Here is a 72,089-nt window from a genome sequence, read left to right as displayed (position 1 = left end):
TTATTTTGATATTCAAAGTTTATTAAACTCCAAAACCCTAAAAGCCCTAAAACCTAAATTTTATAAAGTTTAACATCAAGAATTTTATAAAAATAGTTATGAAACTTATAATATTATCTTAAAATAATTAAATTCAAGGAAATATAATCAAGGAAAATAATAATTTAAGTCATTAACATTTACCCTTAATTTATAAGTCAAAAATCAAGGTTTCATGAGCAAAAACTTGGTTAGGGTGTATATTTTATAAAAAGTTTGATATATTTATAAAAGAATTGAAAATTTTTATAAATTTAAAAGGGAAGGAGGGAATAATACTCTCAAAACCGTCCACCCTCTTCCCAAGACACCTCCCCTCTTCCCAAAACACATAATCACTCCTTTCTCTCTCACACTCCACTTTCTCTCTCATTTTCTCTCACTTCTCTCTACCTTCACCACTCCATTTCTCTCTTCATTTCTCTATACCCACGAAATTTTCCAAAGAATAAGTCCAAGAACACACCTCAAACTCAAAATCTTCATCATCTAGTGGTGTTCATTAAGGTAGAACAAGATTTCCTTTCATTTTCCTCCATGTTTTCAAGGTTTTTCTTGCATTTCCTTCTTCTTCTACACCTTTCTCTTAGAAAATATGTGTGCATGTTTATTCACTTCAGTTTTGATGATGATGGTGGTAGGATTTCACCCAAAAACAACATGCATGTTGTAAATGGTGAAATCCAAGGACCTAAACCTAAGTCAAGATCATGAAAATGCACTTTTCTACAAGTTTTGGTGGAAAATCACCACATGCACTCTAAGTTTTCTTTCAAAAACGATTTTTGAACATTTCAAACTCATGAATGGTCTTCAAACAAACATGCATGTGATGATCTTCAAGCTTAGATGCTAGACCATTAAAGTATGTTGTTAAAAGCTTTCAAATACGTTCATGAAGGATTTATTTCCAAATAAATATCTAAAACTCCTTTTCTGACCAAATCCGATTTTTCTCAGATTCCCATCAACAAAATGAGATGTTCAACAAATTTTCAGAAAATAATTCATTTTTCTCGAATTATTATAATTATTGAAATAAAATAGGGCAATAAATCACATAAAATACTTTCTGAGGCCTATAAATCCTAGGTAAATTCGTGCATGACCCCTATGCTAAATAATGACCCCACATTCAATTCCATCGGTTTTTGTTACTGTTTAATATGGTTTTGAATTTTCTTTTTGTTTAGCCCCAATAAATCATAAAACCGCTTTAGATAACTTGAAAAGGGTATATAATAATTTTCACAGCTTATACTCTCTGTGGAAGACTTAGACAAATATTTTCAGAATTTTTCATGATGTATTCCTATTTTTCCCTGATTTTTGTGTATATTATGGACTAAAAACAGGAAAAATAGTTCTACTTATCCAAAATTAATAAAAATTTACCAGAACACCTTGTAGTACATTAGGATGCTAAATAAAAATTTTCATGATTTTTCGCTTCTTTATACTATTTTTCTCCTATTTTCTAAGATTAAATACACTTAAATACACAAAATCGGATTTCAGTATATAAAAATCACATTTGGTATTTTTCCCAGATTATTTACTCTGTAAATGAAGTGTACAAAATTTTTGGTAATTTACTTTAACTGTTTAATAATTATTATTCAATTAATGATTATTTATAAGGATTAAATAAGGAAAAATAGCAACACTAACTGAAAAATATCTTTTATATTTTTCACAGCTTCTACATGTATAATAAAAGTGTTACAAAAATTTTGGGTAATTTTGGAAACTGTTTCCTATTTATTTCAATTTTTATTATTATAAATGCTCAAAAATCATAAAATTTGGTTAAACAGTTTAGAAATCAATTTTTATATTTTTCCCAGCTTAATAATGTTTAATAACAGTAATACAAAAAGTTTGGGTAATTTTGGAAACTGATTTCTATTTTTCATGAATTTGTATCTATTTAGAGAATTAAATATATGAAAAATGTTTATACATATTCATAATCCATGAAAATTTATCTAGAAGTCTTTTAGTACATTTAGAACCAAAATCTGACGTTTGGTAATTTTTATTAACTGTTTAGTCATTTTTCATGATTTTATGTTTATTCAAGAAACTAAAATCGTGAAAAATAGTCAGACAAATCAAAAATTCAAGAACATTTATCTTGAGGTCTTTGACTTCAACTAAAACTAAAATGCAAACTTTGGGAAATTTTAAAACTAAATTAATTTAGTTTTTGAATATTTAATCATTGGAACACCTCTAAAATGTTAAATATTAACATTTCAATAATGGAAATTTTCCACTTAAATTGTTATATAACAATTGATTCTTTGAAACTTAATTTCCACAGAAAAATGTTTGTAACTTATCAATATTAAATTTTGACACATTATTGGCATAATTCTATTGTAGTAGTAAGTATACTAGTGTTAGATTTCGATTAGAGACTCACTAGCGAATACCATTATTGTAGGAATCGGTAGTGGTACACGTGGAACGTAGTTCAAGGCATCATTTGCATCATCTCAATGCATAGTGAGTATTCACGCACTCCCCTATTTTCAGTTTTTATGTTTTGGGGTGGAAAAGCATGTCCCGAAAAACTATTATTTGAATGTTGTATTTAAATTGATTTGTATCAAACATGATTGCTATTTTATTGCTATATCTCTCTATGTATGTCTATGCAACACGGAACATGAGAACTTATCGTATTAAGGCCCTTCCCTTATCTCTAACCATTAACTCTTTGAGCCAATGGTCATTGTGGATAGCGCTATTAGGAATTGACAACTCCTCACTCGCCCTATTGCTGGAGTGCATGATACCATATTCATCTATGGAACGATAAGCATAGATCTTGATAGGGCTTCAGTCATAGGTTTGGTTGAGACTCATTGTTTGCTCATACACATACAAACTCGTTTCTCGTTATAGCAATAAACTTGTTATTAATTATAGCAATGAACTTTGTTTCTCATTACAACAACGAACTTTTATTACTGAAAACTTATATACATGTTTTAGCAATGAAATTGTTTGCTCATTGTAGCAACGAAATTGATTGCTCATTTTAAGCAATGAAACTTGTTTACTCGTTTGAGTAACGAACTTTATCTTCCATGAGAATATGAATGTTGCATCTTATTTGGGCAATATACTTTATCTCTCATGATGACAAAGAACTCTGTTTTTTTTTTTACAAACTTGTTTACTCATTTTAACAATATACTTTTATTATTGGAAACTTTTATCAAAACTTTGATTTCAATTCATGAACCAATATTATTTTGTTAAACTTGTGAGTACTCACCAACTATTTTTATAGTTGACGCTCGTTTTACATGATTTTTCAGGAATCATCGAGTAAGTGGCACTTAGGGGCACTTCACTTTTAGGAGCATTCGCATGTGTTGTATTTCAATTTACATTGTAATTTCTTTTAAAAGTTGTTCAAACCCATTGTAAATTTGTAATGATTTTTAATACTATGGTTGGTGTTGTCTTTTAACTTTTGCTATGAAACCCTTTGTACTGCCACGCCCTGTGTTTCCGCTTTAGCGGGGTGTGACATTATCCATTCTCGAGAATGAGCCATGTCGAATTCCAATACATTTTGGATCACCAAGTGTTTAGTCTATCAAATATTACTTCCAAATTAAATAGTCCATATTATCTGATCATTATAAAATGTAGTTACGCAGCTACACCTAGTTGTGATAGGATCTACGCACATATAACTTTAGTTGGAATATTTGATCTAAATTCTTGAGATCAAAAACATTCCGGGTGTTTAGGTGTATTCTCATCGTGGGTCTGAGTCTTCATATATGACTCTATATTTCTTATTTTTTGAATTCATGCTTTATTATTTATTGTTTGTTACTTCACGTCTAGCTGATAAGGCATCGGCCAGTCAAGACAGTCGAAAGGGCGGGATCATTTTAGCATATAGCCGTTCTGAAATCTAACAACCCAAAGCGACGTGTCTATCCTGTCACTGCTCCCGTAAGTAGTCCTTCAGTAAATAATTAATAATACTTTTTATTGTAGGTTAAGGGATATACCTAAACCTAATAGAGTAAGCCCTAGACTATAGTCGTGCTTCCCTAAGAAAGTACTAGTTCTCTATAGTCAATAGTTCTGATACCAATCTGTCACACCCCCGGTCGGCGGCGGAAACACTGGGTTGTGTAACTTCATTTTTATATCACAGTTATCAAACATAAATTGAACATTACAAAGGAATTTTTTTTAAAACATACCTTTATTGATGATAGAAAGTTACATTTTTCTTGTTTTCTAGTGATTATTACATCGCATCTGAATTATCGCACACATCTTAACATATAAATGTTCCATATGAAGAGAAAGGAAAACAGTAAAACCTCCCCTGTTCAAGTAACATTCCATCTTATCAAGTTCCTGAAAACACATGCGTTTAGAAAATACATCAACATAAAGTTGGCGAGTCCAAAGGTTTTTACTCTAAGTAAAATTAGTACTTTTTCCAAGTTCAAAAAGTATAAAACATAGTTTGAAAGTATCAGTCTAACTCATACTTATCTTCAACATATTGTATATATCCTAGGTATACTGGTTGACTTACTGAATAAGTGATACACCTATAAATTCGTATATACTATGACTATAAGTGTTTGTAATCCTGTACTAAGGAAGATTGCTACGTATAAATCTTATTTCAATTCTATACGAGTATATGTGCTAGGTATAATTGTTTACTTAATGAATAAGTAGAATACCTATAAATTCATTGTACTTAGAGTATAAGTATTTGGGAAAACTTATACTTAACATTAATACTTGTATATCGACAAAGTATAATGTTTCTAAAATTGTGCTACTATGAGTCCATAACCGCTGCTATATGAAAAACAAGACCTCTGATTAAAAGATCCCACCAATGATTCCATGAAGGATTATACCATTGATCCCATAAAAGAGTTTTTCTAGGGTACCTGGAAGGATTCCACCAATATAAATACTCTGCGCGCTTCATCAACGTCAGACCACAATAAAACAAATAAAAGGATAGTTTGTCACTCGCCAAATCTTGGGTTGTACCTAGCAACCACGAGTGCGGTTGTAAACCTGTATAGTTTCATACATAAATTCCTTGCTCACACGGGATTAGCGGTTATAGGTCAGAGGATTTACCCTAAGATTTCCAGTATTAGTTGATGAATAAAATAGCTCATGTAGACTTTTTCGAGTTCCTATAGTTCTAAAAGTGAAAGCATATTCGTGTCTAAAACCCTAAGTTACTAGAGTATGCTTTAAACATTACCCCTAATTTTTATAATATTTAGGCAGTACAACAGCTATAACTTGATATAAAACCTGGTTTTAACTAACAGAAAACCAATATTAACAACATACTTAACAAATAATATATAGAACTCCCGAGTATAACTCTGGGGCTATAACGCAACATAGTATATAGAACTCCTGAGTATAACTCCGAGGCTATAACACACATATTATATAGAACTCCTGAGTATAACTCTGAGGCTATAACACACATAGTATATAGAATTCCCGAGTATAACTCCGGGTCTATATTAGTAAAATATATGATAACAACATGCTAACAAGTTTAAGATAGTTGTATGATTTCAAAATATCAAATATATTCTAGGTATATATGATACAAAATAACTATATCCCGGTTAATATAACTATTTATGTTGATACGAATATATTATCATATAAACATAATATTAACTTTTATATAATATTTAGCATGTACTTTTCCCCGAAAACATTAAAAAGTGGGGCCGTGAAATTCACTTTAGTAGTGTGATTTGAAAGAATCTAACTAGAAATGGTCAACTGTTCGTGATCGTAGCGCTCGGGACAAGGAACACCTTCAGCAAACGAGAGAGAGGAAATAGATTTTGGTGTAAGGAGGGTTACGGTCGGACTTTCTATTTATAGGTTGTGCAAGGCCCTCTCACGTCGTGAGAAATTAATGCTCACATCGTGAGGCCTGGCTGCATCACCTCGTAGACTTGCCATTTGCTTTTCTATCTTCGAAAGGTGTCTGGTTGACATCTCACGTCGTGAGAATACATGCTCACGTCGTGATCCCTAAACTTATCACTCCGTAGACTTGCCATCTGCATTCTAGCCTTGAGAAGTGTCCTGGAGCACTCTCATGTCGTGAGAATACAAGCTCACGTCGTGTGTTATGACAGATTAAGGTTTCTGCCACGTGTCATGCTCTCAGTAGCTACATCTTCGGAAGGTCATAACTATTTCATATGAGCTCCATTTTTGACATTCTTTATATCCTGGCATAGATATTTCCGAGTACTACAACTTTCTTTTAGATTTCAATAGCTAATTATCAATATATTTTAATTTCTTCTTCTTATAGAGATTTATAGTGTTAGAGTTTATCATAACTTCTGCATGAGTAGTTAGATTGAAATTTGTTAAAATATTTTGGAATTGTATGGACGTGTACTTTGATTTATACCAAAAGGTATGTACGAAAGTTCATATTTGTATTAGAATTTGTCATGAACTACAAAGTAAGTTTGTTATATTACTTGTTTGACATAATCACATGTGATTATTGTTGACCTATTTTGACTGGTGTTACATGAGCTCAGGTTGTCGACAGTTTTGAGTAGTCAGGTTACGAGATAGATTGGAAATCTATCAAATTTATGGTTAGAAGAGCTCAGTTGAATCCAAGTGCAGGAGAACCGCTTGGACTAACGGATTGCACAAGGAATGAGATTTCAGGTTACGTTGCACATCGGTGGTGGCGCATGGCGGGTATGTGATTAGGTTCAGGTTGAGGGTTGTGATAGAGATTCTCTGCCTATTCTATTCTGATAAAGGCTTTGAGACTCAAAGCATGACCCGAATACCTGATTGGGGTATAGTCGAATGAGGCTTCGAGCCATGATTTATTTTGTTAGTAGGTAGCGATAAAAGTGTTGTAAGACTGCAGGGTGGCCCGTAGAATTCACCTGGTCCATGAGCAGTTGCAAGGATGTTCAGGAGCTATGCTTAGGCTCGTAGTTTCCTCTAGGTGGAATTAGACCATGGTAGGACGTTTCACGAGACTTTGGGAAGGCCACAACATTCATCGAATTGAGGAAGGTTGTGGTTCGTTTGGGGATGATCATCATGTAAGATTACAGTTGGGCGTGTAGAATTCATTTAGCAAAGTAGGTTATGTTGGATCGGTGTAATGGTTGGTTATGTTATTTCTGGTTGGAACAGGAGGGCTGTTGAAACTTTATATATTAGTAGGTTAGAGTAGTTTTGCTAAGCAACTCTTGGATAGATTCTCATGGTACATCGTTTGAAAGGATGTCGGTTTCAGTTACCGGTCGAGAATCCGGTGCTTCAGATAATTGGTAGATCATCTTATAGCTCAAAAGATCTTGGATTGATAAAAAATGCAAATGTATAGTCAGCAGGATAATTTAGGGTTGTGAGGATTTCGTTCAGATTAGATTGCGAAGTGGTGCCATATTGGCTGTGATTAAGAATGATTTTGTATGATGGGAAGTCAGATAAGGTATTGGATTCCTAGATTTAAGCTGAGTAGTGATGGTTGTCATTTATTGGCTAAGTTCACTGGGAGCAAGGATTTGTTCATCGTCAATATGTGAGTTCTGCTAAGGATGGGTTCGATTATTGGAAGGCCATCGTATGTTAGGATCGACTTTTATCAGGGATCTAGAAGATATGGTCGAATCGTCTGATTGTTTGGAAAGTAGCAAGGAGGGATTTCGAGGATAAAATCTAATTTAGGTGGGGGAGAGTTGTAACACCCTGTTTCGAATTGTTTCATAATTCGATGCCTTGACCCGAAGATCAAGTATTATAAGGATTCGAGCTTTGGGAAAAGAGAGGTTTAGACCCATTTGGATGTGCGTAATGTAGATTATGTGATCCAAGAGTTCGGTTTCTGCTTTGCAGTCAAAGGGTAAAATGGGAAAAGTGGTGTTTTAGGCTTCTTTTATGAATTAAGTATTTTAGTTCGATGTGTTATAAGTCAAAAGTAATTATATAGGGTTGTAGAGCTTCTCAATACCTTTCCACGGATATAAAGATCATCGAAAACAGAGTTGGAAAGAATAAGTTATGACTGTTAGAAGTTACGAAGGTTTTGGTCTTAGTCTAGTATGTTGGGCGTACAGGAAGTACGTTGGGCGTAGTAGGAATCCTTGGTACGCTGGGCGTACCAGGAGTATGTTGGGCGTACGCAATTAGAACCCAAACCCTATTTTCATGGTTTGAGCCCTATTTAAGCTCCTTAACTTCCCCAAACTCATTCGATTCTCAGCCTCCACCTCTCCAACACCCTCGCTTGAAACCCTAATCCTAGTTTGAGCCTTGTGAGCAAAAGAAGGTGTTCTTGAGTGCTTTGGAGTGTTCTTGGTTCTTCTTAGACAAGAAGGAGATCATTGGATAAGTGTTGGTTGTATTGGAGCTTGTAGATCCAGACGTTGTTCACCTTGATCTTTCTTTCAGAGGTATAAAGCTTCAATCTCGATGATGAATTTGTTACATATAGCTAGTTTTTGGGTGTTATGAGCTTTTGGTCACTTTACTGCATAAAGTTTAGATCTTGAAAGTTTGTGACCTTGTTATTGATAAAGTTGGAAACTTTATCCATCTAAACATCATATTAATTCAGATCTAACGGTTGGAGACTTCAACTTATTGGATTAAGTTGAAAATGATGCACTTTTAGTTCCTTTCAAAACTAAAGAATAGATCTTTGTTGTATGGACCATTCTAATGGATAAAGTTGAAAACTTTATCCATTATGGAGTTATTAGGAACCATAAAAATGTAATCTTGGACCTTAGTTTCCTTCCATGCATGAATGTCTTAAAGAGTTAAGAAGTTAGGATTGTAACGCCCGTGTTTCTGGCCTAAGCATTAATGATGATATAATAGTCTAGGTCAACAATTGGAACTCGTTTTGAAGTAATAAGAATGAATTATGTGCTTTAAACTTAATTATTATGATTAAAAATAAAAATAAGCGTCGAAAATTAATATTAGATAAAGCCGATATCTATGAAGGAATTTGTAGTGGTCGTGACAAGGATTCCGGATATATAAAGAATGCCGAAATCCGAGTTATAACGAAGAAATTATGACCTGTCGAAGTTTCGCGACAGAATTGGTACGACATTGCGTGATGTAAATAGTGAATTTACGATAGAATGATTTTTAGCCTTAGTGATCTAAACGAAAGTCGTAGAGTTCGTTAAACCGAGAGTGTGCATAAAAAGAACACCTAAATCTGACTTCGTATGATGATGTTGTGATTTTTCTAAGTTTCGACTTAGCAGTATGCAGCCCAAAACTCGAAATTTAGATCGAGTGATTTTTAGCTGAAACAATCTAAACGAGAATCGAATATTTCGTCGATATTAGTGCAACGGTAAAAAGACAGACGAAAACGGACGTCGGATGAAGAAGTTATGAATTTTTAACGGACTTTTCGTGTCCCGGACCGTTAAAATTATAATATTAAAAATGAAATCAAAGTTAGCTGACAGAATCTAAACGAAAGTTGTAGAGCATAATTTCACCTACGCGTGGATATAAAGAACGTCAAAAACGGAGTTCGTATGCGAAAGATATGAATTTCTGAAGTTCGGAACACAAACTTCGAGGTCTGACGGAACTCACGACGTGAACTCAGTGAACGACACGTTTCGAGCCTAGAAGACACACGGCAAGCCTAGGAGGTGACCATGATCAAAGTCACGACGTGAACACTTACGGTTCACGACGTGAATGTCGAATTTTCACCCTATAAATAGAAATCGAGGGTATCCGGGAATGGTTGCTAATTCACACTCTCTTTCACTCTTTATACCCTCTCTAGCCATCTTAAAACACCCCGAAGCCTCGGGAACGCCCCTGGCACCAGAAGAAAGCCCGAAGTTCCCGATAAAAAGAGTTTTTCGAACCGAAACTCTGCCCGCGTGAAGCCCGGTTTTTCAGAAAACATCCCGGTTTCATCGAAGAATATTGTTTTAAAGGACGAAGTGTTGTCCAATCGTCGTCTTATCAAGTGAGTGTATAGTCACTTTCATCTTACACACACACACACATATATATATATATATATATATATATATATATATATATATATATATATATATATATATATATATATATATATATATATATATATATATATATATATATATATATATATATATATATATATATATGAAGTATTTTATATAAAATATGTGTATATATGTTGTTTGTTTATTTGAGATGAATGATTATATCTACAAATATGTTGGGTAAAACATGGGTAGATAAAGAATGAGGGATGAAAGATGATATAGATGTTATTGGCAGCTGCGCCTAATAAACAACATTGGCAGCTGTGCCAACTAGAGAATAAATGATGTTGTTGGCAGTTGTGCCTAATAAATAACCAACTAGAGAATAAATGATGTTGTTGGCAGCTGCGCCTAATAAACAACATTGGCAGCTGTGCCAATTAGAGAATAAATGATGTTGTTGGTAGGTGCGCCTAATAAATAACCAATTAGAGAATAAATGATGTTGTTGGAAGTTGCGCCTAATAAATAACATTGGCAGCTGCGCCATAGGTAAAGGTGGACTTCGTTCTTATTTCTTAGATTAATCATTAGGAATGAATGAACGAGGAATAGATGATTTCTTAGGGTGGGTCCTTAAGAGTAAAGAAGATAATGGGGGTGGGAAATTGGGCTGATTGTTGATGTTTAAACATAATAAATAAATTTATTGTGGTTGATGAAATTAATAAATTTATTATTTGTGGGTTGAAAACCCTATATGCTCACCAGGCTCCCAAGCCTGACCCACTCAGCTTTTTATATTACAGGTAGTGGACCTAGAGCATAGTTTGGATAATGAAGAGGAATTTTTGGATCATAGGCCAGTAGTTGTGAACAACTGTTGTAAGGCTTATGACGTACTGTTTATGCTTTTCGTCTGTATCGGAACATGACATCCCGAGGTTTTGATATATAATGAAAATACATATTTCTTTAAGAAATGTTTTGATAAATTTTTTTATCATGTTTTGTTTTGGGGACAAATTCTGCAACATGTTTTAAAAGATTACTTTGATTTTATTTCAAAAGAATAAACTAAATCGGTCTTTTCTGGCCGAGAAATTTGGGGATGTCACAGTTGGTATCAGAGCATTAGTTTAAGCGAACTAGGAAATTATAGGATTTCTAGACTTAAACTTAGAATGCTAAGAGATGATTGTGAGATGAGTGTCTACCATATTTTATACACGAGCACTAGTATATTTTAGGAAAGATGCCTAAAATGCTTTTATGTGCTAAATGCTATATGTTTGCCATATATGATATTATTTATTCGGATCTATGGTCTGTTGCCGACCGGATCTGGAAATTTTATGTGCTCAGGATTCTAAACGTTTAATTACGATATTAGAACTGGCATGTAACTTTTCGGAGTAATAAGGAGGAATACGCGTCAAAACCTTCATCTATCTATATTTTCGTTATGATATGTTGAACACCTGCTTTTGTGGACATAACGTCATGGTAAAGACTCATAGTGAACTGAGTAAATTAAGGAAATGAGAAAGTTTACGATAGTAAATGATACCTATCGGAAGATATCGTAAGAATGGTATCTTGCCTCTAGAATACGTCTTATAAAATAACAATACGTATAGAGGAGTAAAGTACATCCGAATGTACACACTTGATTGGCGGGATGATAGAACGGTTGGTATAATTTCTGAAGTTGTCTTATCGTCTGGCGTTTCCATCACCAACCGAGATGAAGCAGAATTGATGATTGAAGATATGCATGGAAGAAGTCCGAGTAGAGTCTAGGGAAATTTTTATGATTATTTGGACACATTCATATGTGTTAAATTGTTTTGTGATTTTAGGAAATAAGAACTTGGGGACTGCGAGACAATACTTGGGACGAGTATGAGTAGGTGTGGATAGTAGTAGAGGCCTATACTACTGGAAGCACAGGACTCACACTTGGATCAGGGAAAGTCACAAGGTTACCAAGAAGCTAGTAATTGATTCCGTTTTTTTCATGCTCGTCGTTACCATCGTTTCGGTAATGACTAAAAAGATGATTGATATTCCGACCCTAGAGGTCATATCGAATCGAGTCCGACTAAGATGAGTATGTTACATTGTTTGGGGAAAGTTGAGTCCAAGGTTTATTGGACCATTTAAAGTTCTTCAGAAGATTGGGAATCAAGCTTACAACCTAGAACTACCAGAAGAACTAGAAGGTATTCATAACACCTTCCACGTGTGTTATTTGAGGAAGTTCACGGGAGAAGTTCCCGACATAATTCCAATTAAGGTTGGATGAAAGCAAGAGGTTAATTGAAGAACCGGAGGCAATTGCTGACCGTAAGACTACGAAGTTGCAATGCAAGATGGTCGATTTAGTGCTTGTGCGATAGAAACATTTGAATGGGCCAAATCTCACCTGGAAAAAAAACGGAGAGTGACAGGATAAGTCGTTATCCGCAGTTGTTTGCTGATGTGTGATTCCGAGGACGGAATCATTCTAAGGAGGAGAGAATTGTACCCGTGTTTCTGGGCTAAGCATTAATGATGCTATAATAGTCTAGGTCAACCATTGGAACTCGTTTTGAAGTAATAAGAATGAATTATGTGCTTTAAACTTAATTATTATGATTAAGAATAAAAATAAGCGTCGAAAATTAATATTAGATAAAGCCGATATCTATGAAGGAAGTTGTAGTGGTCGTGACAAGGATTACGGATATATAAAGAATGCCGAAATCCGAGTTATAACGAAAAAGTTATGACCTGTCGAAGTTTCACGACAGAACCGGTACGACACTGTGTGACGTAAATAGTGAATTTACGATAAAACGATTTTTTACCTTAGTGATCTAAACGAAAGTCGTAGAGTTCATTAAACCGAGAGCGTGCATAAAAAGAACGCCTAAATCTGACTTCGTATGAGGAAGTTATGATTTTTCTAAGTTTCGACTTAGCAGTATCCAGCCCAAAACTCGAAATTTAGATCGAGTGATTTTTAGCTGAAACAATCTAAACGAGAATCGAAGATCTCGTCGATATTAGTGCAACGGTAAAAAGACAGACGAAAACGGACGTCGGATGAAGAAGTTATGAATTTTTAACGGACTTTTCGTGTCCCGGCCCGTTAAAAATATAATATTAAAAATGAAGTCAAAATTAGCCGACGGAGTCTAAACGAAAGTTGTAGAGCATAATTTCACCTACGCGTGGATATAAATAACGTCAAAAACAAAGTTCGTATGCGATAGGTATGAATTTCTGAAGTTCGGAACACAAACTTCGAGGTCTGACGGAACTCACGACGTGAACTCAGTGAACGACACGTTTCGAGCCTAGAAGACACACAGCAAGCCTAGGAGGCGACCATGATCAAAGTCACGACGTGAACACTTACGGTTCACGACGTGAATGTCGAATTTTCACCCTATAAATAGAAATCGAGGGTATCCGGGAATGGTTGCTAATTCACACTCTCTTTCACTCTCTATACCCTCTCTAGCCATCTTAAAACACCCCGAAGCCTCGGGAACGCCCCTGGCACCCGAAGAAAGCCCAAAGTTCCCGAGAAAAAGAGTTTTTCGAGCCGAAACTATGCCCGCGTGAAGCCCGGTTTTTCAGAAAACATCCCGGTTTCATCGAAGAATATTGTTTTAAAGGACGAAGTGTTGTCCAATCGTCGTCTTATCAAGTGAGTGTATGGTCACTTTCATCTTACACATATATATATATGAAGTATTTTATATAAAATATGTGCTATGTGTATATATGTTGTTTGTTTATTTGAGATGAATGATGAATGAATATTTTATACAGGTTTTAAATTGTATATGTATTTTTATATCTACAAATATGTTGGGTAAAACATGGGTAGATGAAAGATTGTTTTATACAGATTCTAAACTGTATATGTATTTTATATCTACAAATATGTTGGATAAAACATGGGTAGATAAAGAATGAGGGATGAAGGATGATATAGATGTTATTGGCAGTTGCGCCTACTAAACAACATTGGCAGCTGTGCCAATTAGAGAATAAATGATGTTGTTGGCAGCAACGCCTAATAAACAACATTGGCAGCTGTGCGAACTAGAGAATAAATGATGTTGTTAGAAGCTGCGCCTAATAAAAACCAACTAGAGAATAAATGATGTTGTTGGCAGCTGCGCCTAATAAACAACATTGGCAGCTGTGCCAATTAGAGAATAAATGATGTTGTTGGCAGTTGCGCCTAATAAATAACCAATTACAGAATAAATGATGTTGTTGGCAGCTGCACCTAGTAAATAACATTGGCAGCTCCGCCATAGGTAAATGTGGACTTCGTGCTTATCTCTTAGGTTAATCCTTAGGAATGAGTGAACGAGGAATAGATGATTTCTTAGGGTGGGTCCTTAAGAGTAAAGAAGATAATGGGGGTGGGAAATTGGGCTGATTGTTGATGTTTAAACATAATAAATAAATTTATTGTGGTTGATGAAATTAATAAATTTATTATCTGTGGGTTGAAAACCCTATATGCTCACCAGGCTTCAAAGCCTGACCCACTCAGCTTTTTATATTACATGTAGTGGACCTAGAGCATAGTTTAGATGATGAAGAGGGATTTTTGAATCATAGGCCATTAGTTGTAAACAATTGTTGTAAGGCTTATGACGTACTGTTTATGCTTTTGGTCTGTATCGGAACATGACATCCCGAGGTTTTGATATATAATGAAAATACATATTTCTTTAAGAAATGTTTTGATAAATATTTTTATCATGTTTTGTTATGGGGACAAATTCCGCAACATGTTTTAAAAGATTACTTTGATTTTATTTCAAAAGCATAAACTAAATCGGTCTTTTCTGGCCGAGAAATTTGGGGATGTCACAAGGATTTTTGGTATTGAGCACTTAATATCCATGCAAGATCATAAAGTTGGAAATTTTATGATTAAGATCATCTTTTGAGGGATATATATGGATTTTGGAAGAAAAAACTTAAGGATTAAGCTCTTAATGGGAAGAAAGGGTGGCAGCCGCGTACGCTGGGCGTACCAAAGGGTACGCTGCACGTACTTGGTCAACCCCTCGACTCTTGTCAAACGCATAGTACGCCATGCGTACCTGTTGAGTACGCCCAATGTACTCACCAAGTTGACCTGGTTGACTCGGTCGACTTTTGACTTCGACTTTGACTTTGACCAGGAGTTTGACCAAGTTTGTTCATGTTCAAATGAATAGGTGAGTGGTAGAGCTGATTTTTGGAGCAGTGTCATGTTAAGCGATCTTTCTGATTGAGAGGTGAGTCTCCTCACTATACTAAGGGTTCTAAGGCACCAATGTTGGCCAATAGGATTATTTTATTTAGAAAGACCAGGTGGTGGCACCTGGCAATTACATGAAAGACCTGGATACGGCTCCCGGTAAATTATATGCAAGACTAGGGTTTGGACCTTGGCAGTGATATGTAGTATGCTATTTGTCTTTGCGATACTTGCATGGAGGACAAGGAGGCAGGTCATGTCACTTGTCTCTGAGACCTAGGATTTGGCCCCCGCCCTGGTAAGTAAAGACCATGATACAGCTCATGGCATAATTGCAATTATAAGACTATAGATCGCACATAGAAATCTCTATTCTATGTATGGTATGTGGTATTTGGGTAACCCAATAAGCTTTGTGCTTACGGTTTTATGTTTATGTTTTCAGGTACTTCCGGTATGAAAGTGATGGGCCTGGTGTGACTGCACCGCATCCACCAGAGTTTTCCGCATTGACAATTTTCAATAATTTCTCTGATGTTTTTATAATATATTGAATTTGATCGGTTTTGAAAACAACTCGTTTGTATGGTTTATTGTTTTAAAAATGAAAATTTTACTATGAAGTTTTGGGAGGTTACATAACTATTAACAACCTCTCGTTTTTTCATGTACATCATCTCAAAGTCCTTTCTTAGGGTATATAGTTGATTGCTCTTAACTTTGGTAGACCCATGAAATGTCTATTGTGTACTATCCCAATTTTTTTTCTTGTATTAATATTGAGAATAGTCTCAAGAACATCAATATCAATGGACTGATACAAGAAGTTCTTAAAGTTTTAGATCCTTCAAAGTTTACTCATTTATCACCTTTTATTTAGATTCAACTTGCAAAACTCCTATCGTTGGTTTATTGATATCATTCTCAATGAGATATCAATGATGTAAAGACAGGATGACTTTTCCATCAGTAGTACCTGATGATTATTTTAGTTCCCTTTAATCCCTAGAAGGGTTGGTACAATAAACCATTTAGCATTGTCGTTATCGACCATCTATGTTTCTTATCCCTACACTCTTTTCCTAATGACAAGAACATATTACGAGGCTCTGATAGAAATTATTAAAATTCGTTATTCACACACTTCAATTATCAATCTCAAAACCGATAATTTTTATTGAATAAATGAAAAGTAATCCCAACCGAATCCAAACAATAAGACAAAGATTTGGTCAATCAGGAACCAATTTATTCTAGCTATTAAACTACTCAAGACTAGCCAATTCCTATCAGTTTAGGTCTCTTCGGTTTATAATTTGCTTTAATTACAGTTATGTTCCCTATATTACAAAAAGAGTCCATGTGTAATAGTGATATTGCATAATTGGTCTGTACCTAAAAGTGACATTAAAGAAATGGTTCGTATATAAAACGAAATTATTGTAATGGTCCTGGTTTAGTAGAAAATTTTCTAAAATAATCTATGTGTAAGAAAGCATTACATAAATGGTATTGAAAATATAGAGTTTGTAAATTCGCCATAACATGCTACATCCTTACTAATTATATTGAAAACCCATATATCTAATATTCAACAAAGGGTGATGATGAAAAGATTAATTTTCACTTGTTAGTATGTAACGAATTAATATGATTTTACTTTTGGAAAATATAAAAATATGCAAGGCATGTTTTTCAACCAATCCAACCCGACTAACTTATCTTGACCCAATAACAATATATTTTGACCATCGTTCTTTTTCACTTGTTTCCTTATTCGTCTATTTATCCACCTCTAGTATTTAATAAAAGAATATGATTTATAAATGATATTTTTTTCATCTAACGTAAAAGTAAGTAAACTTTATATCTTGCTTATCCATCTAATCAACATGTCACAACATACAATATTATTTGAATTAGTAATGTAAATATATTATATTTAGCTATTTTATTTGGAACTTGGAAGATAAAATGAGACATATTATAATGTTAGGGTGCAAAGTCGCTCTTGGATGTCATGTGTGCTTACTCCTTTGTATGTGTGTAATGAATTGTCTTTCCTTTATTAGGATGTGAGTGACACACATTTTATGTAAGGAACACTTATGAGAATTATTGCAAACCCATTTGTACTCTTTCTATGAACTAATGAGAGCTAAACCCATATTTATTTACTCTCGTGTTCTTCATGTTCTTGATTGTTGTATGATTCACCAAATCATTTCATAGTCCGCATTCGTCATCATAATCAACACCACTAAAATTGGTATCAGAGCGGGTGTTCTTGAATCTGTCAAGAATTGATCCATGATGACATTTTTGATTTGGTGATTCTTTGTTGATTTTTGATCGTCGTGTTATTAAGAGTTTTTGGATTCTGGAAATTGAATTGTTCCTTGATTCTATTCATAATTCTATTTTCTTCACTAGATTTCAAGTGATTTTTTCTTTCTCTCTCTAGAAAACCCATTCCAAATCACTTTCTCTCTCTAGAAAAACCCAAGTTCATATCGTTTGATTTGAAAAGGAAAAATCAATTTGTGAATTGTGGTATGTATTGGAAGAAAGAAAATATACATATTCATACAATTTTGAAGAACTTCTCTATTCTTTGGTTGTTGGATCATTCAAAAGTTATTAAATCATTTCTTGTGGTGAAAAAGATGAATTTGGAAAGATGATTGGATATGAAATCGGTCATGAAAAGAATAAAAGTTTGCTTAATCATTTGGTTGCAACTTATCATGAGAGAAGAAGGAATAAGAAAGAAGATGAAATCATTCAAGGAATTGATGCTCCAAAAAGAGGTTTCAATGTTCGTCAATTTTACCCGGATGTTCATGAAGAACATAAGGAGGTTCTTGAAGAAGTTCATCATGTTCTTGATGTTCTTGAAGTTCAAGATAAGAAGATTCAAGTTGATTTTCAAGAAGATGAAAAAGTTTTTTGCTCGATTAGAGTTCAAACCGATGACATTTTGTGTTCTTGTGATTCGTTTGAAGGAATGATTCCTTATCGAAAACGGTCAATCCAAGAAATTCACAAATATCAAAGTCCAAAAGATATGATCCAAACTTGTCAAGTTGAATTTGTGGAAGTCGAAATCCATGAAGCAAATTTGGGTTCCAAAGTAACAATCTCCAAGTGTTGCATTGAATTTGAAGTCAAAACCCATAAGTGTTGATGGTTCTTGTGAAGATGTTCTGAGATTGTTGAAGAAAATGAAGAACGAGTTGTACAAAACGCATCGTGGGTGCTACAATGTTCAAATTGGATATTTTATCATTCCAACAAAAGAACCAAGATCTTCAAAATTTGATTCGTTCGTTGCAAATGGAACTCGGATCATCAAAAAGTTATCTTAAATTCTCAAATGGATTCCAAAACGGCCATGATTTCGATTCGTATTTTACGTTTTTCATTTTTGATCGCTTTGTCTCATTGGATCAAATCCGTTTCTACCCCATTGATTGATCCAATTATTTTTGTTTAGATCTAGCTCAAAACAAAATCAATTTTATTGTTCATCCATTTAATCTTCGAAGCCAAAAAAATTCTGAGTTCATTACTGTTCATGGAATTAATTCATGATTGAGCCCATAAAGTTTTCGAGTATTGCTTATCAACAACCCAAGTCAGTTTCAATAAAATGTTCTAATTCACGGTTTCTGCTTATCAGATCTCGTCTCGATACATTCTATCTCACATCGTCAAGTGTATTATAGTCGAGTATATTGCAATGTCTTAATGTAGAAATCGTTCTATTGTCAATCTCGTCGGTAGTTTGGATCCAATAAATTTGTTGATTTGAAATTGAAAGTTCATTAAAAGTCAAACTTGACTTTTGAAATCAAAATTATTGACGTCGATATTTTTTCAGTGTCGATGTCGACTCAATTGGTTTGATATTTTGATTGGAATGAATAAGATAGGTATTCTATTGTTTGTTTTGGTCAATGAAGATAGATTCAGTTTGATCTCAAGGTTGGAAATTGAAAGTCAAACCTGGAATTGTTTGAAGATTCAATACTGGCTCAAGAACACAAGTAACTGGGAAATTGTTAACAAAATCGAAATTTGATTAGGATTTTCGCAATTTGATAGCGAAGACCTGTAGAACAAAGGTTTGATATTGAGAATCGAATGGGAAGGTTTGATATTGAATATGTTTTGGTTTTCTAGCTATTAGAAGGTTCGATTGTTTGAAATCGAATGGGTAGATGGTTCGATTTTGATGGTTTTTGTGTTCTTTTGAAGTCGATGACTATATACTGATTTCAAAGGCTGTTAATGAAGGCTTCGTTATTGAATGATTGTGGAATCGAAATCGAAGGTTCTGTATATGGATCGATGTCTAGGGGGTCTAAGTCTATTTTGAAGACCTTGATATGGGGAACTTTGTTCGTCGATGTCGAACTGTAAACTAGTAACGAGAAATTGGAGTGGATGACAAATCGAAGACAGTGTTTGGATGTTGATATCGATATTGATTTTGATTTCGAAGTGTTTGGATTCGATGGTTTGATGTCGATTTATTGAAAGCGAAGGATTGGGTCGATTGATTTCGAAGTTGACGACTTGGAGTCAATAGTCGAAATTGTGTGATTGAAAACGAAGGCTTGGTGTTGAGCCTTGGAGTCGTTCTTATATGTCGAGTAACAATTGCTTGCCTTCGAAATGTGAGGATCAACTGAGTTCAACATTGGTGTTCCGATTTTTACTTTGATATGGTCAACCTTCCCATTCGCTTTCTGGGTAACGAAGTGAAAAAGAAAAGAAATATTTTCAAATTACACTCTTGAACTTTTAACGAAATGGCAGAAAAGGTCCTCATTCGACATTGAAGTAAAAACATTATGAAGAATGAAGAAGTTTGCATTTAGTCCCTGCTTCGAAATGTTGGCAGAAACTACTCAACTTCGAAATAGGACTACAATTTATGAGAAATTGAGAAATTTACATTTCAAGCCCCTACAGTTAATGCCAATTAATACTTTATGCCCACTTTCACAAATGGGGCAAAGTTTCGCATCTGAGACTGTTTTTGGCGCAACGGGTCCCTGCAGAATGCTGATATTGGCAGTTTTTACCTAGATTTTTGAAATTCTAGCAACTCTCACCCAAAAGTCTAAAATTTTCACAAAAATTGGAAATTTTTCAAGACTTTTTCGTGATTGTTTTTTCATGCAAGATTTTCGCGGAATGCTTTTTGGCACACATCAAGAGGGAGTTTTGTGAAGATTTTTCATCGGCCGCTTGTCACCCTTAATGGGTTTTATAATCATTTGTTGATTATAAAAAGGAGGAGAATGAAGAGTAGGTATTCGAATCTTCTCGGGCTTTTTGGATATTCATTTGCAGATTTGAAGACCGGTATTACTTCGAGGGGGAGTTAGTCTTTATCGCGCGAGCTCGTTGGATATTAAAGCCGATACATCCAATCCTAAATTTGAGGGGAGAATGTTAGGGTAGAAAGTCACTCTTGGATGTCATGTGTGCTTACTCCTTTGTATGTGTGTAATGAGTTGTCTTTCCTTTATAAGGAAGTGAGTGACACTCGTTGGATATTGCAAACCCATTTGTACTCTTTCTATGAACTAATGAGAGCTAAACCCAAATTTATTTACTCTCGTGTTCTTCATGTTCTTGATTGTTGTATGATTCACTGAATCATTTCATATTCCGCATTCGTCATCATAATCAACATCACTACATATAACACCCAATTATTTGAAGGGTTTTGAGCATAACTACAATCCTATGTGATCATGCAACCCTAATTCCTTTGGATCTAAGTTTTTCTCTATTGAACATGCAAATATGAACTCCAAAGAAATAACCTTATAGACTAGCGTATACAATTCGAAATTCATATATAAACTAGGGTTTGATGATTACCTCACTTGTAATATTGTAATAACAAAAACAATCCTTGCTTGATCTTGACTTCTGAAATCCTAGTGCCCCAAGTGTTGCACCTCTAATGGAGTCACTAAAACACAATGCAACAAGGATGATGGAGAGAGGTGAAAATCAGCTATCCTTAGGGTTTCTCAAGCATAGGGCCGAAATTCTCATGTAGAAGGGTTCCTTATATAGCTGGGTGGGCTGCTAGGGTTTCTGGAGGAAACCCTAATTCCTGCTTAAGGCTTAAGCAGCCCATGGACCTCCACAATAGAAGCCTTGGACGAATTCTATAGGGCCTCCAATAGATTTCATCCAGTCCTCCCATAGGAGTCCATTAGCCCAATTTTGCAAGTATCAATGATTTGCAAAACCAGACCCTCCATTATTAATCAATTCCTTTAATCCCAAAATTAATACTAGATTAATTTATGATTAATTACTAATTAATAACATGATTTCCAAATAATATATTAATCTTATAATATATTAATAAAATCAACTAAATACCAATTTATTATTTATATAGTAAAACCTACTCTCTCTCTCCACTAGTCATCTTATCAAGTTACATGAGTGAAGGAAACCCAAAAGGACCATGATCATAATCGAATCAAGTACATACCAAATATAGTGTGACAACCCGAAATTTCTATTATGTACAACCATTCAATTCAATAGAAGTCAGAACTGTTTCTGCTAACTTTCAAGTTTTTTGGAATAAGTTTGAGTGTTTTAAGATTAGTACTTCAGGAGATAACAGGAGAGAGGATGCCCTAGGGTTTATTGTGCAACAATAATGTCCCAAAACTCCAAGAGTTTGGAGTTTACGGCCTAAACAAAGGTGTTTACGGCCGTAAACCCTAAAAGGAGGTATAAATATGACACTTAGTCATTATTTACCACTTTTCACATTTTCAAGATCCAAAACCCATTTCTCTCTCAAGTATCATCCGACTTTTCTTCAAGATCTTCAACTTTGTAAGTGTTTCTATCCCTAAAAAGTTGATATCTTACTTAATCTAGTGATCTTACATGATTCCATCCGTGAAATCATTCCAAAAGTATAGATCTTCAATTTTCACCAAGAACACCAAGAACACACACTAGTGTTCTTGGACTTTTAGCACCTTTTCAAGCTTCTACCTAGTAAGTACTCTTACCTTGGCTTGTTATAAGGCTTTTTACACTTCTAAGCATCAAGAAAACACCCAAGAATTAAAGGATCAAAGGTGTTTACGGTCCAAGAACACCTTGGACCGTAAACCCTAACAAAGGGGCCAAAGTGGCCCTAGTCCCTTACCAAGCCTTGGAAACTAGCCTAGACCCCTTCCTTGATATGCTTAGTACTTGAAAACATCAAACGACCATAAACCATTTGGGTTTACGACCGTAAACCCAAGGAGAAGTGGTCCAAGGACCGCAAACTCCCTAAAGGGGTGAAATGGTGCCCTAATCTCTTCCTAAGGCTTAAACATGAAGTAGGAATGCTTCTTATGATCTTTATGGCTTCAAAACACAAAATGGTCAAAGTACCATGAGTTTACGGCCGTAACTCATGGGTTTACGATCGTAAACTCAATGAGTTATGGTCACCAAACCGTAAACTCCAAGGGAGTTTACCCTTGAACCCTAAACTCAATAGCAATGTTCTATAACACTTAGATGCAATCCTTAGTACTTGTAACACTTAAATAAAGTGTAAATCATGTCCTAGGATGTCTTAACATGGTTAATTACTTGTTTAAATGACTAATTGGATACATATATGTGTGATTATATGTTAACTAGGATCTGTGTGTGTACACGTCTTCACTTGACACCTAGCATCCTATCCATTCCGTTCATCCAAACCACTCACTACAGGTGAGTTCATACCCCCTTAATCAATCTTTTAAATGATTTTAAATGCTTTCATGGGGGGGGGGGGAATACAAGTAGAAAACAGAAAGTTATAGAATCAATCACATGTGATTTATAACTGTGTTTTCAAACAACTGATTTCACATACTTCAAAATGTGATAAATACAATGCTTTTCAGTTATTTTTACTTTGTTATCAACAAATTACTTTTGAATTATTTTATAAACTGACATCAAGTCATTATTATTTATTGTTCAAAACTCTTAAATGTTTTACAAAACCTCCTTCAATTTACTGTTAAAAACCATATCTATACATTTATGTTTCATGTATATATGTATTGATATGAGAGCTTTCATTCTTTCTTCAGTTCCAACACTCTTGAGTAGCAAGGGTGTATAAACCTACTTGGATATTCAATTTACATTCCAGTAAACTATTATAGGTATAGTTTAGGGGATACAAATTACTATTCCTATTACAAGGAATTACACAAGAGTCAGTTCATTCATGAGTCTATACTACTATATGAAGAGATAGTATTACATGTTTCCAGAGATAAATACTATATCTATACAGAGAGAAATACTATATATATACTATACGGGACTGACCATCCTACACCTGGCTGCTAGCTACAGCGGGACCTGTTCATCGACGGATGTTCTCGGTTGTACTGTTCGGCGAGTTTCCACGCCGTGATTATCCTAAGGCAAAAGGATACGATTTCAATGATTATATAATTTTCCCTATTACTTTTATTTTGTGACACATTCACATAAACGATGAGGTTGACTATATTTTTATAATAATAGTTGTACAGGGAAAAATCTTCATTGATACAGAAATGCAAACCTTCAAAGCATTCGGGTCTTGGTAGAAGACTACTTTTTGTACTAGTAGGAAATATGGGATTTTCTAGGGTTTTCACACTGATACTAAATGTTTCATTAAACATTTACAAGTCTTTCATAACAACTTTTCGAATCAATGACACCATAATACTTATGAGTTCACCAGCTTTATGCTGATCTACACTTTCAAAATAACTTGTATTCTCAGGTCACCAGTAGACAGGTACGATGACCAGGGTTTTGAGAAGACGGAGCACAGACAAGACTCGTCTTTATTTTGTTTACATATTTTGGTGTCTTATTACAATGAAATAACACTCATATATTAAAACTTTACTTTTAATGCAATGGATGATGTTGTTGCTTGTTTACTACTTTGAACTGTTATGATACTTTACATGACGTCCTCCACCCCTGAACGTTTCCGCCGTTCTTGGTTTTGGGGTGTGACATATAGTTATGGGCTTAGACACCTAATCCAAAAGTCTCCCATTTGGATAAGTCTAATAACTATTATTGAAAGTATGACTTCAGAATCTGATTAGCAATCGTAGCTTTCAAAAGCCGTTGTCGAACTCTGATCTTATCAGAAACGCGTCCTTTAGATAAGAGATCAAATATTCCTCCGTTCTACAAGATATACTATGGAAAAGAGACATGGATTATGATCATTCTCTCTGTCCAAATTCTGTTTCCCAATTTCCCATTAATGATGACCGACTAATTGAACAAATCAAATCAGTCTAGGCTTGGCCAAGCGCTTCATGTGTCATCACTAAATCATCGAGGGGCCCACAGATATTGTCACACCCTAAAACCGGAACGGCGGAAACGTTTTGGGGTGGTTGACATCATGCGTAGTATCACAACAATTGTATCATAGCAAACATAGTAAACACAACCAGACATTGAATACATACGTGAAAAAGGTTTACATTGTCTTAATACATAGTTTTGTTCATATAGAAGTAAAATAGAAAGACGCGACTCTAACGCTCCGACTTCTCCAATCTCCTAAAAGTACCTGTCTACTAATTCCCTGAGAATACAAGCAGTTTTGAAAGAGTATCAGCATAAAGTTGGTGAGTTCATAAGCATTTAGTTTTGGCGGAAAAATGTTCTTTGAATCCTTTTGAAAAGTGTTCCTCAAGAAAATCCTATATTTTCTTATGAAAAGCGTGTTTGAAAACCCATTCCTTCCATAGCTTCCAGATTCATACAAGATATGTACAATCCAAGGAGCCGTGGAATGAATATGAATATCCGTTAGTTACCTGTTAAACAATCCTTTTATGAAAAGCCGAGTTATCCCGGGTAAATCCTATATTTTCCCTAAAAGTTGATTGTTGATTATCCGTTCTAAACTGATTATCCATCCTAGAGATAGAGATGCAAGTATCTACCATACTTATGTCGGTAAAGGTAGTTTTCTATTAAAAACCCTGGTTACTCCCAGTGAGGTATATTAGCCTTATTACATAAATAAAACTAATAAAAAGAAAACGTGGTGAACTAAATCATGAAGGTAGTATTAATACCCTCCAGTAATCTATCGGTTATTACTTTGAGGCTAGTTCACTTGATTCATTATTACAAAAGTAAATCTTTGCTATCTAGTTTGTGAGTGTCATGACCATAACTGACTGGATATGGCACGTAACGGGGCCGGTATCCTTTATGAATTTGTCACCCGTAGACCTTCTGGTCCGACTGCAGCTAGCAGCAAGGTGCGGGATTGTCAGTCCCATATAGATCTATACACAACAGTCACACTCTCCCTACAAGAGATTCTGGTCACAAGTGCTAGTCCTACACTCTGATTCTGTGGGAGTGTTACCAAGGACGTGTCTCCAACTTAGACTAACAAATTTATAAGTAATAATACTGAAAATCCTTTTAATGATTTGCATGAATCCTTTATAAAATAATACATTCTACTACATGATTCACAAGTTCGTTACCCTAGTTTTGAAAACTGTTTCTACGAGTTGATTTCTTAATCGTTTGGTAAAAACTATTTTCCATGTTAAAAGCATACTGAAAATATAATTATCTTAAACAAAATAATATATTTTGAGCACAAGTTTCCTTATGCTTTTGCTTGTATTCCCCCCCAGAAAACATGAAAAACTCGGAAAAACGTAGGGGTATGAACTCACCTTGAACAAGTAGTTTGATTGAAGGATCGATATAGAATGTGGGATGTTCAAGTGAAGCCTTGAACACGATTTGATCCTAATTAACATGTAATGACACATAAAGGAGTCAAATGAAGGTATTTCCCTACTAGATGTGATGGAGAACCACTCTAAGAATTTGCGACTACTTGCACTAAGTGTTAGGACCTTAAAGGACTGAATGAGGGAGGTGTATGGCCACCTTAAAGGTGTGTGCGGCCATGGGTGTGCGGTCGTACACTTATGATGAGAGGTGCCTTTGTGGTGTTTTCAAGGTCCATACTTGCATCCATGAAGTGTTCTAGGTTTATACTCAATTGTAGTGCAAATTAAGGGTCCTAGAAGTGGGTTTGCGGCCCTAGAATGAGTGTGTGGTTGCACACGGGAGTGTGCTGCCGCACACAAGGAGTGTGCTACCGCACAAGGGTGTGTGTGGCCGTACATAGTCGTGTGCGGTCGTACACCCTACCCGATGATGTCCAAAATGCCAATTCTAAGGTGTAGCAAAGCTAGGGGCATGTCCAACTCGAATATGGAAGTGAAACTCTCACTTTGGAGGGTATTTTAAGAGTGTGCGGCCACCTTATGGGGGTGTACGGCCGCACTCACTTCCAAACATGAAGAACATGACGAATATTGCACACTTAAGGTTTAGATAGAGTGGTCTTTCATGGTTTGCAAGCTAGAGGATGAATTACTCACGTTTTTTAAGCTTTTGGAGGGTTTGTGGTTGAAGAAGTTTGAGAGAAATGGTGTTGTGTGTTGCCAAGGTGTTAAAGGAATGAAAGGAAAGGGGTCTACCCTTTATATAGGGGTGGGTGTGTAGCCAGGAGGGGTATGTACGACCGTACACCCATGTGTGCGGCCGCACACTCCTCAAAAAGGGGTGTATGGCCTGATTTTGTTACTATATGACTTGTTGCCTCATTCCTAATCTCGACCTTGGTTGTACTCAAGCTTAGAACGCTTAAATGAACCCTTAATCAGTGATAGAAGTTAACAGAAACGAGTTTAACATAGATTGACTGACTAGATGTACCAGGTAGAAGTTTCGGGTTGTCACATCATCCCCCCATTAGAGGGAATTTCGTCCCTAAATTCGAGAATAAAAATGCAACTCACGGACTTGGAAATAATCGGGGTACTTCTGTTTCCTTGTGCTCCCAAGTGAATTCAGGTTCCCGCTTGACATTCCAGCGGACCTTCCCTATCGGGGTGTGACGTTATTTCGTTCGCTTGTCTTCTTGGTTTGTGAGTTCAAATGATTCCTACACGAAGTGTAGACTCTCGTCTAACTCGATATTGTCAAGGGATACTCGCAAGTGTCTCATCGGACAGACACTTCTTTAGGTTCAACACGTGGAAAACGGGATGGACGTTGCTAAATTCTTGAGGTAACTGGAGTTTATATGCTACGGGACCGATCCTAGCAGGGATCTCGGACGGTCCAACGTATCTTGGATTTAGCTTTCTACGCTTTCCGAAGCGTATCAGGCCTTTCCAGGGTGAGACCTGCAAAGGACACGTCCACCAATCTGGAACTCCAATGGTTTTTATCTCTTATCGGCGTAGCCCTTTCGTACGATCTTTTCAGTCGTCTCTCCGATGGTTTCAGGACTCGTGAGGGTGCTGTCGGGGACTTGAATCTTGTCTAGTTGCATGTGGCCCACCTCAGCCCAGCACAGAGGGGGTCTGTACTTACGGCCATAGAGGGCTTCGAACGGCGCAGCCTTGGTGCTGGAAAGGTTACCGTTGTTGCATGAAAGTTCCACTAAGGTAGATGAGTATCCCACGACGTATCTACAATTGTCCGGATTGTTCTCTTACTTTGTCCATTTCTTTGTGGATGATACTCTTCGCATGCATACCTTCGGGTTTCGAAGAGAGATTCATTTTCGATGTTCGCATCTAGTTTGTCGTTACGAGCGACGAGAGTTTTGTGATCGAATGATTTAAGATAAAAGAATCTTCTTGGGGACAAATGGGTTTGGTATAAATTAAACTCAGTCGGACTAAGTGGGATGACGTCGTAGACTCGTGCGTTAAGTTAGTTTGGAAGGATCGTTTTGTTAGAACATTGATGCCCCTGGGTGAATGTCTCTGGTGTTTGTTGTGTCTGATTCGAAATTGGAGGGTACCATAAATACGAGGGTTCTGATGTTTTGAAACTATGAACTTTTATGAAATGGTTCTTACTAGATTTCTCTATGATCGTTTGGTGTATACAAGCCATGTATAACTACAACTGACTCTAACGTATTCACTAAGCTGTCATAATTTACTCATTGGGGCTTTAAATCTTATAAGAACGTCGTGATTCAATTTGGACGAGGAAGTAATCACGATTATGAACAATTATTGGGGTTTTCGAAAACGTACCAAAACATGGCATGGTCCTTCGATGCTTCCTCATTCTTTGAGGTCAGGCTCCTCCTACTCCCCCATTGTTCTTCTCTGTTGGGTAGTCTCTTTTGAAATGTCCTATACTACCACAGAGGTGACATGTCGTACTTGTCCCAACATTGGTAGTCAGAGTGATGAACTTGACTAGGGCCCTGCAACTATGGGAGGTGTGTCCCTTCCTGTTGCATCTAGTGCAATGCAGCACTCGGCAGACTCCATGATGATGGTAGTTGCATTTGCTGCAGTGCGGGAGATTTCCCAAGTACGGTGTGGTTGGTGTTGGAACAGCAGGGCTGACTGGGGTACTGACTGTCCCAATTCGTTTCCTCTCAGTAGGTCTTTGGGTTGAAAAACTTCCTTTGAACTTTCGTTTTAGGATGTTAGGTTGGAGATCAGGTGTGTCCTTTCTAGTAGGCACTTGTTGTTGAGATTGGTTAACACCAAGATTTGGATTGCCATTAACGCTTCCACCCACATTTGTATTGTTAGCGTTAAGAACAACTAGGGCGGCTGCTACAGCTGCTGTGACCGTAGCTTGGAACGTAGTTGGGTCCATCTGGAGGATTGGTGTCTTACAGGTGGGTTGGTTACATTGCTTCGGAGGCATGATCTGCTACATGTTAAGAAAAGAAGCTTGTGAGCAACAACGGTTGCCTCTAGATGTATCCTAAATGTTTATCTATGCATTGAGATTTCCCGCTTTGCTATCTGACTCTCATTGATTCGACCTACATCCCCATGATGTGGTCCTGGCAAGGATAGAAAAGATTTGAACACAAGAAAGTCCACATACAATAACTTACGAACGCCATGTTGCTCAGCTCATTGAGCTGGCTAGGTAACTCTCACATTTTCACTGGCTCTCCACGATATAAAGGGCTAGCTATAAGGGTAGCTCCGGGGATCAAGTCGATACAGGATTCAACTTGACGCACGGGAGGAATTCCTGGAATGTCTTTGGGAAAGACATCAGGAAAGTTGCAGACTTCGGAGATGCTCTCGAGGTCTTTAACTTTTTGCGTCACATTGACACATGAGTCAGGAATGCATAGCATCCCTTTCGCAGATACTTCTGGGCTTTGGCGCAGAAATTGATACGAAGGTTCGAACAAATTTTACCACTGTAGCCAGTGAGGACTTCGTCAGAGGGAAGATTGAGACGAATCGTTTTCTCGAAGCAAAGGGCATCAGCACGATTTGCGGCTCAACCATTCCATGCCGATTAGGACATCGAAGCTTTTCATGGAGACTGATATGAAATCGATGGGGAAAAGCAATGATCGTCTAAGTACATCCTATGATACATTTTTTGAGGACAAAACAGTGATAGGACTTTGATAAAGTTGCTTACTTTGCATGCTACCGATCTAAGGTATACTTTTGACAATGATAATCTTTAACTGAAATATGATTGTTGTCACTATTGTTGGTATTGAGATTACACAGAGTTCGGAAAATTTGACCTAGGAGTAGGTCTACAACATACCAACAGAGGAACAATTTGACAACATAAAGAACTAGTGAATCGGTACTTGTAAGACAAGAATGTCTACAGGGAAAAGAGCTACTTAGAACCTAACTATGAAAGCTATAATTTAAACCAAAAGGAAGGATGAGTAGAATATTTCCTACTGGTGACGGGCACTCCTCGGACGGATCCTTAAATTAGCCAGTTGGCGCTCCATGTCAAGCATGCGGCCCTCGTATACTGATTGGCGTGCTCGGAGCTCTATGACCTCAGCTCGAGTTGCAGCTAGCTCTCGCTGCAGAGTTTCATTATCTCTCGTAGTTCTCCCATGAGCAACTTCGAGATTGCGAATGCGGTTTGCGTTGGCACCCGATTCTGCCTCAAGCTCCACAGTTTGCTGAATGGCTGCCACGTTTAGTTCAACATTGTGGGCCACACGGCTGATTATGATTGGAAGGGCTCTATCTGCGGAGCCTCCTTCTTCCACATTGTAGAAACGACGATCCCCGTTGTACGGGCGGGGTTGGCCTTGTTCGTGACTCCACCAGTCCAGGCTTCCGACCCACATAGGCGTTGGGCCTTCGAACTCAAGTCGGGGGTTAGGATTTGGTATCGGGGCTACTTGAGGTAGGTTCTCAACTTCGGGTTCTGAGTCATTCTCTTCAGGAAATGATTCGGCGAAGTCATCGTCCAAAGGAATCTCATGGTTCTCTTCTGGCACTGGCTCGAGCCATCTATCATCTCCTTGGTTGAGAAAGTACGGGTCGCCAGGGAGATGGAATCCAGCCATGCTATCTACGTGAGGTGATGGTAAAGGGATAGTTAATAGGCATCGAATCTATAATACTTCCAATGTATTATAGCTACATGATTGATTCTTGAAGAATGGATTATTGGGTAAGTTTCCGGTTCGGTCGTTATAGCATCCTAAAATACTCCTATAGTATTTTAACCCTTATGTTTGATTCTAGAACTCTTCTGGTATCTAGGTAAGTTTTAGGCTTGTTGCAACACCACTGTCACTCCCAAGCACATGTTGGTCATGTCTCGAATGAATATAGTTGATCAGGCTATATTGACCCTAGACATGATTACATAACTGCCCAGGTTTAACCGCGATGTCCAACATCCAAATACTTTTGTTTGTTCTACTTATGACACGGATTCTGGTACTCGAGTATACTTATATACTTTGTTATAAAGATACTTATATTTTTGAAAGTATACTTTTAGTTTAGAGCACTTAGGCCCCTTAATGCTTATAGTTGTATACCATGTAAGGTTCGGTATACTTAGTTCGCTATAAACAAGGGCTCTGATACCAATCTGTCACACCCCAAAACCGGAACGACGGAAACGTTCTGGGGTGGTTGACGTTATGCGTAGTATCACAACAATTGTATCATAGCAAGCATAGTAAACACAACCAGACATTGAATACATACGTGAAAAAGGTTTACATTGTCTTAATACATAGTTTTGTTCATATCAAAGTAAAATAGAAAGACGTGACTCTAACGCTCCGACTTCTCCAATCTCCTGAAATTACCTGTCTACTAATTCCCTGAGAATACAAGCAGTTTTGAAAGAGTATCAGCATAAAGCTGGTGAGTTCATAAGCATTTAGTTTTGGTGGAAAAATGTTCTTTGAATCCTTTTGAAAAGTGTTCCTCAAGAAAATCCTATATTTTCTTATGAAAAGCGTGTTTGAAAACCCATTCCTTCCATAGCTTCCAGATTCATACAAGATATGTACAATCCAAGGAGTCGTGGAATGAATATGAATATCCATTAGTTACCTGTTAAACAATCCGTTTATGAAAAACCGAGTTATCCCGGGAAAATCCTATATTTTCCCTAAAAGTTGATTGTTGATTATCCGTTATAAACTGATTATCCATCCTAGAGATAGAGATGCAAGTATCTACCATACTTATGTCGGTAAACGTAGTTTTCTTTTAAAAACCCTGGTTACTCCCAGTGAGGTATATTAGCCTTATTACATAAATAAAACTAATCAAAATAAAACGTGGTGAACTAAATCCTGAAGGTAGTATTAATACCCTCCAGTAATCTATCGGTTATTACTTTGAGGCTAGTTCACTTGATTCATTATTACAAAAGTAAATCTCTGCTATCTAGGTTGTGAGTGTCATGACCATAACTGACTGGATATGGCACGTAACGGGGTCGGTATCCTTTATGACTTTGTCACCCGTAGACCTGCCGGTCCGACTATAGCTAGCAGCAAGGTGCGTGATTGTCAGTCTCGTATAGATCTATACACAACAGTCACGCTCTCCCTACAAGAGATTCTGGTCACAAGTGCTAGTCCTACACTCTGATTCTGTGGGAGTGTTACCAAGGATGTGTCTCCAACTTAGACTAACAAATTTACAAGTAATAATACTGAAAATCCTTTTTATGATTTGCATGAATCCTTTATAAAATAATACATTTTACTACATGATTCACAAGTTCGTTACCCTAGTTTTGAAAACTGTTTCTACGAGTTGATTTCTTAATCGTTTGGTAAAAACTGTTTTCCATGTTAAAAGCATACTGAAAATATAATTATCTTAAACAAAATAATATATTTTGAGCACAAGTTTCCTTATGCTTTTGCTTGTATTCCCCCCTGAAAACATAAAAAACTCGAAAAAAACGTAGGGGTATGAACTCACCTTGAACAAGTGGTTTGATTGAAGGATCGATACGGAATGCGGGATGTTCAAGTGAAGCCTTGAACACGATTTGATCCTAATTAACATGTAATGACACATAAAGGAGTCAAATGAAGATATTTCCCTACTAGATGTGATGGAGAACCACTCTAAGAACTTGGGACTACTTGCACTAAGTGTTAGGACCTTAAAGGATTGAATGAGGGAGGTGTATGGCCACCTTAAAGGTGTGTGCGGTCATGGGTGTGCGGTCCAAGCGGTGTGCGGCCGTACACTCATGATGAGAGGTGCATTTTTGGTGTTTTCAAGGTCTATGCTTGCATCCATGAAGTGTTCTAGGTCCATACTCAATTGTAGTGCAAATTAAGGGTCCTAGAAGTGGATTTGCGGCCCTAGAATGAGTGTGTGGTCGCACACGGGAGTGTGCTGCCGCACACAAGGAGTGTGCTACCGCACATGGGTGTGTGCGACCGTACACAGGTGTGTGCGGTCATACACCCTACCCGATGATGTCCAAAATGCCAATTCTAAGGTGTAGCAAAGCTAGGGTCATGTCCAACTCGAATATGGAAGTCAAACTTTCACTTTGGAGGGTATTTTAAGAGTGTGCAGCCACCTTATGGGGGTGTGCGGCTGCACTCACTTCCAAACACAAAGAACATGACGAATATTGCACACTTAAGGCTTAGATAGAGTGGTCTTTCATGGTTTGCAAGCTAGAGGATGAATTACTCACGTTTTTGAAGCTTTGGAGGGTTTGTGGTTGAAGAAGTTTGAGAGAAATGGTGTTGTGTGCTGCCAAGGTTTTAAAGGAATGAAAGGAAAGGGGTCTACCCTTTATATAGGGGTGGGTGTGTGGCCAGGAGGGTGTGTACGGCCGTACACCCATGTGTGCGGCCGTACACTCCTCAAAAAGGGGTGTATGGCCTGATTTTGTTACTATACGACTTGTTGCCTCATTCCTAATCTCGACCTTGGTTGTACTCAAGCTTAGAACGCTTAAATGAACCCTTAATCAGTGTTAGAAGTTAACAGAAACGATTTTAACATATATTGACTGACTATATGTACCAGGTAGAAGTTTCGGGTTGTCACAGATATCGCTTTTATCCCATCTAGGGTAAAAGAACGGATAAACTTCGACTCATATGCTTGTACTATTTACTCATCTAACCACACACAACAATACGTTTTATAACATCAAGTTGCCGATGCATTTACGTATTATCAATGTGCAATCGAGTTGTAAACAACAACTATATGTCTCAGTTTCAAGAATATAAGATATTATCGTCTCACAATCACCCGTGATAAAATCAATGAAGTGATTCAAATGAGTGTGGGTTTAATCAAATACTCAAATCATATTTCAGGAGTACTCATAAACATTGCAGCAAACATTTGCTATGTCTAATCTCTTAGATAATCTACAGTCGGATTCATGACAGTCTTACCTCATTACTTACTTCCAAAGTATGATCGACTGTGGATATTTTAATAATCTTATTATTCGGGAAGTAAAACATGCGAAGTGAAATACAAGAATAACCTAATCCAATATGGTCTCAAAACTTTTGAATATAAATAAAACACTTATTATTTAATCACCATAATGATTAGACCTTACTCATTGTATAATGTTTCGAACAATCAACCTAATGCTTGAATTAAAAAAATAGTAATCCCATGCTCCAAGCATGCACACTATGTTTATACATGGTCCTTTCTTTGTGAAATAGATCAATTGAACACATTTCCAATAATGCTCATTTCACAATTCCAAATCCTTATTACAAGTGTAAGATTACAAAATTCTTGCCACCACGAGAATCTGTTTGTGACAACCATCGATTTCTGGTCAAGTCAAAGTCAAACTAAGTAAACGAGTCAAATCGGTCAGCTCAACTAGTACTTGTATGATAGGACTTACTCTATGTTTTCTAATGTAAAACTCTCTATCTTTATTCAAAGTATCACTCGGAAGTTTCAAATATTCAAAAAACATAAACCCTAATTAGGGTGAGTGATGTAACGACTCGATAAAACACTATTATGTACCCTTCGGGGGTGTAAAACACTCATAACAAGTCATAGTGGGGTCTACAAACCTTATACTACGGGGCCAAACACTAATAAAGGCCATCGGCAATGTCTCTCTCAATCTCTCTCACTCTCTCTCTCTCTCTCTCTCTCTCTCTCCCAAATCTCTTCCAAATCTCTTTCAACTTTTTATAAACACATGGGCCATCCCGACTCTTCAATTAGTTGAAAACCACTAAAAACGGGAAGAAAATATGAAAAACAACACAATGGGTGCGAAACCATCTCAAAAACGAAACCCTCTCAAGAAACGAAACCCTCCTCATGCGAACCTTCTCGGATGCGAACCTCCTGATGTGAACCTTCTCGGATGCGAACCTCTTGGGTGCGAACCTCTTGGATGAGAACCTCCTCGGATGCGAACCTCTTGGATGCCAACCTCCTCGGATGTGAACCTCTTGGATGCGAACCTTCTCGGATGCGAACCTCTTGGATGTGAACCTTCTCGGATGCGAACCTCTTGGATGCGAACCTTCTCGGATGCGAACCTCTTGGATGTGAACCTTCTCGGATGCGAACCCTCTCATTGCGAACCCTCTTAGCAGCGAACCTTCACAGCAGCGAACCTTCTCGCTTCTCAAGTCCGATTTTTGACCAGTTTCGCATTTTGAGTCCGTTTTTTATGATTTTGACGTGAGATTTTCACCCAATTCATATTTTTCACATATTAGACCCTCTAAACTCATATTATCCACATCTTGAAGATTTATTACATATAAATCTTATTTTTGTTTAGGATAATATCAAGAGGACGTAAAGGTACTCTTTGACTTTTCTCATAAAGTTATGACACCAACCACCCTCATATCCACTCTATGACAACTTATGTCACTATTGACATCTAGCTAGTCAATTCATTTAGCTTCTTTAACACTCCTTCCGTTCAATCAACCTTTATGAACAAATCCAAGAAATTTGTTTCACTTCTCCAAGATTTCATTTGTTATCACCAAAAGCAAACTTCTCTCTCTCTCTCTCTCACGACTTCTCCAGGAAGTTATTGAACTTTCCTCCTTTGGATTGGCAAGTATATCCTCTAAACTTCTACACAATCTTCATACAAATTGTGATCATTTACACAAATATTCACATATTTTCTCTTAGGATCTTCAAATCTTCAAGCATCTTTCAAGTGTTTTTAACTTGAAACTCTTCATCTTCAACCTTCCATTCTTCAAGAAATCATAGAAGGCGAGTTCATACCCCTATATTTTCATGTTTTCTTCAAGTTTTAGGGGGGGGGGGGAATACAAGTTATAACACCAAACAGATAATCTAAACATAAACATCAGCTTTCAACAGAAAAGTTATGGTCTGTTCACGGACTGTTTTGACCACCTCAAACTTAATATTTTTCCAAACTGTTTTATATACAAGTAGTTCAGGGTTATACCTTTCTAATGACTACTTGCACACTTTCATACGATATATCTACAATTTATGGCGATTTTTACAAAACTGCCTATCATTTCAGAAATGATTTCGGACCAGTCTGTGAAGATAGACATTTTCACACTGGTTAGAGATCACTAAAAATCATAATAAAAATTATGAGCAAACTAAAGACATGTTCCGAACTCCCAGAGTTTACGGATTCAGTTTTCGACTTACAGTGATTTTTTATGATTTTTCTAAAAACAGTGACTGAAAAGTTAAGACTAGTAAATTAGTTTATAAGTTCATTAACACTTTGTAACATGTTGAGCAAAGTGTATATCAATAAATAGCTACATATTAATTGTATTTCATGTAAGTTTACTTCCACGAAATAGAAATAGTCATTCACATAAGGGTCGTTCATCATTATAAACACATATGATAAACTATAATAGGTATAGTTATGGTACATTAACACTACGAACGTACTAAGGAAGGTTTCATTCATACTACAAAAAGGGTTTTCATTTACACTACATGTAAACTCGTTGAATCAAATTTGTGAGACATTACTTCATTGTACTCTTTAGAGTACCGGTTAAAGTCATGTATTATAAACATAGTCTCTTGTGGGGAGAGCGTGATACTTGTGTATAGATCTATATTGGGACTGACAATCCCACACCTAAGCTGCTTGCAACAGCTAGACCGGCGGGTCTGGGGTGACGAATGTCAAAACATTCTGACGCCCAAAGTACGTCGTAACAGGCTTAATATGTCAATTGCACGGATATAATAACTCACATAGGGAAACAACAACACATATAGTTTACGGGGATTCTTACATTCAAAAAGGGTTTTCATTTACACTACATGTAAAATCCTTGAATCAAATTTGTGAGACATTACTTCATTGTACTCTTTAGAGTACTGGTTAAAGTCTTGTATTATAACCATAGTCTCTTGTAGGGAGTGCGTGATACTTGTGTATAGATCTATATCGGGACTGACAATCCCGCACCTAAGCTGCTTGCAACAGCTAGACCGGCAGGTCTTTGGTGACAAATGTCAAAACATTTCGTCGCCCGAAGTATGTCGTAACAAGCTTAATATGTTAATTGCACGGTTATAATAACTCACATAGGGAAACAACGATACATATATTTTACAGGAATTCTTACATTCATAAGGATTTTATTTATTTAAAACTGCACTTACTATCATAAGTATGAAAAATACTTGTACATTTCGGTCTTTAAGTTTTAAGACTGCAACTCATTTTATAAGGAAAATATTGGAATTTTTCTTGAACATACATTACATTTACAAAGAAAGAAGTTCTAATTATGCACTACTACAGTATACTATATTCAAGAACAAACATTCACACTTATCGGTCTTAGGGTAGTTAAGACTATATTTCGTCTAGAATTGTTAGATTCTGTCCATAGTTGCTATGTGTATATGGCATAGTTATATAAAAGTTAGACACAATCGACATGGAAATGGTTGGGTCCGCCTTAGATCATGTTCCTTGTTTTGTTGTGGGCTTAGGACAGACCCATTATATTCGACGGTTTATTCGATCTTGATTTTTATATAACTTATATACACTGGGGGATTATAGAAGGAAGCTATAAGTCTTTCTAGGAGTACACTATTTTATGACACAGAAACTTACATATCTGGAGTAACTTTTACCCGGGAGCATGCATACATAAGGGTTGTATCATCATAAAACTACATTGCACTGTTTTCAAGTACAGAACAACTTTCATTTCGGAAATCATACATCCAAATGGCTATTATATAGATTAAAATCTACGTAATATTACTACTTAAGAATATGATAACATTTATACATTTTGGTCGGAAGGGACTAGGACTACATTCCATTTTACTAAAAAAATATAGGATTTTATGGAGGAGCATACGAACATTTTCAAGGAACAAAGAACCTCTTTTCTAAAACAAAATGCTTATGAACTCACCAACATAAATGTTGACACTCTTTCAAAATTACTTGTATTCTCAGGAATCCAGTAGTCAGGTACACGCACAGGTTTTCAAGAAGACGGAGCATAATAGCTTCTAGTCTTAGTTTTTACTATATACATTTGGAGTCATTCAAGCTATGTTTCGAGTACAATGTAAAAACTATATTATCAATACAATGGTTGTTGTTGCTTTGATTACTATTATTCATTTGTGATGATATTGTACAAGATGTCCTTCGCCCCCGAACGTTTCCGCCGTCTCGGTTTGGGGATGTGACAGATTGGTATCAGAGCATTGTTTATAGTGAACTGAGTATATCAACCCATAAGAAGATATACAACTATAAATACAAAGGGGCCGAAGTGCTCTGACTAAAAGTATACTTTTAAAATATAAGTATTTTATGAGAAGTATACGAACATGCATAAATACTAGAACAAGTATTACAAGAAGAACAAAACAGAAGTATTTAGAGGTTGGACACTTCAGTCAAACCTAGACAGTTATGTAATCATATCTGGGATAAATATAGCCTGATCAACTATAATTATTTGAGATACGACCAACATGTGTTTGGGAGTGATAGTGGTGTTGCAACAAGTCTAAAACTTACAAACTCTATATACAAAGGATTACTAGAACCAAACATAAAGTTTAAAATACTATAGGAGTATTTTAGGCACTATAACTAACTTATGTGAAAACTAAAATACCCTTCGTGGTAGGTCTATAATTACTAAGTGTATACGTTAAGGTTATATATAATTGAGATTTTATAGACTTAGAATTTGTGATTTTCGCTCTACTTCCTGTTCCTTGTTTGGTTGTGGTCTTAGGGTAGGATCGCTTATTCGAAGGTCTATCTGATCTTGGTTATATATAATCTGTATACACTACGTGATTATAGGAGGACCCGGTAAGGATCATCATAAAAATTTCAATAGAGATACTTTTATTAATATCATAGATTCTTTATACACCCCTAATTCTCGTACAAACGACATATCTAGACATCACAACCCCACTACCACAGCCAACAGAGGAGCTGAGGAGGAATCAAAAGAGGGTTCACGAGGAGAGTTCTGAGAAAGGATTGGACGAAGAGAAAGGCACTAGAGAGATCACTAACGAACCTTACCCTATCAGAAACAAACTGGAGAGCCCGCTCGGACAATTGGGTCCAGTTTAGGGCAATCGTAGGAACGATAACACCATAGGAATGCCAGGAGAAAACCAATCCTTACAGCTGCGACTAAGGCAATCTGTCACACCCCCAAACCAGACGGCGGAAACGTCCGGGGGTGGATGACTTCATTTGTAGTATCACAACACATGCATCATAGTAATCAAAGTACAAACAATCATTGTATTTAAAAAGTATAAGTATTTACATGTGTTCAATCATTGTATATTGAAACCAAAATAGTTATACAAAAGAAGAAGATATGACTCAAAATAGCTCCATCTTCTCAAAAGCTTGGGGAGTACCTGTCTATTGATTCCCTCAGAATACAAGTAATTTGAAAAGAGAGTATCAACATAAAGTTGAGTGAGTGCATAAGTATTTATGTTTGAAAGTATGTTTCTGTTTCTTGAATATGTAAACTGTTCCAGAAAATCCTATATTTTCTGCTGTATATGAAAAGTAGTTTTAATCTCATAAAACCGTTATGTTTGTAAACAATGTTCTGTGTTTGTATTCCTTTTTGTAAAACTTGTAACTGTGAGTGTGCCTGGTTCCACCAGTTGTTATTGTAAACTGTAATGTAATACTGTAAATTGTATCTTGTAAAACTAGTACATTGAAAATGTACTTATGTTTAGTTATTTATACACTAACGTATTGTTAATATCTTTTTAATGAGTTATTATAACCATACTGACTAGATGGCCTGACCCAACGCTATGAATGTGTTAAAGTTGTTGATAACAACTGTCACTCGAAGGCGTGTATGCCTGACTGTAGCTAGCAGTCTGCGTACGGGGTTGTCAATCCCAATATAGATCTATATGTATTGTTTCGATCCCCGACTGGAGATTCTGGTTATAATGTCAGGACTTTAACTAAATTGTTTAAATGAATTAAACGACCTGAATCAAATGACTCATAAAAAGCATATAGACGTTACATGTATAATAGTTATGAAAACCCAATCATTCTGAAATGAATGATTGACAGTATGCCCCTGAATTAGTATATGAAAAATGTATACTCTTGATTAGTTTTGAATCAAACCTTTGTTCTTGTAAAACAGTGTACTTTAGTATACTTAAATCGTGAATTAATGTGCTATTAATCATAAATTATATTTATTATAATTTATATGTACTTTCTAAATTGATACTAACTGTTCATGAATGCAACCCCTTGCTCAACTTGTTACAAAGGGTATCTAAACTGAATGAAATAACTTTTATATTTATATACATATACAAATATATATAAGTAAAAGTTAAATGACATTCGGACAAATAATCGATACTTATAATCCCACATCCAAACAAGGAAAAGGAACCAAAGTGGGTTATCAGTCCTAAGCCTTTTAAATCTTATATATATATATATATATATATATATATATATATATATATATATATATATATATATATATATATATATATGATTTTTGGGGAAAAACATAAGTTTATAAAATCATTTAAAAGAAGTTTAATATTTTGAAATACTTTTGGTGACTTGATTCATTTTAACACAATCTTTGAAAACCATTTGTTTTGATGATATCTGAAATCCATTTTGATAAGATATTTCAAACCATTTGTTTATAACACAAAATCTTTGTGTTAGACTTGTATCCCCCCCCCCCTTTAAAACAGTAAAAACTATGAAAATACGCGGGTATGAACTCACCTTTTGGAGGGTGATTCAAATGATGATTTGATATAGGATGCTTAGTTCCACGAGTGAAATCCCGCAAGAAAACAAGTCAAATTGAAGTGTTTGAAGCTATATTGGAGGCTGAAATGGGTTTACGGCCAGGAGTTTACGGCCAGGAGGGTTTACGGCCAGGTGTTCTTGAAGGATGAAGAACACTTGATGATCCTAGACCAAATTCTAAGAAGATTCAAAGGTTTTGAGGTGCTTGTTCTTCGTGTTCTTCACGTATTCTTCGCGTTCTTCATGAAAACTAGTGAAACCAATGGATTTTAGCCTAATAAATGAAGATGGAAGAGTGTTCTTGAAGTGATAACAAGATCAAGAATTGATACCTATTAGATCTTGTGATGAACTAGTGTTTAACACTTGAACAAGATGAACAAGGATGATCTTGGTGTGTTCTTGAGGAGATATGATGTTCTTGGTGGATGATACTTGAGAGAAAAAGCTTGAAATCTCGAGTGGAAGTGAAGAAATGAAGTAAAAACTAGCTGGAACATATATATATATATATATATATATATATATATATATATATATAGAGAGAGAGAGAGAGAGAGCTAGGTTCAGGTATTCAAAGTAATTATTGTGTTATTGAAATGCATAAATGTGGGCCAATCAAAATTTAAAATAAAAATAAATAAATAAGGGTAAATAGGTAATTTGATAATTAGTTTCCACAAATAATATCCTATAATTATGGTAACCATTGACTTCAGCTACATAAGTTTTCTCCATCCATCTTCAGCTTTTTAAAACCACCTCCAATATAAACTGTATCCCTAATCAAACAATCTCCAGCCGTCACCTCCATCCTCATACCTTCATTCCAAAGGGTTTTCTATAACCTTTTCTCACTCGGAGCTCAACCCACCAGACCCTTCTAATCACCCTGACTTCATCTTCCTCCCTCTGTCGGACAAATTATCCGACACCGGGTGCTCTTCCGGCTTCATTCAGTTCTTGCAAGCTCTAAACGATAACTGCAAACCCCATCTTCAGAAACACCTCATCCAGATAATAGATGCACAAAAGGCCTCATCTCAAAAGGAATCAATCGTTATCATCCATAATAATCTCATGTTTTGTGTCGGATCAATCACCGGCGATCTGGGTCTACCCTCCATCGTAGTGCGCAGCAGCAGTGCAGCCTGTGTTCCTGCTTACAGAATCATCCCTCAGCTCCATAAAGAAGGTCAATTCCCTGTAGAAGGTAAGTGCAGATCACAAACCCACACAAACAAACACAACCTAAAAGAAAATATGATCACAGATTATAATTTATAGATCGAGATAATAAATTCTGTCTTCAAGATTCTTTGCTGCAGGAAATGGTTCCGGGACTCCATCCACTCAGATACAAAGATATACCATTTATTGGCCTCACAACACAACAAAGCCTGAAATTGACAACATTGTTCTCCTCAAAAACACACCCGGTTTCTTTCATATGGAACACCATCGAATTTATTGAACAATCAGCACTGACCCAGATCCGTCATCGCTACCAAGTTCTAGTTTTTACCATCGGCCCATTACACAGACCATCACCAACCCCTTCCGATAGTTTTCTTGAAGAAGATACCAATTGCATTTCATGGCTAGATAAACAATCACCCAAATCAGTAATTTACGCAAGTGTAGGAAGCTGTGCAACCATGGATGCAAAAGTGGCGACTGAAATGGCATGGGGCCTAGCCAACAGTAACCAGCCATTCATATGGGTGGTTCGACCGGGTTCGGTTCATGGGTGTGATTGCATCGAGCTTTTGCCTGAGGATTTGGTAAGTGAGATGAAGGTGAAAGGTTTGATCGTAAAATGGGCACCCCAGAAGGACGTATTGGCACATTCTGCAGTTGGAGGATTTTGGAGCCATGTGTGGTTGGAATTGGTGAGATTCCAATTCTGTTGGAATGGAATCACGAATTCCAATTCTGTTGGAATGGAATCACGAATTCAAATTATGTTGGATTCATAGAAGTTGATGCTTGAAGAACGGACCACAAAATTGAAAGTGATTCTAAGCAACATTATTCTTTTAGAATGTATTACTATCGTTGTTAGATTTTGATGTTTTCTTTCCCGTTTTGTAAGTTTTTTTAGTTTTATTCTTTACCAATAAATGTAATTCTTAACAATTGTTACCCGTATTCTATAAGAAATAATGTATTTTTTGTTTTTATTCTTCAATTGATTGTTTAAGAATTTGTTCTTCTACAAGAAGTTTTAAAGTCATGATCACGAAATAGGTTCAATAATATTTTTATTATTTATGGTTCAAGAATATTTTTTATTTTTGAATATACTCATAAACATATTCTGTCAGAATGTCCAAATTAAAAGAATTATAATTCGTAAAATCGGATTTTTAAAATTAATAGAATCTATGATCCCTTAAAAAAATGCAATTTTCCTTTATTAAATCTATATTAATGGACTAAATTACCCTTGTAATTAGTTAAGATGATATTTTTCAATTATATTTAATTCAATAATATATATTAATCACTTTCTTAAAATAAGTAAATTTGATTGGCCCATATTTATGCATACAATAACACAATAATTACTTTGAATAGAATAACCTAAGCCTATATATATATATATATATATATATATATATATATATATATATATATATATATATATATATATATATATATATATATATATATATATAGGGTTAATGTCATAAAAATCCTCAAGTTTTTAGAGTTTTGTCGGTTTTGCCCAAAGTTGAATTTTATGTCCGTTTTTACCCTCACATTTTCCAAAAAATGTTCGGTTTTACCCTTTTACCGGTGATAACAGGTTTTTCAGGTTAACATTATTTTATCTTCGCAAAAAAAAACCCTTAAGTTTACAGTATTTTTACGTTTTTACCATTAATTTTATAATTTTTTTATACTTTTAATCTAAGTATTTTTTTTTATATTATACGTATTCATGCAGAAAAATCGTATTTATATACAAAAAAAGTTTAATTAAATATTGTATTTACATTTTTTAAATGTTATATCTTTATGTGTGTGTATATATATATATATATATATATATATATATATATATATATATATATATATATATATATATATATATATATATATGGGTCTTTTTTCCCTGGATAAACCGTTTAAAATGTAATAAAAAACAAATTAATATGCTTTTAGAACTACAAATACATACTTTTATGTATTTAAAAATATACATATAAATAACAAAACTTGTTCAATCATAAACATGTTTATATATAATATTAAAAAAATATAAATACAACATTTAATTAAACATTTTTTTCGTATATAAACACGATTTTTTTGCATTAATACGTATATTATGAAAAAAAATACTTAGGGTAAAAGTGTAAAAAAGTTATAAACTTAAGGGTAAAAACATAAAAAACTGTAAATTTAAGGGTTTTTTGCGAAGTTAATATAATGGTAACCTAGAAAACCTGTTTTCACCGGTAAAATGGTAAAACCGAACATTTTTTGGAAAATGTGAGGGTAAAAACGGACATAAAATCCAACTTTGGGTAAAACCGACAAAACCCTGAAAAATTGAGGGTTTTTATGACATTAGCCTATATATATATATATATATATATATATATATATATATATATATATATATATATATATATATATATATATAGTGTTAGGGCGTTGTGATGATACTTCAGACAAATATGGGTAGGTGTGGAAGGTAGTATGGCCCGTACTACTGAAAGCACAGGACCCATACGCGTAGCAAGGAAGTCACAACCCCTAGGGTTTTGTTGGGAGTTGGTTCCCGGATTATTATATGGAGTATCTAATATCTTCCTGGTATATTTTCGGCATGGTGGTTACTCGACGATTTGTGACTGGATCCGGGTCAGGATCAGGAGGTGGCGGACAGGAGGCACCAGCAGTGCCTGAGACTATCGGGCATATGGGGCCAGACGAGATGGACACCAGGATCCGGGAGATCCTGTACGATGAGGTTGCTGTGATGTTTCGGGCTCAGTTACCGGAGATGTTTGGGTCTATCAAGACCGCCATGGTGGAGTATTTTGATGAGCGTTATGCAGCCCTCACTGAGGCGGCTGTCGCAGAAGCTGTAATGGCGGCAGTGGGAGGAGCCAATCGGGCTTTTCAGTATCGGGACTTCGACAACACAAAGCCCCCTACTTTTGATGGGACTCAGGACCCCATCAAAGACATGAGCTGGCTTACTGACGTGGAGGGTTGTTTCTTCACGTGTTCATGTATTACTGACCAGAAGGTCAGATGTGCCCTGAACCTGCTGAGGTTCGGGGCAAAGGACTAGTGGAGGTTGATGACTGGATCGTATTATGATGATTAGAGAGCTGCAGTTATTTGGGAGTAGTTCAGGGATATGTTCTGTGCTCGCTACATTCCTCGAGTCGAGCGAGAGCGGCTAGCTCGGGAGTTTCTAGATTTAGACAGGATGGTGAGACGGTGACGGAGATCACCTGTATGTTCATGGAGAGGGCGATGTTCTGCCTGGAGTTTGATTTTGAGCAGGCTCAGATGACACGTTATCTGAGCATGCTCAAGACTGACATTCGACAGTTTGTGGCGACCCAACGTTGTGATATGCTTCTGGATCTACAGGAGGCCGCTAGACGGCGTGAGTTAGAGATTGAGCTGCAGTTGAGGGAGCAGCGGCACGCCCCGACATAGTCACAGTCGGCGCCAAAGCGGTTTAAGACTGTTGATTCTAGGTCGGGTGGACAGCAGGGCCGCACTTGTGGCAAGTGCGGGAAGGGTCACTCGGGGGTTAGCAGATCTGGTAGCGCATGCCGCAAAAGCGGCAAGTAGGGGCACTTTGTGTGGGAATGTCTCCAGCCAGACCCGGTTCATGATATGAGGATTTGCTACCACTGCCATCAGGTTGGTCATGTGAAGACCAACTGTCCACAGCTCGCTGCCAGGCCGACGCAGGCTCCAGCGTCGGCTACACTTAGGAGTACTGACGGGATTCAGGGTAGAGCAGCGCCCCCGAGGGCTCAGGGACGCGCCTTCCAGCTGACAGCAGTGGAGGCCAGGGCAGCACCAGACGTGGTTGCTGGTATGTTTCTATCCCTTATCTTACTGATTATATATGTTTTATGCTTATATGTTGTACCTATGATTAGGTACGTTTTTAGTGAATTCCTTACCTACTTTGGTATTATTTGACTCGGGGTGAGTCGGTCGGTTGTCTCTTAGACATTTAGTAGGGAGTTCAGTGTGCCAGTAGGAGAGCTAGAGTGTCCGTTGCGAGTCTCTATCGCCAACGAACATGAGGTTTCCGCTTCTTCGGTCTATCGGGATTGCATGTTGGAGATCTTCGGGGTACCTTTCCCGATAGACTTGATTCTGATTCCCATGGGGGATGTATGTGCGATTGTTGATATGGACTGGCTTAGTCGGTTCGGTGCCATGATCGACTACGAGGTTCAGCGGTTGGTAGTTCGAACCCCAAGTGGGGGAGAACTGAGTGTCTACGGCAAGGGCACCGGATTGGGATCAGGGTTTTGTTCGGCTTCCAGGGCTCGGAGGTACATTCAGCACGGGTGTGTGGGTTATCTAGAGTACGTGGTGGATACGCGAGTCAGGGATCAGGTTTCAGTATCAGAGGTTCCAGTGGTCAGGGAGTTTGCTGACGTGTTCCCGGAGGAGTTACCCGGAGTGCCTCCGGAGAGGCAGGTCGAGTTTAGGATTGTCCTAATGCCAGGTACGCCCCTATCGCCAAGGCGTCGTACCGATTGGCACCGCTGGAGATGCAGGAGATGTCATCACAGATACAGGAGTTACTAGGCAAGAAGTTCATTCGTCCTAGCAGTTCTTCGTGGGGAGCGTCGATCCTCTTCGTCAGGAAGAAGGATGGTTCACACCGGATGTGCATTGACTACCGGGAGTTGAACAAGTTGACGTTGAAGAACCGTTATCCACTCCCGAGGATAGATGACCTTTTTGATCAGTTGCAGGGAGCATCTTGGTTCTACAAGATAGATCTAAGGTCCGAGTACCATCAGGTCAGGGTTAGGGAGGAGGACGTGGATAAGACCGCGTTCCAGACTCGTTATAGACATTACGAGTTCGTGGTGATGCCGTTTGGGCTCACCAACGCGCCAGTAGTGTTTATGTACCTGATGAATCGGGTCTGCAGACCGATGCTCGATCGCTCGGTCATCATGTTTATAGATGATATCTTGGTGTATTCCAAGACCAGGGATCAAACATCCCGAAAATACGGTCCAAAAATTTCCTTTTAAAACCATTAATTAAAACCATAGTTATCAAAATCATTTCATCCAAAAACATAAGTCATCGTATCAAATCAGAATATCATATCAAAACACATGTTCATTATATCAGAGTAAAACATCCCAGACTAAAACATCTTGGTGTGTGCAATGCAGTCATCCCGAGCTCTTCTCTTTGCAACTGGAAGTACCTGAAACCAAAACGGAAAACCGTAAGCACGAAGCTTAGTGAGTTCCCCAACCTACCACATATCATACACATAAGCACAAATATTAGGCCCCCGCCCGCTACATCGGGCCCCGCCCGGCATCGGACTCTATCCGGAATCGGGCCTCGCCTGGCATCGAGCCCTGCTCGGTATACAGATCTGTTTCTCTTAGGCCCCGCCTGTCTCCGGGCCCCGCCCGCTATACACATACAAAAATAACATATAATCATACTAGCACATAAAGAAAACATACTCTAAATGTATTTCCTGTCCTAAGGCCTCGCCTAACTTGGGCCCCGCCCCTGTCCTGCTACAGATGAGTCATGGAACCCCGTCCATACTCAGCTAGTGATGAGATACGGGACCTCGCCCACACTCACCTCCCTACCAGGTACATACAAGTATCACACAGACAACAAGTATAATCTATCATGCAAACATTCCTCGGGCTTGACCCGGCATCGGACCTTAGTCCGGAATAACATACAGATAAACCTTCCTCGGGCCCCGCCCAGCATCGGACCGAAGTACGGAAGTATATAAACATTCCTCGGGCTTACCCCGGCATCGGATCGTAATCCGGAACATATAACATAGCTGAGACAAAAGGCTAACCCCCGGGTCTTCCTATCATGCATAAACTAAATGGGTCAGCATTGTGGCCTTAGACCCATACAAACAAGAGGAAACTCGCCTCGCATAGCAGAAGTCCCGCGAATAATCCTCTGGCTGCTAACTGGCAATTCTCCGAACTGCTGATCCTTCGGCTCCCCGAGGTATCAGTACTTAAATAACACTTATTCAAAACCCAATAGTCCTTACTTGGGGTGAAATGACCGTTTCACTCCTGGCCCAACAAGATTCACAACCAAGCCCCAAAACTATCAATCCATAAATATCCATCAATGGCCCAATTTTCCAAATTGGGCCCAAACCCTTACATGGGCCTTTCCCCAAAGGCCAGTTACTTTTCTGAACCAATGATTTTCCAATGGCCCAAAAGTCAAAGCCCATTGGGCCCAAACAAGGCCCAATTCATCATTCAAGGCCCATTAGGGCAAGCCCAGCAAGGCAAGCCCAACCAGAAGTCCATTACTCTAAAATCCTTAGTCCATTATGAGCCCAAACCAAAAGACGAGTCCAATATCAAGCTAGCCCACAATCAAAGAGTCCAAAACTTGCACAGGGGCTGCTCACGTCGTGAGCCCTTCATGCTCACGTCGTGAGGTCGTGGTTTCAGTCCAGGAACTTCCTCGAATACGTACTCACATCATGAGGCTTCATTCCTCACATCGTGAGTCCAGATCTGACCAAAAATGAGCATTAACCTCTTAATCCATTAAGCCTTAACATGGGACAGTTTATAGGGTCTTCCTTGACCCCAAGGACCATAAAAATCGAAGCTTTTTAGTCACATATGTCCAATACATGAATTAAACACCAACTTGGGTCAAAATGGAGTAAAAATGTCCAAGACTCAAACTTGGAGTCCAAAACCATGACCAAAATCCATATCTGAGACTTATAAGGCTTAAGATACCACCATGATCCATGAAGTTGCCAACTTTATGGATTCCATGCATGCTAACCAACATTACAAGCCATAAAATGCATGGAAACTTAGATCTAGCAAGAAAGGAAAGGAAAGGTATGAGCTTGAGGACTTACAAAGGTCCAAAAGCTCCACAACTAGCTGATGATGAAGCCAAGAAGCTAAGCAATGCACCACTAATGATCTTCTTCTCCTTAATGAGCTTCAATGCCTCCAAAATCTCTTGAATAACACCAAAATGACCAAGAACTTCAATGGGGGTTGAGATTAGGGTTTCCAGAGGTCTTGGGAGTGAAAGAGGTTGAGGAAAAGCAACCCTAATCATCTTATATCTTTAAATACCCGAAAATTAGGGTTTGGAGCATCAGGCGCTCCTCACGTCGTGAGCCCTTAATGCTCACGTCGTGAGCCTTAAATGAACTTAGTCAACAAGTCAACGATCCCTCACCCGAACTACTCCAGCTTCAATCGGCCATAACTTCTTCGTTTTAACTCCGTTTTTTGACGTTCTTTATATCCACGGAAAGGTGGCGAGAAGCTCTACACATCTATCAACCTATCCCCACCTCAAAACCTTCCGAACGAAAATCCAAAATTCATAAAGATCTCGAACTGCCACTTTACCGATATACCCCCTGGGCTCCACGGCACAACCCAATTCCCAAATCACCTTAATTACATTATCTATACCTAAATGGGTCTAGATCTATCTTTCCAAAGGCCCAGAGCCTTATCATAACCCATCTTCAGGCCACAGTCCCAAATTAGGAGAGGGATTCGGAAGAGGGCGTTACAACTCTCCCCCACTTAGGTTAGATTTTGTCCTCGAAATCACTCCCTACTAACACCCATATTCCAACAAGTGATCTAAGGAATGCTACCATCACACTAAGCATCCAATGGTCTTCCCAAGGCAACTAAACCCAAGTACCAAGACCTTCCAAACCTGATGAGGGATAAATCCTTACTGTCATACGGAGAACTCATTCTGTCTTTTCGAGATCTGTAATCTTTAATGGTCTGTTTCCCTGACGGACCGCCTATGCTTCCAAAAACTACCATACCAGAACCTTATCGAATCACTGACCACACACTTCTGATTATGATTATCTTGATGCTACTCTCAGAAACGAAATCCCTGTCGATTACCTGCTTTAGAATACTTACACTTGACAGAAGGCTCAGATAATCCTTCGAGTAGAAAATTCATCCCTGAAACGATTAGACTCAAATGAGAGCTGCGCAACAGGGTCAAATCCTTTACTCTGAGATTATTCAATCCAATTGTAAGTGACTTAGCACCTTCGATCAATAAGTTATTTCCCATACGAGAATCCTCACTTCATTACTACTTCCTGAACATCGAGCTGTCTCTTTAACACTGTTCAAATGAACCGAGACCACCTTGGACCCAACTTATTTGTCAACTATCCGGAATACCGGATTCCCACCCGATTCTACACTAAAGAACACTATCTCAGTCGCTCCCATCGACTTCCGAAGAAATCTTCGGCTATCGAAAACTACTCTATCCACATTGCCACTATGTGCTCTATTACTAGGAGATACGGGCCTCGCCCACACTCTGCTATCTAGGAGATACGGGCCCCCGCCCACACTCCGCTGAGTAGGAGACACGAGCCCCCGCCCACACTCCGCTGGCAAGGAGATACAGGTCCCCCACCCACACTCCGCTATATAGGACTACACTGGTCCAACTCCACCACGGATCCCATCGAACTATCCCTTCGTGATTCCGATCATGCTACTAGGAGATACGGGCCTTGCCCACACTCCGCTAACTACGATATACGGGCCCCCGCCCACACTCCGCTAACTAGGAGATACGGGCTCCCGCCCACACTCCACTAACTAATCGATAATGAATGCTACGACTATCCCGCAATCTTTCAACACTTTCCACACTATCTGACTACTAGTGAATGCTACGGCTATCCCTCAGCCTTACAACACTTTCCACACTATCTCAACCGCTGACTACCAACCCGAAAACATACAATGTCGAGTGCTCAAGCAGTCTAACATCCTGACTAACTCGCGTCCTGCTGGAAATTCTCCAACCTGGTTTCCCAACACCAATTATCAACTACTGTGAATACGCGAACTCAACGTTGGGAAGTTTCCCAAACTTGCAACTCACACACTCCTCTATCCAAACAGCCTCTTGGGCCGCTTTCATACCTGACGGGAATGCAAACTCATCCTAGTTTCGCACTCACTTTTGTTTTTGAACACCTGGAGGGTTCTCCCCCACTTTAGTTCGACTAAATCCTTACAGCTCACAGCTTGGAAAGGATTCCCAATGCTTCTTACCATCCAATGATCAATCTGCTGGAAACCAACGCTTACCACTGCTAGCGTACCATGACTAACCATTACTAAAGTAGCACCACTCCTGAAGACTAGCGGAACACTTCCCGAGTTCCAGCGAAACCGATCACCCCTACTTGCTTGAAGTACCACACTTAAGCCTTAAAGACCAAAAGTCAGATGCTCCAACCCATACCTCAGCAACGAGCCACTTCCCCTAGCGCTTCCAACTAGTCCAAGCTCAAGGACTGAACTCACCGAATCCTGACGATGCTAGATAATCGTACTGCGCAACCCTGACCGCAAACCTTCCGCATAATACCCCTGAACTGATCTGGACCAAAACCAAGATAATACTGAACACTTCCATCCCAAAAAAGGAGAACAACCTTTACTAACCACTAATAATTCTCGGTATGCAATTGGCATATGACATCACTTGAAAATATAATCCACACACAAGCAGAAAATATGACTCCAAGATACACTTACTCAAACCCTTGGAACGAGAACTCCGTCGTGCATCTTCTCGCAAGTGATGCACTGAATCCGGCCATGTAGGCTGCTCAAAGGCTGATCCGCAAACTTGGGTCTCTTCCAGGAACCCTCCAATGTCTGCACCTTGTTTAACCCCTCTCTTACCAATGTGCTCCAGATCTATCTTCCACTCACGGGCTCTATAAATAATATCATTCAGAGTCTCGCACTCCGATATACTTCATCTCCTCGCCTTCTGCGCACTGCAGTACCAACAAGCCGTCTTTCGAAACTCTCGTGCCTACTGCTGCACCTCAATCGCCTGGGCAAACTCTGTCCGTTATCTGGTCGAAAAGTCATCCCATGACATAGAATCGACCGCATCATCACCCAACTCACTACCAACCTCTTCCCATCAATCACGTGCCCTGTCCTTCAGGAGGCTGGAAGTAAGTTGGACCTTGTCCCTCTCGAGCAACGGCTGGTATGAAAAGTGTTGGCGACATCAGCCAACCATCTACTACTAGCAATGGGGTCCTTAACCCCATGGTAAGCTGGAGCTCCACAAGCTCTGAATTCCCTGAACGTCAACGTGCGCGCCCCCATCATGGCTGCCATCTCAGTATGGAAGGCTCCCAACGTCTCGTCCAGAATCTCCAAAATGCCCTCCTTGACCGTACCGAAGATCACAGGAGTCTGGTCAAAAATATTGCACGTAATCTCAGATGGAATGAACGCCCTCAACTGATCATCGAGCTGCCCAGCTCCAGAGTCCGAGCCTAATCCCTTGCCGGCACTAGAACTGCCATCCGGTCCACCATGTAGCGTCACCATACTCAAAAGTACACTATAACCATCATCAGAATACTCATCATAACTAGAGGGATCACACACACTACAAGTTCCCTGGTTTCATCTCAGCCTTCCTTGATTCGAGTACGGATCTTTTGCTTTCAGTAGTACAGGCCCATACTACCTTCCACATCTATCCGTAATTTCCTCAAGAATTGCCTCGACTCCACCAAGTCCCTTTCACTACTACTATTTCTCCCAGAACTAATCTCATTCTAGGCTTGCCCTAGGGTATCCTCCAACTCACTCTCTACCATCAGCTGCATAAGAAGTCGCTGCTATCTCCCCCTAACTAGCTTGCGAATACCATTACTTATTACTAAGACCAGATAATTCTTCGAATGATAACTAGAACTCCTAAAAGCACAAAGGCTTGCCCTAGGGTATCCTTCTGAAATTATTTAATCATCGTAATATTTAACTTAACATATTCGTTTACTAGGTAGTTAAAGATAACTAGAACTCCTAAAAGCACAAAGCAAGCAGCATTCGAGCATTGGGTAAACAAAACCAAGCTTATCCTAATCAGGCCATCATATCACTGACTAATCAGTACTAACATGTAGTTTCTAAAGCTCATACACATATAACAGGCACATAAGGCATCCTCCTAGATCCTTAGCCCTAATCTAGCATGTAGTTCTCATAAGCATAACATAACTAAACAAACATGTATGGGTAATTTGGGAGAACTTACTTGAGCTCGGCTGATTGCATGCACCACACCCTTTTCCCTTTTCAAAATCATTTTTATAAAAATGGTTTTCCTTTGATAATTTTCATACCAAGTCCTGAGTTTGAGTTCAGACACACCCGAGAGTGTGCCCGAATCCCTCAAACCAAGGCTCTGATACCAACTTGAAACATCCCGAAAATACCGTCCAAAAATATCGTTTTTAAACCATAGTTACCAAAATCATTTCATCCAAAAACATAAGTCATCGTATCAAATCAGAATATCATATCAAAACACATGTTCATTATATCAGAGTAAAACATCCCTGGCTAAAACATCTTGGTGTGTGCAATGCAGTCATCCCGAGCTCTTCTCTTTGCAACTGGAAGTACCTGAAACCAAAACTGAAAACCGTAAGCATGAAGCTTAGTGAGTTCCCCAACCTACCACATACCATACACATAAGGACATATATTAAGCCCTCACCCGCTACATCAGGCCCCACCCGGCATCGGACTCTATCTGGCATCGGGACCCGCCTGGCATCGAGCCCCGCTCTGTATACAGATCTGTTTCTCTTAGGCCTCGCCTGTCTCTGGGCCCCGCCTGCTATACACATACAACAATAAAATATAATAATACTAGCACATAAAGAAAACATACTCTAAATGTATTTCCTGTCCTAAGGCCTCGCCTAACTTAGGCCCCGCCACTGTCCTGCTACTGATGAGTCATGGAACCCCGTCCATACTCAGCTAGTGATGAGATACGGGACCTCGCCCACACTCACCTCCCTACCAGGTACATACAAGTATCACACAGACAACAAGTATAATATATCATGCAAACATTCCTCGGGCTTGCCCCGGCATCAGACCTTAGTCCAGAATAACATACATATAAACCTTCCTTGGGCCTCGCCCGGCATCGGACCAAAGTCCGGAAGCATATAAACATTCCTCGGGCTTACCTCGACATCAGATCGTAATCCGGAACATATAACATAGCTGAGACCAAGGGCTAACCCCCGGGTCTTCCTATCATGCATAAAATAAATGGGCTGGCATTGTGGCCTTAGACCTATACAAACAAGAGGAATTTCACCTCACAATGTTGAAGTCCCGCGGATAATCCTCTGGCTGCTAACCGGCAATTCCCCGAACTGCTGATCCTTCAGCTCCCCGAGCTATCAGTACTTAAATAACACATAGTCAAAACCCAATAGTCCTTACTTGGGGTGAAATGACCGTTTCACCCCTGGCCCAACAAGATTCACAACCAAAGCCCAAAACTATCAATCCATAAATATCCATCAATGGCCCAATTTTCCAAATTGGGCCCAAACCCTTACATGGTCCTTTCCCCAAAGGCCAATTACTTTTTTGAACCAATGATTTTCCAATGGCCCAAAAGTCCAAGCCGATTGGGCCCAATCAAGGCCTAACTATATTGGACCCACTAAGGCCCAATTCATCATTCAAGGCCCATTAGGGCAACCCCAACAAAGCAAGCCCAACCAGAAGTCCATTACTATAAAATCCTTAGTCCATTATGAGCCCAAACCAAAAGACAAGTCCAATATCAAGCTAGCCCACAATCAAAGAGTCCAAAACTTGCACAGGGGCTGCTCACGTCGTGAGCCCTTCATGCTCACGTCCTGAGGTCGTGGTTTCCGTCCAGGAACTTCCTCGAATACATACTCACATCATGAGGCTTCATTCCTCATATCGTGAGTCCAGATCTGACCAAAAATGAGCATTAAGCTCTTAATCCATTAAGCCTTAACATTGGACAGTTTATAGGGTCTTCCTTGACCCCAAGGGCCATAAAAATCGAAGCTTTTTAGTCACATATGTCTAATACATGAATTAAACACCAACTTGGGTCAAAATGGAGTAAAAAGGTCCAAGACTCAAACTTGGAGTCCAAAACCATGACCAAAATCCAGATCTGAGACTTATAAGGCTTAAGATACCACCATGATCCATAAAGTTGCCAACTTTATGGATTCCACGCATGCTAACCAACATTACAAGCCATAAAATGCATGGAAACTTAGATCTAGCAAGCAAGGAAAGGAAAGGTATGAGCTTGAGGACTTACAAAGGTCCAACATCTCCACAACTAGCTGATGAGGAAGCCAAGAAGCTAACCAATGCACCACCAATGATCTTCTTCTCCTTAATGAGCTTCAAAGCCTCCAAAATCTCTTGAATAACACCAAAATGACCAAGAACTTCAATGGGGGCTGAGATTAGGGTTTCCAGAGGTCTTGGTAGTGAAAGAGGCTGAGGAGAAGCAACCTTAATCATCTTATACCTTTAAATACCTGAAAATTAGGGTTTTGGAGCATCAGGCGCTCCTCACGTCGTGAGCCTTAAATGAACTTGATCAATAAGTCAACGATCCCTCACCCGAACTACTCCAACTTCAATCGGCCATAACCTCTTCGTTTTAACTCCGTTTTTAACGTTCTTTATATCCACAGAAAGGTGTCGAGAAGCTCTACACATCTATCAACTTATCCCCACCTCAAAACCTTCCAAACGAAAACCAAAAATTCATAAAGAGCTCAAACTGCCACTTTACCGACATACCCCACTGGCTCCACGACACAACCCAATTCTCGGATCACCTCAATTACATTATCCGTACCTAAATGGGTCTAGATCTCTCTTTCCAAAAGCCCTAAGCCTTATCATAACCCATCTTCAGGCCACAGTCGCGAATTAGGAGAGCGATTCGGAACATGGCGTTACAAGGGAGCAGCACGAGGAGCATATTCGGGAGTTATTGGGAGTTTTAAGGCGAGAACAGATCTATGCCAAGTTCTCGAAGTGCGACTTTTGGTTACGAGAGGTTCAGTTCCTTGGACATATCATTAACCACGAGGGGATTTTGGTCGATCCGGCCAAAATTGAGGCGGTTATGCAGTGGGAGGTTCTGAAATCTCCCTCGGATATCAGGATCTTCTTGGGATTGGTTGGGTACTACCGGAGATTCATTCAGGATTTCTCCAAGATTGCAGTACCCCTCACCCGTCTGAAGAGGAAGGGGGAGGATTTCTGGTGGCGCCCGAGCAGCAGAGGGCGTTTGAGACCCTCAGACAGCGACTATGTGTGGCTCCATTCTTGACTCTCCCGGAAGGAGTGGAGGATTTTGTGGTATTCTGTTATGCATCCATCACAGGATTGGGAGTGGTCCTCATGAAGAGAGGAAGAGTGATAGCCTACGCATCACGGCAGTTAATCCGCATGAGACGAGATACCCTACTCATGCTCTGGAGTTGGGAGCGGTGGTGTTCGCTCTTAAGATTTGGAGACATTACCTCTATGGGGTCCGCTGTACCATTTACATGGACCACAAGAGTCTGAGGCACATCATGGATCAGTCGAACCTGAACATGAGGCAGCGCAGGTGGCTTGACGTGGTCAGGGATTATGACTGCGAGATCCTTTACCATCCTAGTAAAGCGAACGTGGTTGCGGACGCTCTGAGCCGCAAGTCAGCTGCATCTTCTGCTCCAGTGACATGCATGAGGATATCAGTGGATTCTCCACTTGTGAGCTTAATCAGTGAAGCTCGTAGGGGTGAGAACACCCGATTTGTGCAGGATAGCCAGGGATTATTGACCCGTTGCGTTCGGGTCTGGGTTCCGATGTCTGGTGGGGTCAGACAGACTATATTGTAGGAGGTGCTGGGTTTTGAGCATTCTAACACACCTAAGGTGTTCATGCAACCCTAAATACCTTGGATCTATGTTTTCACTAATTATACATGCAATGGTGTTTCCAACGTATTATACCTATAACTAGCATACAATTATCATATACCACACGAGAATCTAGTTAAGATAACATACCTTATGGTGGATATTGAAGTCTTGATGTATCTAGCCTTACGAGCTTAAGCCCAATAGTGTGGAAGTCTCAAGTGGAATCACAACACATCATGAACAAAGGAGGAACTTGAGAGAGAATCTCCATGCACCCAAAACCACCATGAACTCCAAGAATACCTTAGTCACGATTTTGGGCAATGAAGTATGTATTTATATGTGGGATTTCTAGGGTCATGGATATAACCCAAATCCATACCCATGGGTCTTATGATCCATGGTTCATGTGGCCCAACTCTTTATGTATCCATACATAAACTTGGTCCAACATGGATCATAAGCCCAACACACATAAATATAACTAATTAACATAATTAGTCCCCATAGATTTAATTAGTCTCTTTTTGATCACTAAATCAATTCTAAATTAATTCTTGATCAATACTAATTAAAACCATATGATTTCATATTAATATATTAGTACTTATAATATATTAATAAATCATATTTAACCTTCTCTCAAGAGTCCATCCTAACAAATTGTCCTGATGATATGCAACCCAAATGGACCATGCTACTCTCGGGTCAAGTACATACCACTAATAGTTATGGGCTTAGACATCTAATCCAACAGTCTCCCACTTGGATAAGTCTAAAACTATTATTGCAAGTACGACTTTATAACCCGACTAGCAATCGTAGCTCTTAAAGCCGTTGTCGAACGCTGAACAAATCAATGACGCGTCCATTAGATGAGTGATCATATATTCCTCCATTCTAGATATCATATGGACTGAGACATGGATTATAATCATTCTCTCTGTCCATTTGTTGTTTCCTGATTTTCGATTTATGACAAATGACTAATTGAACAAATCAAATCAGTCCTGTCTTGGCCAAGCACTTAGGGGTGTCATCACTAAACCATCGAGGGGCCCACAGATATCGCTTTTATCCTTATGAGGTAAAAGGAATGGATAAACTTCGACTCGTATGCTTATACTAACTACTTGTTGAATCATACACAAAGGCACGTTTTATAACATCAAGTTACTGATGCGTTTTCGTACAATCAATGTATAACCAACTCATAGTTAACAACTCATATCTCTAGGTTGGAAGAATATAAGATATTATCGTCTCATGATTCACTCGTGATAAAATCCATGAAGTGATTCAAATGAGTGTGGTTTTAATCCAATACTTGAATCTTATTCCAGGAGCACTCATGAATACTGCAGCTAAGTCTAGCCAACTAGACAGACTACAAACCCATTCATGACAATCTTGCATCAATACCTACTTCCAAAGTATTATTGACTGTGGACGGTTTGAATAACTTAGTTATTCGGGAACTCAAAACATGCAAAGTGAAACACAAGAATAATACTAGTCCTATATGGCCCCAACACTTTGAGAGTAAATAAAAAACACCTTTTATCTAACCACCATATTGATTACTCATTATTCATGTAATGTTTCGAATTATCAACTTAATACTTGAATTAAAACAATAGTCATGCCATGATCCAAGCATGCACACTATGTTTACCTATGGTCTTTCTTTTGTGAAATAGATCAATTGAACACGACTCCAATGATGCTCATTTCACAATCCCAATCCCTTGTGTAAATGTAAGAATACCAAACTCTTGTCATTTACTTTAATCTATTAGATTCTAAACTTATATGCAATGATTCTCTTGTAATGACTGTGAACAAAAGTCACAAAGACTTGGCAACAGACATTACAAAGTATTCCAATGGAGATCAATTCCATGGAAACGAAGTCTCATCTTCAAAGTACATTCCTTTGAACATCCTTCTCTGCATTAAGTTTTCTAATCTTACACAGATTCAGAGAATAACTTCCACCTATGAAAACAATTCCATTACCATTTTGACTATCACTTCTGAACAAGAGTTACCTCTTTTCAAAATATGTCAATATGGTCCTTTCCAAAGTTTACATTATACTTCTAATTGTCCACGAGCAACCAATCTTTGGTAAACCTCAGATTGTCCTCGACAATTGTTTAATCATTTTAGTCATATCCGGTTCTATTCCTTTTTCCCTCTTAATTCCCTAAGCATTTTGAAAATTTAGAATGGATGTAATCGATCCTATACCCGAAGCATATGGGACACGATTCATGATGTAAAATTTTTTATTTGCCATGTTCTCACAATTCGAACTATGAAGAGGGTTACCGTAATCATAATCGAATTTTGAGAACGCAACATATATAGAATTTCATTATGTTGAACCATTCCAACATAACATTCATATATATCCTTGACTAAAGTTGATTAAAATCTCAATCTAAGCTTGTAGAATTGGAATGAAGTATAAAATCCTCTCCCTTAATTATAGCAAAACAACTTTTCAAGGCGAATTGAAACTTTTGTTTCTATAATTAACATTGCTAACTTGCAACACTAAACATAATAATCATGCTCCCACTAACATGATAATTATAATTTAACCAGCATAACACTTTATGCTCCCACTAGCTTTGACATGTACCCAGAAATCAGCTGGAATTCTAGAAATCAATACTTTATTGACTTTCTTACCAAAGTTCAGATTTCTGATACGAGATTGCTTTTATATGACTTTATCAAAATCATACATCTTTTCTTAGACAGCTCACATGTGTTTAGACCTTATGCCATTCTCACTAGTTAGTGTGCCGGTTAACCACACACGCTCCACTAACAACATGAAAATGGAAATGTCACAATTGCTGTCTACTTAAAATCTACCTAGTGAAAGCGTTTCCTCACCATCATTTTCATGAATCGAAGAGAACCCTTATGAAACTTAGATTTTCTATGGCGTAAGTGTTCCTTTCCATGTGAATTTGTCATAACCATAATCATAAGACAAGGTTAGTGACAAAACCAAACTCATATGGAGTGAACTTGTTTTAATCTTAATTTCTTGCCACCTGGCAGCACAGGGCCTACCATTGCTTCCAGGTTGTTATGCAAACAATTGAGAACTCATAGAACTCACAAGCATAGTCAACTTTTAACTGGAATAGACACAGAAATAAGAATATGTCAACACGATAGGTTACAAACCTCAAGTCGTGGGCTAGTGATTAACAATAGGTTTTATTCTTGATTAGTTCTTGAAACTTTTCCAAGATCTTTAAGACTCCCACTGTCCTCTTGACATATGAGATTCTCTTGTCAAGAACCATTCCTTGATAGAACAAATATTCAAGAGTTAGTGCGGATTCTTATCAAGATAAACACTTCTCACAATTGGTCTTAGTTGGTTTTTGTCTTATCCAAAACATCACAACTTACCAATCTCAAATGTACAAGAGTAAGAAACATGTTACTCTACATTTGATAAGTGTTATAAACCTTTCTTAAAATTATGTCACTCAAGTTACAATCTTAGAGTATGACTCTAAGACTTGCTTGTGGAACGAAGTATGATTTATCTTTTGATTTAACCATTTCAACAGTTCATGATTCCTCTCCTTAGCCACACAAATGCACTAAGGTGTCTTTAGAGGATCAACTGTGATATGGTTCCATAATCACTAAGATAATCATAAAACAAGATACTCAAGTACTCTCCCATCTCTTCAGATTGGAGAAACTTTTATCTTTCTGCCTTATTTGATTCTTCTTATCCGTCCTGCCATACATTGAAACTTTTCCAATGTTTCAGAATTATACTTAAACTTGTAAGTATAACCATATTTACTAAACTTTAGTAAATCATAACGAATAATCTTATCGATCTTTGTGGTGGACCTGACCAGCGCACAACCAAGTGTACCCAATCCTTTAGTCCCTCACTCGACTCACACATGCATGTGAGCAAGGAGTTAGTATTAATTTCCCAAAGATGAAAATTTCTTATTCATCATACAATACAAGTTGCATGATTCCAAGTTTCTATCCAACTGAAACTTAGGTGATGAGAATCTTTCCTTATTTGGTAAATTATGACACTACCACAAATGAAAGAATTAAATCCATTTTCCAATATTGCTATCAACGACATCATATAAACGACGTTTTTTCACAAATGCCATTGTAAGGATACTTAAAATAAATAAAATCAAAACTTTTTTTTATTTTAAAACTTGCGGAAAAATTTATCCTTACAATGCAAATTCATATGAAAACATGTTGTTATCTATTCCTAAGCAATATATCATAACTCTTAAGCAGCAACTCAAAATTCTGATCATCGAACCATGCGATTGAAATCCGTCTTCGCAATCAAAATCAGCATACCCTTTTTTAGGTATCCTTTGATTCTTCTAAAACATCAAAATGTAATTACATTACATCATGTATTAAGAATCTCCAAAAGAGACTTCATAGAGTTAGATAATGGACTTTACCTGAAGTAGAGTCAAACTTTTTGACTTTACCATCCTTATGATCTTTCAGGTAAATTGGGCAGCTTCGCAACCAATGTCCCTTCTCTTGGCAATAGAAACATATGGACTCTTTGGAAATGGTACACGAGACTATCTCAGACTTAGCCTTTCTCTTTACCATTGGGTCAAATGACTTGACCGTAGCCAATCCCTTTCCATTGGGAAGAGAAAGCTTTTCTGGACTTTCAATGTTACCATTACCAATGTCCATGGAAGCATGGGAAGTAGATCTTCCAATGAAATTTGCTTTACCATTGCTCCAAATCATTGTTGATTCAGTAGCATCGAGCAAATATGTAAGATCATTAAGGGTCATGTCTTGGTTTGTCACATAGTAGTCCTTAAAGAACTCACTATATGACTTAGGAAGTTATTGAAGAACCCAGTGAACAGTCAACTCCCTTAAGACTTTGACACCCAACTCTCCCGGCTTGCCAATATGTGACTTAATCTCCAAGTTGTAAGCACATATAGACTTTGCTTGCCAATTAGGGATTTAGTGACCTTGAACTTGTGGGTCAGGGAGAATTATTGGAGGAGGTGGAGGAAGTGAAGCTTTATCCAAATGATAAGGAAGACCATAGTTGTCTAAACTTAGACATCTATGAGGGAGAAATTCAAGTTTTAGATGATTTAAGTCCTTAACATAACACCCAATATGAAATATTAAGGCTAGGGCCCAACAAACTATTTTATAACTTGGAAGAGGGATGCCGTAATCCAAGCTACAAAATATTTGAAGGTAGGTAAATGATGATTTACCAATTAAAAACCATGAAAAACAAAATAAATTATTAAGTTTTAATTTGATTGAAACTCCTAGATCTTTTGAGATTCATTGAAATTTCAATGGCATGTTTAAATCTCGATTGTGCCCTCTCAAGTTTGTGACTGGGATGCCGAGGATCACAAACAAGGTGTGAATAACCATGCAAATTGACTTGATACCCTTAATTTTATCACCCAATCGATGTGCCGGTTAACCACACGCGCTCCACCGATCCATGATAAAACTTAAGTCACCCTTTTCCACACATTGTCAGTCCCATGTTAGTGTGTCGGTTAACCACACACGCTCCACTAACGACTTAACAAGGTGCAAAGTGCAATTTCATGGGTTAGCACCATTTAACATTTTCCTAAGTAACTAAGATTGGGAATTTATAAGTGTTTAGTTACTTAGTATTTATCATTATACTTTTAATGAAGGGAGAATTATAGTCCTTTCCTACCCGTTCGGCTAACGACCCTCCACCAGTCACGGAAGCGGTGGGTGAGAGTGGACACCAATTAAACTGCCATTTTATAGGCAGTAACCTTATACCCCCCTTATAGACTGGCTTCGTGAATAAGGCCTACTAACGGTAAGACTGACTTTGTTCTTATATATATATATATATATATATATATATATATATATATATATATATATATATATATATAAGTATTAACTTTTAATATTATAATAGTATAAGGGTGTATTTTACACATTTAAAATACTTGGTGGTTTAATCTTATTAATTAAACTATACTCTTAATTTAATTAAACGTAAACCATATCATTATTGAATTACTAACTCTTTTAATTAAACACTTTAATTAATTTAATGAAGTCCATAAGGTTTGAATTTTAACTTTTAAAATTCTAGGGTTTGGAATTAAAGCATTAATGTGTGTGAGACTTTACAAATTCCAAAACTTGAGGGCAAGTTTTGAAACTATTCAAAACCTTTCATATTCATAACATATGAGTTTAATGTTTCTTTAATGGCAAGACTCTTGAAAATCCATAATTTGAGGACAAGTTATGGAGTTCATAAAACAAAAAGACTCTTCAACTATGTAACCTATGACTTTTAATGACACATTAAAAAAAACTCTTCATTTTCCATAACTTGAGGACAAGTTATGGAGTTCATAAAAACCATTAAGATCAAATTACCAATTAACACAATAATCAAGTAATTTTTCTATGAACAAGATCAAACTCATAAGTGAAGATAATTCATATCAACAATTTTCAAGAACTTAGCTAATCACATAAACTAAAACAAGTTTTGAAACTTTGAAAATTATCATTTATTTGGATGAGAATAAACATTACCATAACATCAAAATCAAATTTTATGAACAAAAACACTTTGTGGTAATGATTCTAATCCAAAACAGGCCAAAAAACTAAAAAAAATTTCACTGAACAGTCACCACCTCGTGGTAAATTTTACCACCACGTGGTGAACTGGCAGATTCCAAAAAAACGATTTTTCTTGCAAATAGCATCAAGTATAATTGAAAACAACCCATGGCTCTGATACCACTTTTGGGTTTTGAGCACTCTAATACTCCTAAGGTGTTCATGCAACCCTAAATACCTTGGATCTATGTTTTCACTAATTATACATGCAATGGTGTTTCCAAGGTATTATACCTATAACTAGCATACAATTATCATATACCACACAAGAATCTAGTTAAGATAACATACCTTATGGTGGAGATTGAAGTCTTGATGTATCTAGCCTTAAGAGCTTAGCCCCAATAGTGTGGAAGCCTCAAGTGGAATCACAACACATCATGAACAAAGGAGGAACTTGAGAGAGAATCTCCATGCACCCAAAACCACCATGAACTCCAAGAATACCTTAGTCACGATTTTGGGCAATGAAGTATGTATTTATATGTGGGATTTCTAGGGTCATGGATATAACCCAAATCCATACCCATGGGTCTTATGATCCATGGTTCATGTGGCCCAACTCTTTATGTATCCATACATAAACTTGGTCCAACATGGATCATAAGCCCAACACACATAAATATAACTAATTAACATAATTAGTCCCCATAGATTTAATTAGTCTCCTTTTGATCACTAAATCAATTCTAAATTAATTCTTGATCAATACTAATTAAAACCATATGATTTCATATTAATATATTAGTACTTATAATATAGTAATAAATCATATTTAACCTTCTCTCAAGAGTCCATCCTAACAAATTGTCCTGATGATATGCAACCCAAATGGACCATGCTACTCTCGGTTCAAGTATATACCAATAATAGTTATGGGCTTAGACATCTAATCCAACAGTAGGCTCATAAGTCTCGCTTATCTATTCACCCGGGGGCCACCAAGATGTACTGGGATTTGCGATTGAGTTACTGGTGGTCGTGCATGAAGCAGGAGATTGCTTGGTACGTTGAGAGGTGCTTGACTTGCAGGATGGTCAAGGACGAGCACCAGAGGCCGCTTGGCAAGCTAAAGCCTCTAGATATTCCCATGTGGAAATGGGAGCAGATCACGATGGACTTCATCACCAAATTGCCGAAAACGTAAAAGGGGTTCGATGTCATATGGGTCATCGTGGATCGATTGACCAAGAGTGCTCATTTTCTGCCCATTCGGGAGAGATCATCGGGCAAGAAACTGGCCGATGTGTATATATGCGAGATCGGTGCTCTCCATGGGGTTCCGGTCTCTATCGTTTCAGACCGTGCTGTTTGTTTCACCTCCCATTTATGGCAGAAGTTCCACGAGGAGTTGGGCACGCGGTTGCACTTCAGTACAGCCTATCATCCACAGACAGATGGCTAGAGTGAGCGGACCATGCAGACTCTCTAGAATATGTTGAGAGCCTACATTATTGACTTTGGTGGGAGCTGGGACTCCTACCTACCCCTTGCAGAGTTCTCCTACAACAACAACTTTCATTCCAGCATTGGTGCTCCACCTTATGAGTTGTTGTATGGACGGAGATGTCGCACCCCAGTCTGTTGGGGCGAGGTTGGTCATAGGGTGATGGATCGGACCGAGGTAGTCCTTCATACTACCGAGATGATTCCACAAATCAGACAGCGATTGAAGAGCGCTCAGAGTCGGCAGAAGAGTTACGCTGACAAACGCCGATCTGAGTTGGAGTTCCAGGTGGGTGACATGGTACTTCTGAAGGTCTCACCCTGGAAGGCTAGGATTCGCTTCAAGAAGAAGGCGAAGTTGGGTCTCCGATACCCCCCTTATAGACTGGCTTCGTGAATAAGGCCTACTAACGGTAAGACTGACTTTGTTCTTATATATATATATATATATATATATATATATATATATATATATATATATATATATATATATATATATATATATATATATATATATATATATAAGTATTAACTTTTAATATTATAATAGTATAAGGGTGTATTTTACACATTTAAAATACTTGGTGGTTTAATCTTATTAATTAAACTATACTCTTAATTTAATTAAACGTAAACCATATCATTATTGAATTACTAACTCTTTTAATTAAACACTTTAATTAATTTAATGAAGTCCATAAGGTTTGAATTTTAACTTTTAAAATTCTAGGGTTTGGAATTAAAGCATTAATATGTGTGAGACTTTACAAATTCCAAAACTTGAGGGCAAGTTTTGAAACTATTCAAAACCTTTCATATTCATAACATATGAGTTTAATGTTTCTTTAATGGCAAGACTCTTGAAAATCCATAATTTGAGGACAAGTTATGGAGTTCATAAAACAAAAAGACTCTTCAATTATGTAACCTATGACTTTTAATGACACATTAAAAAAACTCTTCATTTTCCATAACTTGAGGACAAGTTATGGAGTTCATAAAAACCATTAAGATCAAATTACCAATTAACACAATAATCAAGTAATTTTTCTATGAATAAGATCAAACTCATAAGTGAAGATAATTCATATCAACAATTTTCAAGAACTTAGCTAATCACATAAACTAAAACAAGTTTTGAAACTTTGAAAATTATCATTTATTTGGATGAGAATAAACATTACCATAACATCAAAATCAAATTTTATGAACAAAAACACTTTGTGGTAATGATTCTAATCCAAAACAGGCCAAAAAAACTAAAAAAATTTCACTGAACAGTCACCACCTCGTGGTAAATTTTACCACCACGTGGTGAACTGGCAGATTCCAAAAAAACGATTTTTCTTGCAAATAGCATCAAGTATAATTGAAAACAACCCATGGCTCTGATACCACTTTTGGGTTTTGAGCACTCTAATACTCCTAAGGTGTTCATGCAACCCTAAATACCTTGGATCTATGTTTTCACTAATTATACATGCAATGGTGTTTCCAAGGTATTATACCTATAACTAGCATACAATTATCATATACCACACAAGAATCTAGTTAAGATAACATACCTTATGGTGGAGATTGAAGTCTTGATGTATCTAGCCTTAAGAGCTTAGCCCCAATAGTGTGGAAGCCTCAAGTGGAATCACAACACATCATGAACAAAGGAGGAACTTGAGAGAGAATCTCCATGCACCCAAAACCACCATGAACTCCAAGAATACCTTAGTCACGATTTTGGGCAATGAAGTATGTATTTATATGTGGGATTTCTAGGGTCATGGATATAACCCAAATCCATACCCATGGGTCTTATGATCCATGGTTCATGTGGCCCAACTCTTTATGTATCCATACATAAACTTGGTCCAACATGGATCATAAGCCCAACACACATAAATATAACTAATTAACATAATTAGTCCCCATAGATTTAATTAGTCTCCTTTTGATCACTAAATCAATTCTAAATTAATTCTTGATCAATACTAATTAAAACCATATGATTTCATATTAATATATTAGTACTTATAATATAGTAATAAATCATATTTAACCTTCTCTCAAGAGTCCATCCTAACAAATTGTCCTGATGATATGCAACCCAAATGGACCATGCTACTCTCGGTTCAAGTATATACCAATAATAGTTATGGGCTTAGACATCTAATCCAACAGTAGGCTCATAAGTCTCGCTTATCTATTCACCCGGGGGCCACCAAGATGTACTGGGATTTGCGATTGAGTTACTGGTGGTCGTGCATGAAACAGGAGATTGCTTGGTACGTTGAGAGGTGCTTGACTTGCAGGATGGTCAAGGACGAGCACCAGAGGCCGCTTGGCAAGCTAAAGCCTCTAGATATTCCCATGTGGAAATGGGAGCAGATCACGATGGACTTCATCACCAAATTGCCGAAAACGTAAAAGGGGTTCGATGTCATATGGGTCATCGTGGATCGATTGACCAAGAGTGCTCATTTTCTGCCCATTCGGGAGAGATCATTGGGCAAGAAACTGGCCGATTTGTATATATGCGAGATTGGTGCTCTCCATGGGGTTCCGGTCTCTATCGTTTCAGACCGTGTTGTTTGTTTCACCTCCTATTTATGGCAGAAGTTCCACGAGGAGTTGGGCACGCGGTTGCACTTCAGTACAGCCTATCATCCACAGACAGATGGCTAGAGTGAGCGGACCATGCAGACTCTCTAGAATATGTTGAGAGCCTACATTATTGACTTTGGTGGGAGCTGGGACTCCTACCTACCCCTTGCAGAGTTCTCCTACAACAACAACTTTCATTCCAGCATTGGTGCTCCACCTTATGAGTTGTTGTATGGACGGAGATGTCGCACCCCAGTCTGTTGGGGCGAGGTTGGTCATAGGGTGATGGATCGGACCGAGGTAGTCCTTCATACTACCGAGATGATTCCACAAATCAGACAGCGACTGAAGAGCGCTCAGAGTCGGCAGAAGAGTTACGCTGACAAACGCCGATCTGAGTTGGAGTTCCAGGTGGGTGACATGGTACTTCTGAAGGTCTCACCCTGGAAGGCTAGGATTCGCTTCAAGAAGAAGGCGAAGTTGGGTCTCCGATACATCGGGCCATTCAGAATCATTGCCAGGGTTGGCAAGGTGGCATATCGACTAGACCTTCCGGAGGAGCTCAGTCAGATTCACAACACTTTTCACGTCTCGCAATTACGAAAGTACATATTAGATGAGGAGGTGGTGGTGTCATTAGATGATATACAGGTCGATGAGCGCCTAAATTACATGGGGAGGCCAGTGGCCGTTCTATAAAGGAAAGTGAAGGTTCTACGGAACAAGGAGGTACCTTTGGTAAAGGTACAATAGGAGCATCGAAGAGGATCCGAGTGGACTTGGGAGCCGGAGGTCGAGATGCGGGAGCACTATCCGGAGTTGTTCACCGCAGCAGACTTCGAGGACGAAGTCTAGGTCAAGTGGGGGAGAGTTGTAACATCCCGAGATTTGCAGGTATTCTGAATCCTCTCTTTTATTATTATTTTGTCATTTGTTGTCCCTGGGGTTGGAAGAGTGAAGCCATTAGAAGCTTGAGGGCTAAAGTTGCAACTTTGGGATCAAGAGAGTACGCTAAGCATACATAAAGTACGTTGAGCGTACTAGGTGCTATATAAACGTCAGGTGGAAACCCTAATATTTATGGTTTGAGTGCTATATAAACGTCCTTATGAGCTCAAAACCCTCCACCACCTCAGCCTCTATAGATTTGAGCCGTTTTCCCCAAACCCTAACCACTTTCTTGAGTGTGTGAGCTAAAAGAGTGTGCTTTGAGTAGTTGGAGAAGTAGGTGTTTCATCAAGAAGTTGGAAAAGGAAGACAAGATTGTAGATCTGAGGTTTCTTTGTGCTCTAGAAGCTCCAGGAGGTAAAAAGCTCCAACCTTCAAGCTTGTATGATGTAGATCTTGCCATGCTAGCTTTATGAAACCATTTCTTGTCCCAAAAGTCCCAAGTTGGTGCATGTTATGATTGGAACGAGATAAGTCGTCCTTTCAGACCCTAGAAAGGGTCCTAAGTGATAAAAATGATGACCCAATGGCTTAGAATGTTCCATGCATATAGTAGGAAGGTCTTAATGGGTTAAGACCATGTATTAAGAACTTTTTGGACGTCCAAAGTCTTAAAGTTCGAGACTTTATGGTTCAAAGACACATTTGGTCGATGGATCTGAAATTTGGGCTTAAGTGCTTCAGCCATTAAACACCTATTAGAGTTTTGGTAAAAACTCGTATACGCCCAGCGTACAGAGTCAACCACCCCGATGGAGGTAAACGCAAGGTGAAGTATGCCCAGCATACCAGAAGGAGTACGCCCCGCATACACCCTCTGTTGGGCTTTTGACGAATTGGGCTTCGGGGTTGGGCCGCCTTTGGACTAGTTAGACTTGGGCCTTGCTGGACATTCTGAATAATTGGGTTTCGGGCCAATTTTGGTAATGGATCCTAGAATAAGGCCCAATTAGGGAGTTGGGCCCAATTGGGAAAATTCGGCTATTAATAGGCTTTGGATATATGGAATTTTAAGATCATGGATTTGGCATTGGGCCTTAGCCCAAATTAGAGAAAAGGCAATAGTGGACAATTACTCTATACGGGACCCTTGGGCAATATTTATCCCAATTATTGACTTAGTATTCGTTATTTTGGATAGTTCAGGATTTTCGGTGAGACGGCGGTCGGAGACTTTTAGTCCAGTTCAGCATTACTTGTGAGGTGAGTTCTTCTCACTATATCAACAGGGTCTAAGGCACCAAGACCGACCCTTTATGATTTGTATCCTGGTTCTAGTATGGTTGCTATGTTAGTGATCTGTTAGATCGGTATCCTAGTTATAGGATGGTTGTTATGCTAGTGATCGGTTAGATCAGTATCATGGTTATAGGATGGTTGCCATGTTAGTGATCGGTTAGATCGGTATCCTAGTTATAGGATGGTTTTCATGATTAGTGATATGTTAGATCTGTATGATTATCTGTACTTGCTAGCTAGCATATGATATTATGTGCACATGTTTGTTTGGGGGAATTAGGTTAAGGCAGGTCGTGCTTTGTGTTGTAGGCCAAGATACCCATGGCGGACCGGATAGATTGCACACCTGCTTAGGGCATACTAGTCAGGCCGAAGGCCCGACGATCAGTCCGGATAGGCTGAAGGCCCTGAGAGGCGGTCCAGATGTGTCGATGGCTCGGAGATCGATCCAGATAGACTAATGGTTTGTGAGGCGGTCCAGTCAGACTGGTGGCTCATTATGCATGTTGTATTTGTTTATATGACATGGTTATATCTGTATGGCATTGGTATTTTGGGGGAACTCACTAAGCTTCGGGCTTTCAGGTACTTCTGGGATACTCTGACACTAAACTATTTTGAAAACAAGTTTTGTAATAATTATTGGTTTTGAAATGTTTTAAAAATTTTAAATTTGGCATGGTTTTTATGGATGTTACAATTATCATGAGGGGTGTATGTGGACTGAGTAAGATAGCCTGAGAACTCTCGGTTCGACTTTATGGCATGGTTCTTGTCTAATATATTGTTTCTGAGTTGGGACGGGTGTTTAATTATATATCTTTTCTTCTGACTGCATGCAACCATGTTTTCATCTTGTGTTTTGTCGGTAGCAGTCTAGATTATTGAAGGTTTGCGTATTAGAGAATGGTATGGCTCATGTTGTGGTTGAAAAGTATTGGGAGGGATATTGATTGGGTTCTTGCAGGCCGGTAGGATAATGGTTGTGTGCCTATAGGCCCACTAGGTGCTGGTCGTGAGTCTTCATGTCCGTGGTTAGATGATGGCGGGAATGGTGTGGAACCGTTAGCTTCTCATTCCAATGGTTGAATGGTGTCTCACAACGTATCGTGAACCATCATGGATTTCACTTATGTAAGTTGTACCCGACAGTTGTGTAGTGGAGACGTGTGTATTGGTTCGTTAGTCGTTTGGCATAGTCGAGTATTTGAGTAGTATGGTAATACTATTGGTGGCTCAGTAGTAGACAAATTTTGTTGGGCTTTGGTAGGATGTTGACGCGATGGGAATGTCATGGTTGTATATTAGTACTTCAATGTTGGGCTACTTTTTAGTGGGTCCTCATTCATTTTGTAAGAATTGTTTCATGTGAGTTAAGTTACCAGTGTTGGAATTCGTTATAGGTCCCTTAGATGATTTTCACATGGTTATGCACCTGATTTGTCATGGGAGTTTGGATGTCACCCAAGATTTTTGGATTGGCCACTGCTATGCTCGTGGGAGCGGTGGGATAATGGAGCATTATAGGAACTTATTTGTAATAAATGAGAAATGAATAATAAATATTATTATTATTATTATTATTATTATTATTATGTTTATAATGACCTTAATAGAGGAAAAATGAATTAGAAGGGGTTAATGGAGCATTATAGGAACTTATTTGTAATAGAATTTAGTGTTGAGGTGCTATACTTTTCAAGTGACCAAACCATAAGGATTGTTTCTGTCCATCTGCTAAATCTGGACATTATATCCCCCTGTTAGTAACATAGCGTGAGGAAGGGAGTTGTTCTCCCATTTTTGCTTAAATTGCTTCTGCCCCTGATCGGTCTAAATACAAAGAATCAACCATTTAAAAAACGGTGAGTGTGAGTGTGTGTGTGTGTGTGTTATGTGTGTACCTGGAAAGAGAGTTGGAGAGAATTCGAGAGAGATAGCAGTTAGAGATAGAGATATAAGT

At 38.0% G+C, this 72,089-nt stretch overlaps 1 pseudogene; it reads left to right on the top strand.

Moving 5' to 3' along the window:
* Window positions 1-18,046: 18,046 nt before the first annotated feature.
* Window positions 18,047-42,990, top strand: LOC145127289 (UDP-glycosyltransferase 76H1 pseudogene; annotated as a pseudogene).
* Window positions 42,991-72,089: the final 29,099 nt, after the last annotated feature.

Source organism: Lactuca virosa, chromosome 7, assembly GCF_052849685.1.
Source record: "Lactuca virosa cultivar CGN04683 chromosome 7, Lactuca_virosa_CGN04683_v6, whole genome shotgun sequence".
Classification (NCBI taxonomy): Eukaryota; Viridiplantae; Streptophyta; class Magnoliopsida; order Asterales; family Asteraceae; genus Lactuca; species Lactuca virosa.
This window is presented reverse-complemented; position numbering and strand designations above follow the sequence as displayed.